This window comes from Ovis canadensis, chromosome 5 (genome assembly GCF_042477335.2).
Source record: "Ovis canadensis isolate MfBH-ARS-UI-01 breed Bighorn chromosome 5, ARS-UI_OviCan_v2, whole genome shotgun sequence".
NCBI lineage: Eukaryota > Metazoa > Chordata > Mammalia > Artiodactyla > Bovidae > Ovis > Ovis canadensis.
This window is the reverse complement of record NC_091249.1, coordinates 53,344,530-53,416,163: the sequence shown is the minus strand read 5'-3', so window position 1 is coordinate 53,416,163 and position 71,634 is coordinate 53,344,530. Positions and strand designations below refer to the sequence as shown.

At 43.7% G+C, this 71,634-nt stretch overlaps 1 protein-coding gene, 1 long non-coding RNA gene and 1 pseudogene across 5 annotated transcripts; 2 read left to right on the top strand and 1 right to left on the bottom strand.

Annotated features, from left to right (window-relative positions):
• Positions 1 to 3,119: 3,119 nt before the first annotated feature.
• Positions 3,120 to 6,495, bottom strand: LOC138441227 (uncharacterized). Its single transcript, XR_011257281.1, has 2 exons — positions 5,537 to 6,495; positions 3,120 to 3,303 (listed from the first exon to the last, which is right to left on the bottom strand). It is a non-coding gene; the product is annotated as an uncharacterized lncRNA (long non-coding RNA).
• Positions 6,496 to 11,647: 5,152 nt separating this feature from the next.
• Positions 11,648 to 12,030, top strand: LOC138441225 (nuclear transport factor 2 pseudogene; annotated as a pseudogene).
• An 11,239-nt stretch (positions 12,031 to 23,269) lies between these two features.
• ZNF496 (zinc finger protein 496) lies at positions 23,270 to 69,874 on the top strand. Of its 4 annotated transcripts, none has more exons than XM_069591824.1 (10): positions 23,270 to 23,443; positions 23,604 to 23,829; positions 25,264 to 25,380; positions 25,781 to 26,160; positions 26,582 to 26,765; positions 33,163 to 33,239; positions 58,494 to 58,626; positions 59,140 to 59,247; positions 60,324 to 60,437; positions 66,396 to 69,874. In XM_069591824.1, the coding sequence occupies exons 4-10, from the start codon at positions 25,831 to 25,833 to the stop codon at positions 67,151 to 67,153; spliced, it is 1,704 nt and encodes a 567-aa protein (XP_069447925.1). In that variant the 5' UTR covers positions 23,270 to 23,443; positions 23,604 to 23,829; positions 25,264 to 25,380; positions 25,781 to 25,830; the 3' UTR covers positions 67,154 to 69,874. The 4 variants fall into 4 exon arrangements, with proteins under 4 accessions (XP_069447925.1, XP_069447922.1, XP_069447924.1 ...); XM_069591821.1 differs by having other exon boundaries at positions 23,317 to 23,443; positions 25,734 to 26,160; XM_069591823.1 differs by having other exon boundaries at positions 23,354 to 23,443; positions 25,734 to 26,160; positions 58,515 to 58,626.
• Positions 69,875 to 71,634: the final 1,760 nt, after the last annotated feature.

Here is a 71,634-nt window from a genome sequence, read left to right as displayed (position 1 = left end):
CTATACAATAAACATTGGAGATGGTGTGGAGGAAAAGGAACCCTCTTATACTATTAGTGGGAATGCAAACTGGTACAGCCACTATGGAACAGTGTGCAGATTTCTTAAAAAACCGGAATAGAATTGCCATATAATCCAGAAATCCCACTGCTAGGCATATACTCCAAGGACACTAAAACTGAAAGAGACACATGTACCCCAGTGTTCACTGCATCACTATTTACAATTGCTAGGACATGGAAGCAACCTAGATGTCCATCAACAGATGAATGGATAAGGAAGTTGTGGCACATATACAAAATGGAATATTACTCAGCTATAAAAAGAATGCATATTTGAGTCAGTTCTAATGAAGTAAATGAACCTAGAGCCTATTATATGGAGTGAAGTAACTCAGAAAGAGAAATACAAATACTGTATATTAGCATATTATATGGAATTTTAAAAGATGGCACCAATGATCCTACTTGTAGGGCAGCAAAGGAGACATAAAGAACAGACTTTTGGACTCAGTGGGAGGATACAGTGGGATGATCTGAGAGAATAGCATTGAAACATATACATTACCATATGTTAAAAAGATGACCAGTGAAAGTTCTGTGCATAAAGCAGAGCACCCAAAGCCAGTGCTTGGGGATAACTTAGATGGATAGGGTGGGGAGGGAGTTGGGAGGCGGGTTCAGTGATGGAGGACACATGTGTACCTGTGGCCAATTCATGTTGATGTATGGCAAAAACCATCAAAATATTGTAATTATCCTCTAATTACAATAAATGAATTAATTTTTAAAAATAAAAGCAAAAAAAAAAGAGAAAAGATTGCTGGGAGAAATAGTAACAGCCTCAGATATATAGATGATACCACTTTAATGGCAGAAAGTAAAAAGGAACTATAGAGCCCTTTAATGAAATTGAAAGAGGACAGTGAAAAAAGCCGGCTTAAAACTCAACATTCAAAAAACTAGGATCATGGCATCCAGTCCCATCACTTCATGGCAAAAAGATGGGGGAAAAGTAAAAATAGTGACAGATTTTATTTTCTTGGGCTCCAAAATCACTGTGGACAGTGACTGTAGTCATGAAATTAAAAGACACTTGTTCCTTGGAAGAAAGATCATCTATATCGTATTTCTAGATTCCACATATATGCATTACTATACAATACTTGTTTATCTTCTGACTCACTTCACTCTGTATGACAGTCTCTAGGTCCCTTCACATCTCTGCAAATGGCACAAATTTATTCTTTTTTATGGCTGAGTAATGTTTCTTTGTATTACTTTGCTGACAAAGATCCATATAGTCAAAGCTATGGTTTTTCCAGTAGTCATGTACAGACATAAGAGTTGGACCATAAAGAAGGCTGAATGTTGAAGAATTGATGCTTTTCAATTATGGGGCTGCAGAAGACTCTTGAGTGTCCCTTGGACAGCTAGGAGGATCAAACAAGTCAATCTGAAAGGAAGCCAACCCTGAATATTCATTGGAAGGACTTATGCTAAAGCTGAAGCTCCAATACTTTGGTCACTTGATGCAAAGAGCAAACTCATTTAAAAAAGATCCTGATGCTGAGAAACATTGAGGGCAAAAGGAGATTGAGGGCAACAGAGGATAAGATAGTTGAATGGCATCATTGACTCAATGTATGTGAATTTGAGCAAACTTGGGGAGATAGTGAAGGACAGGGAAACCTGTGTGCTGCAGTCCACAGGGTCACAAAGAGTCAGATACAACTGAATGATTGAACAACAATCCAGACACTGGAATATAGTTGCAAAGCTGCTAAGAAAACACAAATACCCAGATCCAGTAACATATCAAAAGAGTGCAGTGAACTGTGGTGGATGAGTGGCCAGTTAATTTCAGGGTTGTGGATAAGTTCCAATGTTAAGAAATTGTGCACTGTTGTTGGGATTGTAAATTGGCACAGCTACTATGGAAAACAGTATGGAGGTTTCTCAAAAAACTAAAAATAGAGCTACCATATGACCCAACAGTCCCCTCCCGAGAAAACCATAATTCAAAATGATACATGCACCCTGATGTTCCTTGCAATACTATTTACAATGACCAGGACATGGAAGCAACAAAAATGTCCACCGACAGAGGAATGGATAAAGAAGACGTGGTGCACATATACAAAGAAACATTACTCAGCCATAAAAAAGAATGAATCTGTGCCATTTGCAGAGATGTGAAGGGACTTAGAGGCTATCATACAGAGTGAAGTGCATCAGAAGATAAACAAGTATCATATATTAATGCATATATGTGGAATCTAGAAATACGATATAGATGATCTTATTTGCAAAGCAGCAATAGAGACAGACATAGGGAACAGATGTATGGCTATCAAGGAGGAACGCAGGGAGCGGGGTGGGAGGAACAGAGACTGGGACTGACAAATACACACTACTATATATAAAATCAATAACTTAGGCAAACCTACTGTATAGCCCAGGGAACTCTACTCTGTGTGTTCTGTGGTGACCTAAATAGGAAGGAAATCTAAAAAAGAGGGGGTATGTGTATATAACTGATTCACTTTGGTGAACAGCAGAAACTAATACAACACTGTAAATCAATTTTACTCTAATAAAAATTAGGAAAAAATGGATTTAAAAAATAAGGAAATCCAGTCATTTCTGGCAACATGGATGAACCCGGAGGGCATCATACTAAGTGCAATAAGTGAGACAAAGAAAAGCAAATACTGTATGTTATCACTTATATGTGAAAATTTTTTTAAAAGGCAATCTCATCAAAATGGAGATCAAATTTGTGGTTACCAGAAGCTGGAGCTGGAAGAATTGGAGGAAAATGGTCAAAGGTACAAATTTCCAGTTATAAGATAAATAAGCACTGGGTATGTAATGCACAGCACAATGACTGTAGTTAACACTGCTATATGGCCTATTTGAAAGTTGTTAGGAAAGTAAATCCTAAAATACGGTTTTCCTTTTTTATTTTTTTAACTATGAGATGATGAATGTTAAATAAACTTATTGTGACAATCATTTTTCAATATACCTGTCAAGTGATTCGGCTGTACATCTTAAACTTAAGCAGTTCTGTATGTCAATAATAACTCAATAAAAGTGAAAAAAAAAGAAAAGAAATTGGTTATATAATTCATCATTTTAATAGAACCAAAATGATATATTTAATAAAAAAGGCTCATGATATATTTAATAAAATTCAATATCTTTAGGAAATTCCCTGGTGGTTTAGCAGCTAGGATTCAGCGCTTTCACAGCCATGGCTCAGGTTCAATCCTTCATGGTGGAACTGAGATTCCGCAAGCTACACAGCACAATCAAAAAAAAAAAAAAAATCAACATCTTTATTTTTTAAATACTTATCAATTACTGATTCTTAAATATTCTTTAAAATAATAATATAGTCATATGACTACTATATGCAGGTCAGGAAGCAACAGTTAGAACTGGACATGGAACAACAGACTGGTTCCAAATAGGAAAAGGAGTACGTCAAGGCTGTATATTGTCACCCTGCTTATTTAACTTAGATGCAGAGTACATCATGAGAAATGCTGGGCTGGAGGAGGCACAAGCTGGAATCAAGATTGCCAGGAGAAATATCAATAAACTCAGATATGCAGATAACACCACCCTTATGGCCGAAAGTGAAGAAAAACTAAAGAGCCTCTTGATAAAAGTGAAAGAGGAGAGTGAAAAAGTTGGCTTAAAACTCAACATTCAGAAAACTAAGATCTTAGCATCTGGTCCCATCACTTCATGGCAAATAGATGGGGAAACAGTGGAAACAGTGTCAGACTTTTTTTTGGGGGGGGGCTCCAAAATCACTGCAGATGGTGATTGCAGCCATGAAATTAAAAGATGGTTACTCCTTGGAAGGAAAGTTATGACCAACCTAGATAGCATAGTGAAAAGCAGAGATATTACTTTGCCAACAAAGGTCTGTCTAGTCAAGGCTATGGTTTTTCCAGTGGTCATGTATGGATGTGAGAGTTGGACTGTGAAGAAAGCTGAGCGCCAAAGAATTGATGCTTTTGAACTGTGGTGTAGGAGAAGACTCTTGAGAGTCCCTTGGACTGCAAGTGTTAGGGGAAGCACACTGATTGAAACCGCCCACCCTGGCCAGGCACCATAGTAACCATTTGCATGAGTTGTTTTATGACAGGAGATCCTGATAAGGAATATGGAACTAATACGCCACCACCAACTGGAAGAGTTCGGGAAAGGTCTAAAGGAGACACCGCATGTCCATCCACTTCCCAGAATCCCTCTCTCTAGCATCCATCTTGGCTGAGTGATATGTGAGCCACCAGGAAAGACTCTGAATTAGGATGATTGGCCAAAGGCCACCCAGAAACTAATCCCATCACCATAAAACCTGAGACTGAGAGCCACGCAGCAGAGTAGTTCTCCTGGGTTCCCTTTCCCTACTGCCCTCCACCCGGGTGCCCTTTCCCAATAAAATCTCTTGCTTTGTCAGCACGAGATTTGTCTCCTCAGACAATTCATTTCTGAGTGTTAGACAAGAGCCCAGTTTCGGGCCCTGGAAGGGGTCCCCCTTCCTGCAACACAAGGAGATCAAACCAGTAGAGCCTAAAGGAAATCAGTCCTGAATATTCATTGGAAGGACTGATGCTGAAGCTGAAACTCCAATACTTTGGCCACCTGATGTGAAGAACTGACTCATTGAAAAGACCCTGATGCTGGAAAAGAGTGAAGGCAGGAGGAAAGCGACAACAGAGAATGAGATGGTTGGATAGCATCATAGATTCAATCGACATGAGTTTGAGTAAACTCCGAGAGTTGGTGATGGACAGGGAGGCCTGGCGTGCTGCAGTCCAAGGGATCCCAAAGAGTCAGACACGACTGAGCAACTGAGCTGAACTGCAGTTGGTCATAGTTTTCCTTCCAAGGAGCAAGTATCTTTTAATTTCATGGCTGCAGTCACCATCTGCAATGATCTTGGAGCCCAAGAAAATAAAATCTGTCACTGTTTCCATTGTTTGCCCATCTATTGCCATGAAATGTAGGGACCAGAAGCCATGATCTTCATTTTTTGAATGTTGAATTTTAAGTCAAATTTTCCACTCTCTTTCACTTTCATCAAGAGGCTCTTTAGTTCTTCTTCACTTTCTGCCATAACGGTGGTGTCATGTGCAGATTGATATTGCTATTTCTCCCCGCAATCTTGATTCTAACTTGTGCTTCATCCAGTCCCACATTTTGCATGATACACTCTGCATATAAGTTAAATAAACAGGGTGACAATATACAGCCTTGATGTACTCTTCTCCCAATCCAGAACCAGTCAGTAGTTCCATGTCCGGTTCTAATTGCTGCTAATTTAAAAAAAAAAAAAGAGGGAATTCCTTGGTGGTCCACAGGGAACTCCACACTGTCACTGCCAAGGATGAACCAAACAAAAACAAATGAAAACAACAAAAAATATGAATCTATGGGGTAATGACTGAAAAACTTTTAGAGTGTACTCGAATCATCTATCGCAGTTCAAAGTTTACAGTGTTTCAGAAACTCACCTCAACTTAAGAAAAAGGAAGATTTCTTGGGTCCACCTTCCAGCAGTTGCATGACTAAGGAAGCCTTGCTTTCAGAGAAAACGCCAGTTAGTTTTGATGCGGACAGGATTCCACTGCTCTTTGAGGATAAAGGATGGTCAGATGGTGCTAAATGCAGGTTGAAAAGACTCCCACTTAGTGCTTGCCATTTGCAAGGTTTTGGAAGGAGCCAGGAATCAGGGTTTTCATTATACACACAATTGGAATTCGACACAGGTATTCCAAAGACTGCCCTTTAAGAACTCGTGATAAGGACTTCCCTGGTGGTCCAGTGGTTAAGTATCTGCATTCCAGTGCAGGGGATACAGATTTGATCCCTAGTAAGATCCCATGCGCCCTGGGGCAACTAAGCCATCGCACCACAATGCCTGATCTCTCCTGCCACAACTAAGACAGAAAGCAGCCAAATAAATTTTGAAAAAAATAAAGAACTAATGATATAATGATATGGCTACTGTCTCTCACACTTCTAAAACTGCAAGCCAAAGAAATACATTTAACCTTTTATTGAGTACATATTTATGTATGTGTATCTTTGGAAGGAATGATGCTAAAGCTGAAACTCCAGTAGTTTGGCCACCTCATGCGAAGAGTTGACTGATTGGAAAAGACTCTGATGCTGGGAGGGATTGAGGGCAGGAGGAGAAGGGGACAACTGAGGATGAGAGGGCTGGATGGCATCACCGACTCGATGGACGTGAGTTTGAGTGAACTCCGGGAAATGGTGATGGACAGGGAGGTCTGGAGTGCTGTGATTCATGGGGTCGCAGAGTCGGATACGACTGAGTGACTGAACTGAACTGAACTGAACTGATGTAAATATGCACGTATATTCAAAATGGGTACAAAATTCTGGGAACAATACTTACCCTGACATAGCCTATAAGCCTAAAGGTTAATGGAACAAAAAATTTCCTTTCATTTTCCTCCCTCTAGGTCTGGTTTCTCTTTGTTGTTCCCCATAAAGGGGAGAGTCCTCCACTTCTCTTTTAAATGTATATTTGGGTCCCTTTCCAAATGCAAATTCCACCTTATCTGTGGTTATTTAGGATAGATTTCAAAGCTTGTGATTTCAACGGTAGATTGTGTTTACTTTTGAGGACTTCCCAGACTGCAGTGTAGATATTCAAACCAACAGTATTTGGAAGGTGGGGGTGTCTCTTTTTGTTCTCTAAAAGCACCAATAAAATTGCGGAAGTGGGAACTGTAGTGAAGTTAACCAGTGGTTTCTTGATGATGGATACTCCCCTCATTCTTCCTTGTCGCAGATATTGAGAAAACAAAAGCCCTATTTCAGAAATACCTGAGGCTATGGATTCATTTCCAAACTCGAACAATGTGCTCTGATATTTCATCTCCACTAGTACTCTTGCCTGGAAAATCTCATGGCCGGAGGAGCCTGGTGGGCTGCCGTCCACGGGGTCGCTAGAAGTCAGACACAACTGAAGCAACTTGGCAGCAGCAGCAGCAGCAGTCTCTTCTATTTAAAAAAAAAAAAAAACTGTTGGCCCACTACATTGATTAACCCATGCGCAACTCACAGGGTGAAATGCACCAGTCTAAGACCTATTGGGAAAGGAGGATTTGCTGCAAGGTCCCAGGTTTAAAGGGCTTCCCAGGTTGTGCTAGTGATAAAGAATCTGCCTGCCAATGTAGGAGACACAAGAGATGCTGGTTCCATCCTTTGTGTCCGGAAGCTCCCCTGGAGAAGAAAATGGCAACCCACTTCAGTATTCTTGCCTCAGAAATCTCATGGATGGAGGAGCCTTGCCAGCTACAGTCCATGGGGTCACAAAAAGTCATACCGGACAGAACAATCCAGGTTAAAAGAGCTCCCTGTTCTCATTCTGAATGGCATTCAATAGGCAACATGCAGATTTTTTTTTTTTCTTAAACCCCAAGCTTCTTGATGAAAGTGAAAGTGGAGAGTGAAAAAGTTGGCCTAAAGCTCAACATTCAGAAAACAAAGATCATGGCATCTGGTCCCATCACTTCATGGGAAATAGATGGGGAAACAGTGGAAACAGTGTCAGACTTTATTTGGGGGGCTCCAAAATCACTGCAGATGGTGATTGCAGCCATGAAATTAAAAGACACTTACTCCTTGAAAGAAAAGTTATGACCAACCTAGATAGCATATTCAAAAGCAGAGGCATTACTTTGCCAACTAAGGTCCGTCTAGTCAAGGCTATGGTTTTTCCAGTGGTCCTGTATGGATGTGAGAGTTGGACTGTGAAGAAGGCTGAGCACTGAAGAACTGATGCCTTTGAACTGTGGTATTGGAGAAGACTCTTGAGAGTTCCCTGGACTGCAACGAGATTCAACCAGTCCATTCTGAAGGAGATCAGCCCTGGGATTTCTTTGGAAGGAATGACGCTAAAGCTGAAGCTCCAGTACTTTGGCCACCTCATGCTGAGTTGACTCATTGGAAAAGACTCTGATGCTGGGAGGGATTGGGGGCAGGAGGAGAAGGGGACGACAGAGGATGAGATGGTTGGATGGCATCATCGACTCAAAGGGCATGAGTTTGAGCAAGCTTGGGGAGATGGTGAAGGACAGGGAAGCCTGGTGTGCTGCAGTCCATGGGGTCACAAAGACTCAGAACAACAACAGGAAATGTGCAAAAGGTGCTATCAGAGAAGTCACTGGAAGTGGAAAGAGAGGGAAGGCAAATTCACAAAACCTGGAGGGTAGCTGTAGTTTGAGAAATGGAAGCTCAAACTCAGGCAAGATTTTCCCTGCAGCGATGGTTCTCAACTGTAAGAACAGTTTTTTATTTGCAGATGTGAGGTATCCCCACAGGCACAGACCAGCAGTGGGCACAAGGCAGCCCAGGGAGTGCCACGCCTTTTGTTCCTGCTCATTCCTTCAATTTCTGTCATCAAATCTGAACAATAGAGGCATGAACCTGCTAGCTTCTCCTTCTTCCTCTTCTTTTTTTCAGAAATCTCCCTAAGAAAATTACTTTTATTTAAATTTTCTTTAAACAACCTTTCACCCTAGAAATGGGAGAACTGAAATTCTGGTTAATTCTGATTTCAAACATCTGCACGGCATTTTTGGAATAGAGATTGATCCCCGAGGCCTCCCGCAATTTCACCCTTACAATGGTGTTAGGGCCAACATGAGATTTTCTTACAACGGAGTTGGTGTCACAGAACCAAAGTTGTTAACGAGTCATTACCTACTGTGGCGGGCAGCTCCTGGGTCTGGTCATCTGCAGGAGTGCAGCGCCAAGGGGTAGGCTGTTTAAATACATTGCCCACCCTCAGAAATTCCTGAGCCAGGGCGAAATGTACTTGGCTGGATGTGCACACATCTGGACCCTCCCCTTCCCAGTCTGAAGTGACTGACTAGGAAGCCACAGTTCTAGACTCGCCGTTATGGCCAGCCCACCCCTCCCTCAGTTCGTGGCCTTTGTAAGGCTCAACCACCCGTGTCAAAGAAATTGACCCTGGCAGGGCAGGTCCCCAGAAACTCCTAGAGCCTGGTGTGTGTGTGTTGGGGGGGGGCGGTGTCCACAGGTTGAAATGTGTGTGTGTGTGTTGGGGGGGGCGGTGTCCACAGGTTGAAATGTGTGTGTGTGTGCGTGTGCGTGTGTGTGTGTGTTGAGGGGGGCGGTGTCCACAGGTTGAAGTGTGTGTGTGTGTGTGTGTGTGTGTGTGTTGGGGGGGGGGGATGTCCACAGGTTGAAATGTGTGTGTGTGTGCGTGCGTATGTGCTGGGTGGTGGGGGGCGGTGTCCACAGGTTGAAATGGGCTAGGAGAGACATCACTTTGAGGACAAAGGTCCATATAGCCAAAGTGAAAGAAGGAAGTGAAGTTGCTCAGTCGTGTCCGACTCTTTGCGACCCCATGGATCCTCTGTCCATGGGATTTTCCAGGCAATAGTACTGGAGTGGATTGCCATTTCCTTCTCCAGCGGATCTTCCCAACCCAGGAATCGAACCCACGTCTCCCGCATTGTAGACAGACGCTTTACCATCTGAGCCACCATAGATGGATATGAGAGTTGGCCCATAAAGAAGAAGGCTGAGCATAGAAGCTTTAGAGCATTGATGCTTTAAAAATTGTGGTGTTGGAGAAGACTCTTGAGAGTCCCTTGGACAATAAGATCAAACCAGTCAATCCTAAAGGAAATCAACCTTGAATATTCACTGGAAGGACTGATACTTTGGCCACCTGATTCGAAGAGCCGACTCATTGGTAAAGACCCTGATGCTGGGAAAGATTGAAGGCAGGAAGAGAAGGGGTCAATAGAGGATGAAATGATTGGATGGCATCACTAACTCAATGGACATGAGTTTGAGCAAATTCTGGGAGACAGTGAAGGACAGGGAAGCCTGGTATGCTGCAGTCCATGAGTTATGGGAAGCACACTGACTGAAACTGCCCACCCTGGCCAGGCACCACAGTAACCATTTGCATGAATTACATTTTAAGACAGGAGGTCCCAGTAAGGAACACAGAACTAACAAGCCATCACCAATGGATGAATTTGAAAGAGGTCAAAAGGAGACGCCCCGTGTCCTCAGTTCAGTTCAGTTCAATCGCATCCGACTCTTTGTGACCCCATGGACTGCAGCATGCCAGGCTTCCCTGTCTATCACCAACTCCCAGAGCTTGCTCAAACTCACGTCCATTGAGTCAGTGATGCCATCCAACCATCTCATCCTCTGTTGTCACCTTCTCCTTCTGCCCTTCGATCTTTCCTAGCATCTGGGTCTTTTCCAATGAATCAGTTCTTTCCCATCAGGTGGCCAAAGGATTGGAGTTTCAACTTCAGCATCAGTCCTTCCAATGAATATTCAGGATTGATTTCCTTTAGGATTCATTGGACCTTGCAGTCCAATGGACTTTCAAGAGTCTTCTCCAACACCACAGTTCAAAAGCATCAATTCTTCTGCGCTCAGCTTTCTTTATAGTCTGACTCACATCCATACATGACTACTGCAAAAACCATAGCTTTGACTACATGGACCTTTGTCAGCAAAGTAATATCTCTGCTTTTTAATATGCTATCTAGGTTGGTCATAGCTTTTCTTCCAAGGAGCAAGTGTCTTTTAATTTCATGGCTGTAGTCATCATCTGCAGTGACTTGGGAACCCCCAAAAATTAAGTCTGTCATTGTTTCCATTGTTTCCCCATCTATTTGCCATGAAGTGATGGGATTGGATGCCATGATCTTCATTTTCTGAATGTGGAGGTTTAAGCCAGCTTTTTCACTCTCCTCTTTTACTTTCATCAAGAGGTTCTTTAGTTCTTCCCTTTCTGCCAAAAGGGTGGTGTCATCTGCATATCTGAGGTTATTGATGTTTCTCCCCATGCCCTGCTACCTCCCAGAATCCTCACTGGCATCCATTTTGGTTGAGCAATGCTTGACCCACCAGGAAGTACCCTGAGTCAGAGTGACTCGTCAGAGAAAACCCTGAAACTAATCCTATCACCAAATAACCTGAGACTGTGAGCCATGTGGGAATCAGACCTTTATTCCCACACCCTACTCCTCTTTGCATGGGCACCTCTTCTTAATAAAGTCTTTTGCTTTGTCAGCTTATGTGACTATTCTTTTCTTAGAAAATACATTTCTGAGTGTCAGACAAGAGCCCAGTCTTGGGCCCTGGAAAAGGGGTTCCCTTCCTTCAACACATGGGGTCTCAAAGAGTCAGACATGACTTAGTAATTGAACAACAACAAGGAGGAATTATGAAAGGTGGGAGGGTCCAGTGGAGAACAGAAGAGAAGGCCAAGGGCATGGACTGTTCAGCCTCCAGCAACCAGAAGGCTCTGTTATAACAGACCAGGCAGCAGTCCCTGTAAAGAGTCAGAAATCAGAGGTCAGATGAACTTGTTGAGTCCCTGGAAATTCCTTAAATACCGTTAACTTTTCCAGGGTTTGTTTTCAACTCAGTTAAGAAGTTTGATGCTGGATAACTTCTGAGGATTTATCAGGGTGTTAACTCTGCACTAGTAGAACAAGTAAATTTTAAAACAAAACAGGCAGACCAAGTTGGGTTGCTGCCACCATTGTGCCAGCTCCTTGGGTCTCAGTGAGGCTGGGTGATGCTCCAGAATGGGAGACAAGCCAGTTTGGGAACAGACTGGCTCCAGCTTCATTCAACATTACTACCAGTTATTTGATAATGATAGAATCCAACTAAGAGCAGTTTATTTTGATATTTCATGCTTCACATGGGAAGGACAGCAATTCCAAGGGAAAGCTGCCGTTGTGAAGAAATTGCCTAGCTTCCATTCCAGAAAACCCAGCACAGCACCATGGCTCAGGACCATCAGCCCATGCTGGATAGTTGCATCATCAGCACAGTTGTGGGCCAGCTCAAGGCCAGTGACAACCCCATCATGCAGTCCCACCAGATGTTCCTATTAAAGAGCATCAAGGTTGCTTGGATTGGTACCAATGACATGTTCAGCCTTGCCCTGCACAATTTGGGCTGAACCCCTCCCAGACAGCCATTCATGCTATTTCTTCTTCCTCTTCCACTTACTATTCAACTATTCACATTCCTCCAGATGCACCTAATTATCAACGAATGAGCAGGGCCTCGGTGGGAATGAGTGCAGTGTGCTGCTCTACTGAGCTGTTTTACATGATATTTGGATCCTAGACTAGCGGCATCTGATAGAAGTTTGTGTTGTACCAGCATACACCTTGGAATGACTTAAGTAATGCAAAAGGTTGTCTATTTTTCTTTTTTTGGAAGTCTACTGACAAATTGCTTTAGTAACCCATAAAAGTGAAGGAGAAAGCCTCACTACCCAGATACTGATTTTTCAGATGTTTCAATGCCTCATCATGCAATAAAACCATAAATATTTTCCTAACAACAACAAAAAGAACAAGCAATTATATCAAGTAATTGTGAGGATAAAGGCAGATTTTTTTTTTTTTAAGTGAGGCTAGGGCTTCCCTGGTAGCTCAGAGGTTAAAGCATCTGCCTGTGATGCAGGAGACCAGAGTTCGATCCCTGGGTTGGGAAGATTCCCTGGAGAAGGAAATGGCAACCCACCCCAGTACTCTTGCCTGGAAAATCCCATGGATGGAGGAGCCTGGTAGGCTACAGTCCATGGGGCCGCAAAGAGTAGGACACGACTGAGCGACTTCACTTTCACTTTCAAGGATACAAGCAAATGATAACCTTTCAACTAGCCTACATAATGTAAAGAAAAACAATAAGAATACAAAGTAACATTTAAACTATCTGTTTCTAGCTTGGGAGACCTGGATCATTCAGGCCACAAGAGGAAGACAGCTGTGTTCACATCGGGTTGGTTATAGACAGTACATCTGTCTCATTTGTTAAGTCCCAGTAGCCTCCCTTCTGACACAGCTGGGGAGTCTCCGGGAAGGCTACCAGCATGAGCCAGACCCCGGGCCCACTCTACAATTCGGAATTCTGGCTATTACTATTTGTGATGAGGTTTAGGAGCCAGACCTTTATTCCCAAAGCCCACAACACAGGCTTTAGGATGTTATTTCTCAGCAAGTTACTACAATATGAGTTTTTAGTTCCCAGACTTTCTACAGTTCTGGGAGAGGATTTTTACCTGACAATGCCTTTCCAGAACCTAATGGTGACTGAGACATACAGGAACCCTCGTCAGTGACTGGATTCAATTACAGTTACGGAGTAGCTGACTTTCTGGCCTCCAACTCCCATACTCACTAACAACTGTCTGTTTTCTTGTCAAGTCAGTAAGCAAGCAGCCCACATATCTCTCTCCTGGGTTTTCCCAAAATACTTAACTGAACTCTGGTACACATCACAGTTCCCTTAGCCTAAGGAGAACACTTCATTAACATTCCACTGTGTTAAAAGACCCAAAAGAGCCTATAAGAGTATTAAAGAAAAATTATTCATGACACTATTTAAAGCACAATAAGGCAGTCTTTATTCAGGGGACTACTGGGATAAGTGTACAGACCACCGAAGTCGGATTTTGCAGTGGAAAGAATGATTGGGCTCAATTCCAAAGGCAAAAAGGAAAGGTGGAAATTCACAGCCAAGGAGCAAGGTCAGTGGACACAATATTACCAAGGGAAAACCTTTGGAGTAAAGGGGCATTCAGGATAAAGCAACCTGACCTAAGGGGATTCTTGCTTAAGGCAGGCCAGGGTGATCAGATATCACCTGAGGGATGGTGGGGAGGATGAGCAACCTGATCAGAGATTTCAAGGGTAATCAGAAATCTTGAGGGTGGGGGCTTCTGGTTAAACTGACTGAGCAGGATTCCTCCTAAATTTGGACAATGTTGAGCAAGAATGGAGGCCTAAAAGTCAGGTCTAGTTGAAAAAACGCTCAGGGAAACCTGGGTAGAGTTTGGCTGAAGAGAGCATCTGCCAACAACACTCCAGCCTTTTTTCTGCACAATAGAATAGAGCAGAAATTATTGGCATGAATCATGATTTGTATGTCTTTGGGCCGCAGGCAAAAAAATCATGAGAAATATCAGCTTACAAAGTGAAATCCAAATTCTTTAGCCTCTAACCTCATCTGCAGGTTGGTCACACAACTCCCTCCAAATAACAAGTATTTTGCATAGTGGTCATTCACCCACTTATTTCATCTTCGTGTTGTGCCAGTGAGGTTTTCCCGTCTTTCAGAGGAAGCTCCATTTGCCCACCCTTGAGCCAGGCTGCTCTGAGTTGACACCCAGTAAATGCTAACTTGAATTAACTCAAAGAGGAGAGTGATTAGGACAGCATATGTGCTGGCAATTACCTCCGTGTTCCGAGGAGATGACCTCAACAAAAACAACCAGAATGCAAAAGAGAAGATGAATGGGGGACTCTGTCAGTTTTAACCAGTTAGGTAGGTCTGGGAGGTAAAAGGCAGAGGAAAGCTGATAACTTTCATGTTTCAATGCGGGGTCTCAAATTTATCTACAAGAGACTATGAGCAAGGCTGGAAATAATCATAAACAAGCAGAAGTAGGACTGTGACAAGTGTTCTAATATTGTAGGCCAAATTAGTAGGTGTCTGAGGGTGAGTGGGTCAAGGCCTGTGTTTTGTGTTTTTTCTTTTTTAATATTTACTTATTTGGCTGCACAAGGTCTTAGTTGGGGCATGCAGGATCTAATTCCCTAACCAGGGCTCAAACCCAGGCCCCTTGCACTGGGAACACGGAGTCTTGGCCACTGGTCTACCAGGGAAGCACCCAGGCCTGTGTTAGTTCCTTAGGGCTGCTGTAACAGATCGCACAGACTGGGTAACCTGAAACAACAGGAATTTCTTCTCTCACAGTTCTGGAGGCCAGAGTGAAATCAAGGTGTGGCAGGACCACGCTCTAGGGGGAGAATCCTTCCTTGCTTTCTCTTAGTGTCTGGTGATTACCAGCAATCCCTGGCATTCCTGGCCTTGTAGAAACACCACTCCCATCTCTGGCTTCATGGTCACATGACCTTCATCCTGGTGTCCACCTTCATATGACCTACTCATACAGAACCCATCATTGGACTTCAAGCTCACTCTAATTCAGTATGACCTTGTCATAACTTGTTCACAACTGCAAAGATCCTACTTCCAAGTAAGGCTACTTCCACAGTAATAAGAGATCAGGATTTAAGTATATCATGTTGTGGGATACATTTTGACCCATTACAGGACTCTCACTGCCATTCCTATCTGCACGTGAAATAAACTGAACTTGAGGGAATGGGGCTGAAGGGAGACCGGAAAAATTAGAAGGGTCAATAGTGTCAGGAAATTCCTGAAATAGATCATACTATGTTTAAAAGATTTAGTGAAAGCACTCAGAACATCTGAGGAATAAGGACTTAGAATTCAGAATTCTCTATGTCTGGAAAAAAATACATAGTGACTACCATCCAGGTGTTTAGTAGCAGAAACACAAACTGAGATGCACTATAATTACAGGTGTTGAACACTAAGAAGTTTAAAAGTTCATGTACAGCTAACTGAGGAGGAAAGGGGGATTATGATGTGTAAGTACCTCCTAAGTATCCCTGACTCTGTGCTGATGTGCGTGTGTGTGCGCTAAGTCACTCAGTCATGTCTGACTCTTTCCAAACCTATGAATTGTAGCCCACCAGGCTCCTCTGTCCATGGGATTCTCCAGGCAAGAGTACTGGAGTGGGTTACCATGCCCTCCTCCAGGGGATCTTCCCCACCCAGGGATCCAACCCATATCTCCTGCAAATCCTGCACTGCAGGTGGATTCTTTATCACTGAGCCACTGGAGAAGCCCCTGTCACTGGAGTACTTATGCAAAAAATTTTGTTTGATTCATGTGACCCAGGTATTGTATCATCATATATGAGTAGAGAAACTTATCTACTGCCTCCCAGCATCTAGGCAACCTGCAGAGCAAGGGAACAGAAATAAGATTTCCCTGTTCCTGAGACTGACTGAGAAAAAATACCTACTAAGATAAATGTACTCCATGGTTATATGAGTTAAACCACACTTGAATAGGAAGGCTAGATAGAGATGAAGGGGCCAGCATAGGTTCTATGCTCTGAGAAGGGATCAGGACACACCTTAGAGTGTGGGATCCAGCACGTAGTGAACACTTCTGTCCTACAGGACAGACTCCAAGCTCTTCATGTGGCCCTTAGGGCTCCAGCTTCCTGGGATTCCAGTGTGCATTAAGTGATAAAATGCAGATGGTAAGCCTAGCATATGCCGAACATATTGTGCATGACTTCTGCCTTCCCCACCCTGATCCCCACACATCTGGGATCCTTGACCAGTTTTCTCTCCCTGAGCTCCAGCTTCCTGAAATTCCAGGATCCTGGGATTCACCTCACTTAAGGAACAGACAGAATGAAAGGGAACATTCAAAGAACTGCAATGGCCAGGTTGATTCCCTCCAGAAAGAGTCAAAGACTATTCAGGAGCAAAACTGAAAATCAGAGTGGACAGAGAAAACAGGCAGGAGGACTTCCCTCATGATACAGTGGTTCAGAATCCGCTTGCCTGTGCAGAAGACACAAGTTCGGTCCCTGCTCTGAGATTTTCCACCTGCCTCAAGAGAACCAAGCCTGAGGGTGAGCTCTAGAGACTGAGAGCCACAACTACTGAATCTTACTTGCCCAGAACCCGTGCTCTGCAAGGCACAAAGCCATTACAATGAGAAGGCTGAGTTCAGCAACTAAAGAGTAGCCCTCGCTCACTGCAACTAGAGAAGCCTGTGCATAGCAATGAAGACCGAGCACAGCCAAAATAAATAAAAATTAAAAAAAAAAAAAAACAGGCAGGAAAGATAGACACAGTAAAGCATCTATGTGTTCACAGGAAACATGGTTTTCCTAAGGTTTTAATAAATAAATTTTTTTTAAAAAAGAACAGGCAGGAAAGACAGACACAGTAAAGTATCTATGTGTTCGCAGGAAACGGTTTTCCTAAGGTTTTGCTGCAACTGTGAAATGCCACAATGCACCCATCTTGGAGTGACTCTTATTTTCTTACCACCCACACCCTTGCTTGCCACACGCATGTGTGACTATTCCATTAAGTCACCCTCACCTCCTGACAACTCATGATCCTTAGTTAATCCTACCTGTCCTGAGCCCACCTCTAAAGAGCATCCAAAGTGCAAGTGACCCCTACTTCCCTAACACCCTCCTTCTTCTCCTCCATCCTTGGCACCCTTTTCCAGTGAACAACTGGGTATTTTAGGTGCTTTCACTGAAGCCCTTGAATAGTTGGTTATGTTCACCTTTGTGTAGTTCTCAAAGTCTTTTTGACTTTGGCAAAAGGAACAAAACAAAACAAAATATAAAAACAGATGAGCAGCCTGCATGTGACAGCTGGGAGGCCTGTACTGCAAGAAAATTAAACAAGCCAAATTTCTTTATTCAGTGGATTCTCAGAGCCCTTTTTTCAGCCATAACCTCTGCTGGATATTGGAGTACCAGGTCAGAACCCTATTGTCCTTGCTTCCTAGAAGTCTATGAATAAGTCATAGTAATATTCAGCACTGTTTTTCTTAGGACTGCTGGTCAAGCTATAGTTTGTTGAGCACCTACTCTGCCCAGAATCATGCTGACTCCTTTACAACAGAACTTCTCAAACTGCAAAGAGCAAAGAGCTGGACCTCCCTGGTGGAAGTGGAAGTGGAGCTTCCACTGCAAGGGGCATGGGTTCGAACCCTGGTCAGGGAACTAAGATCCCACATGCCATTCAACTCACCCGAAAAACAAAACAAAACAAATTGCAAGTAACTAGAAAGTCTAGTCCTAGTATTTGGTTAATGATTCAGACTGTGTTTGGGACCTGAGGGTTCTATTTCTAATAAGTTCTCAGCTAAGCCAGATGTGGCTGGTCCAGGAATCAGACAACAAGGTGGCACATTTTATACACCTGTATTTGTCATTCATCCACAAGTATATCCTGTGGAATGATGACCTTCTCCCCAGGGGAAGACGTAATTGCTGCCCTTGTAGATACGGCATTTTTAGGAAAGCTATACGTGATACTTTATGGTGCAAAGTTCACTTTCCATGTTTGGCATAATCTACGGTTTCCTTTGCTACAGTCCATTCACCTTTCTACTCTGCAAGGTGAGTGCGTCATGCCTTCCTCCTGCTCTCACATCTCTACTATCTCTTGTTCCTTCCTGTCAGTCAGGGATCTCCAGAGAAACAAAACCAGTAGGGTGTGAGTGTGTGTGTGTGTATGTGTGTATGAAGAGGGGAGGGGACCGATTGATTTATTTCTCAAGACTGGTTCACATAATTGTGGAGGCTTGCAAGCCCAAAATGTGCAGGGCAGGCCAGCAGATCAGAGACCAAGGGAAGAGATGATGTTGCAGCTCAAGACAGAAGGCAGTTTGCAGGCAGAATTCCTTATGTGTGGAACAGGGGGAGGACAGAGTGTGTGTGTGTGTGTGTGTGTGTGTGTGTGTGTGTGTGTTTGCAGGCAGAATTCCTTATGTGTGGAACGGGGGGAGGACAGAGTGTGTGTGTGTGTGTGTGTGTGTGTGTGTGTGTGTGTGTGTGTGTAAACCTCAGTCTTTACTTTTGTTTTAATCTTTTGGCTGTGCCGCACGGCATGTGTGATCTTGGTTCCTCAACCAGGGATCAAACTCATGCCCCCTACATTGTTAAAACTCTGCGCTGTCTTAACCACTGGACCACCAGGGAATTCTCTTGGTCCTTACTCTTAAAGACTGACTGATTGAAGCCCATTCATTCATGGAGGATAATCTGTTTTATGCAAAGTCTACCAATTTAAATGTTAATCTCATCCAAAAAGTATCTTCACAGCAAATTTGAGACTTCTGTGTGATCAAGTACTGGGCACCAAGACCTTGCCAAATTGATGCATAAAATAAACCATCACATCCTGCTTCTTCTTTTGCTGAAGTGTCTGTGTATTCAGAAGTCCACCATGGACTTCCACTCAGTTGCTCCCTGTTAGGCTCAGGGTGCAGAGACCACCTTGCCTCCTCTTCTCCCATCTCTGCTCTTCCTGGCTCCTGCCCAGCCCCTCCTTCCTTTAAGCCATACACTGTAATTCTCCCATCTTTAAGATGGGACCCATTCTCCCTCAGCTACTGCCACTTTTTCCTACCCAACTGTCTCCACTACCTCACCTCCTTTCTCTCTCCAAACTACCCCATCCCAACAGCTCTACTACCTCTGCTCTGCTCAGGGGGACTCTATACCAAATACTATGGGTCAATGCTCTTATCAGTGGTTTTTCCTCATTTCATTTGATCTTGCAGCAGCACTTATCCTCATTGACTATCCCTCTTTCTTGAAAACACCTTTGCCTGCATGGGATTCCAAGGCTCAGCACTGCCCAGACTTCTCTCCACCTCATAGTGGCTGCTCCTTCTCCTCCCCCTACCCCCTTCCCCCTTTCCTCTTTTTCCCCTCTGGATCTCTCTGCTCTCTTTCTAGTCTCCAAAGCTAGTGTGGCCTATTCAACTCCTCCAAGACAGCTCCTCTACCCATGCTAGTCTATCCTAGGATCTCAACTCCTATTGTGTGCTGCGACAACAGATTTCCACCTCTAGCCTTGGCTTTCTTCCAGAACCATCATAGCTATTTGTCTTGAGCATTTCAGACCTAGCAAGTCCAAAACTCATCTTTGTCTCCCAACCCCTTCCCAAAAACTGTTTTGCAGTTTCCTGGGCGTACTCTCCAATCCCCCAACTGGGGCCAAAACTACACGTTTCTCATTCCTTTAACACCCAGTAGCACACCATGGAGGAAACCACTACTGCTCACCAGCCTCACCTCCATCAGCTTGACTCTGGAATGGGCCATGTCCTGCTTGCATTTCTGTGGCTGCTTCAAAAATAGCCTCTGCCTCCCTCCATTCAGATCCAATCTGCTCTGCACAGTGAAAATTAAAACCCCATCAAGCCATGCCCTCACGTGAAAACTTCTAAGTGTAAAATTCATGGTCACTCCATTCCAGTCTCCCCTTTCTCTAGCCAGGGGACAAGCCTCCTTCTTTATGGCCTTTGCATATGCTGTTCCTCTGCTGGAATGATCTTCTTGCACACCTCTGTTCAATTTGCCCTCCACCTGCTCTCTGCTCAAATGTTATCTTATGAAGGTCCTACCCAACCACCCTAGCAGGCTCCTTCTTACCTTGTTTTATTTTTTCATGCCATCTATTCATTTGATTCCTCTTCTAGCTCCTAAAAGCCAGGATTGTCTATCCACTATGATCTCCCCAAGGTTGACAAAATTGGTGGCACACAGCAAGCACTTTATAAAAATACATTCAATCAGCAACATAATAGAAACCAAATGAAACATTACTTTTGAGATGGCTCAATGGTCCTGAAGTAGCATTTACATTCAGGGTTTTCTTTCTGTTGCTTACTTGTGTCATCTGTCATAATCCCATTTGATGTCAAAGAAAGTACCTTCCCACGATCTCCAGTTGCCTCCCCACCTCCACCCCAAGCTGACACACCATGGCCCTCACTCACTAACTGCCTCCCTGTGCTTCTGCACGTTTAGGGCCTTTGCTGTCATGGTGGCCTCCACTTGGGACCCTGTTTTCACCCATGCTTGGGCCTGATCAACTCCCTCATCTCAGATGTCACCATCACAATGGAACCTGCCCTGACTTCTTTCTTAATACTATAACCATCCCCAGCTGATCCCCAGCATCCATTACCTGATATTGCTCAACGTTCTTCTTCCTCTGCAGTGTGAATCAAACATAGCAGATCACGTTATTGATTTTGTCCTGCCCTTCTCACCAATCCCCTCAGCCAGCTGTGCTCACAGATGCACCATGAGAACCTGGAATAGAACCTAGCACCATGAATGCTTATTGAGTACTCAGTACACATTTGTCAAATAACTGAATGGCCCCACACATTCAGTAAGATAGACAGCATTATCCATTTTTTTGGGTGAAGAAACTGAGGCACAGAAAGTTTAAGTATAGCCAAGATCATCTGGTTAGGAATTGACGAGGCAGGTTTTAACCTGGGTGCTCTGACTCATAACCACTGCATTGAGCAAAATGCAGTAAATAAACACAAAGCTTCTAAGAGACAGTTCACAGAGAGGTGTCAGTTCAGGGGAAGGAACTAGACAGGGCAGTGAGGACTGATCTGATGCTGTGAGTTAAGGATTTCTGGGCTCTGAATTTACCTGCTTTAGAACAACAGTGGACAGAACTATGAGCTCAGATTACCAACACTTAACAGGTAGTTCCCTCACCCAACCGATCACAGAGCTGGGAACTCAGGCATACAGCATCTGGACTTTTAGGGCAGGCTGCACTATTTGCCAAAGCACCTTAGTCTGACCTGCCTTGGCTAATCTTTGGTTCCTCCCCTAACTCTCCTCCAAGCCATGGTGCCTGGCTGGTGCTCCTGAGAAAGGGGTGCACATGAGTTCTGTTGAATCCAGTTAAATCTGACAGGGGTAGTTCCCACTGGTATCTGCAGGTTCCAGGGAGACGGGAGACCCTGCCTACACCTGGCTGTCATTTGGGGGACCAATCACTGTTCACAAAAATGAATTCTACTCCTTTGCTTTATCTCCTGCAAAAGTCACAGAATCCAAGCATATCCCAAACAGTGGCTCCCTGTTAACTCCCTTACTCAGGAATGATTATTTGTTATTTAGAGGAAGAAACAAAAGGCTCCCAAGTCCTTGAAATGAGGAAAGCAATGCCAAGAAATCCAGTTCCAGACCCCCGCTTGGTGGTCCAGTGGTTTAGATTCTGTGCCTCCAATTCAGAGGGTGCAGGTTCCACCCCTGGTTGGGGAACTAAGATGCCACATGCCAGGCAGCACCACCAAAAAATAAATAAATAGTTTCACGGTCCATCCACCTCTTTCACATCTGCTCAACCAGCCTACTTCCTTTCTTTAGGGGAACTGGTATTGCTCTGCTTGATCTGACCGGACATCAGTTATCTGCAGTAGTGTATCCTCTCCAGTCTCTGTCTGCATGCTCAGTCATGGCAAGAATACTGGAGTGGGTTGCCATCTCCTCCTTCAGGGGATCCTCCAGACCCAGGAATCCAATCCGCATATGCAGTGGCTCCTGCACTGGCAGGCGGATTCTTTACCAATTCTTTACCACTGAGCCACCTGGGAAGCCCATCCTCTTTACCAGATAGACATCTCTTTGCCTTCTTCTATGGGAAAGTTCAACTTCAGTGCTCAGCAGATGAAAAAAAAGAAGTGTTGGTGTCAACCAGCTCTGCTCAGGACCTCCAGACATGCTTTCTCCCAAGCTCCAGAACCTGGAAGATTAAGGATGGTACCCGGAAGACCTGTCTTCGAGCTACATGTTCAGCATAGTGTAGTGCCAAGGAGCCCTGGCTAGACGTCCAGAGGCCTTTACTTCCTGGCCTTCGCTGCGACTCGACTTCAAGTCAAAGTCCATTAGCCCGTTCCCCTGACCCCGTGTGAACAGCTAGCTACACCCTACACTTAAGGGAGCAATAAGCACCCCGACCACCCACTGGGGGCCAAGACGGACAGAAGTCCCTCTGGGCCCTCCCTGGGTTGTCCTGATGCCCAGAAGGGACGTGTAACGGGTAGCTGTGAAACTCCGCAAACCCTCCAAAAGCCAGGGCATCCGATAGAGGACAGAGGAGGGAGGTGAGTCTTCCTTTCCCGAGCCTTCCTCGCCTCTCCAGCGGCCGCGGGTCGAGAGTAGAGGAGGGGTTTCGGCTGGAAGGAGGTTGGGCCTGCAGGCGTGGGGTGGGGGGTGGGGGTGCCGCACGGGAATTCTGAAATGTAACGGCCCGCGGTGCGCCGCAGCCTTCTTCCACCGCTCCCCCTCCCAACTCCAGCATTCAGCCTCGGCTACCGGGTCGGCCCTTCTGGGAGTAAACAAGCCCCTTGTACGAGTCCCAAGGGGGAGAACAGAGAAGAGAGGAGCCCCAAGACCAACCTTCCCACACCGGCGGCCGCCCACAGCAGGGCGCACCCGCGCGAGCCCTCCCGCTGACCCGGTTCTCTGCCCCGCCGCTCCGCCACCCGCCTCCAGGCGCAGTCCCCGACGCTCCTTCGAGGCCCCTGCCTCCCGCCCCGCCTCGACGCGCGCCCCCGGCGCAAGCCCGCGGGGAGGCCCGGCAGAGGCGGCTTGACGGACCCACAAAGCCCCCGGCCAGGCGCCGAGGCCTCGGCGCGCGCGAAGCGGGGCGTGGCAGGGCGGGGCGCGCCGGCCGGGCCGGGCCGGGGGTGTCGAATGTCACCCCTAGCGCACACCTCGGCCGGGGGGCGGAGGAGAGAACCACTGAGATGCGGAGACCTCCCCGGTCCTAGAGCGGAGCAGGAAGTGTCCCAGGGGAGGGAGCCGGAGGGCTTCGGCCTTTCCTTTCCTCAGCGTCCGGCGGGCTCCGGAGGCGGTCAGGCCTGTACGGCCCGCCAACTGGGACTCGGCGAGGAGGTGAGTGCGGCCCGGGCGGCCCCGGCTTCTGCGGCCCGCGCACGCGACTGCGCGCTCCTCGGTCCCCTGGCTCCCAGCCCCGCGCGCGCCGGCCTCCCTTCACAGAGCTGAGCTCTGAATCTCTGGGCAGGGGGATGAAACTGACACAAATGTTTTTCAGGCGCCTGCATTTGATCCCACTTCTTCCCTCTTAAGCGGAGCCGTGGTTTTCTGGATGAGCAGGAGACGGGGTCTTGGCTAGCCGGGGACAGAGTGGCCCTTGCAGAGAACCCGCCTCAGGAAGGACACCCGGGAGACCGGGCTGGAAGGATGAGGAGCTGCCGCCGTAGACTTCCGCCGCCGGAGGGCTTTGAGGTAGACGCTGAGAAGGAGTTCCATGCTGTGAGGTGAGGAGCCGGGAGCTGGCTAGAGTGGAGGTGGGTGCGGGTGTACAGGGAGGGAAAAGCGAGAGAAACCTGGATCAAAGGAAAGCTTGCCCCTTTCCCTGGCATACGGTATGCTCATCCCCTTCCCTTTTAGCTCATCCAGCTCCGTTCCTTCTCGTAGAGCTGCTTTTAAGTACGCCCCGCCCCCTGTTGGATCCTCTTGAATTAATCAACGTTAATTCATTCATCTCTCATCTCTGAGCTTCCTACGTGCCGCTGCCAGGGAGACAGGAACACGGCTCTCTGGTTAGGCATGATGGGCTAAGCCCAGAGCCAGATGCCCTAGAGTACTAAGGGTGGGTGCAGACCTGAGGAACCTTGAGGCCCTGGAGGTGTGTGATGGCCGAGTTCAGGGAAGGTGGAGTTGAGTAGGGCTGAGATTGGGTGTCAGATGCATGAGCAGACACTGGAGGAAATCCGGTGGTGGGGCAAACTGTAATGTGTGCTGGCATGCTGGGGAGCCTCCTAAACCGGGTGTTGAGAGCAGGGGACCACATCCAAGGATCTCAGAGGCCTGATGGTGGGGGAGGGGACTGTGTGGGACCGTATTTGATTCGTTTTCCCTGGGTCCCATACTCTGGTTTAGTGGCTGCTACTGTGATGTTGCCCTGCATATGTTCACTGAGGAGTTGCAGGGGCTCCTGAGCCCCTTCTCTTCATATGTGGAGGCTGTGCCATTAGTGCCCCACCTCTGTCCTGCCTGGGGAAGGTATGTGAGATGTGTGTGGTTTTCTTCATTGTGGTTTGAAGATGACAAGAGAAGAGAAAGCAAGATGGGTGGAGGCCAGGTCGAAGGTCCAGACATCTTTAAATATATACTGAAGTTTACTATTCAGAATTACTATTCAGTAATACTATTCACTATTTACTTTAGTGAATTGGATAGACGCTCCTTTTAAAACACCGGTGCTTTTAAATACTTACTGTTATTTTTCTCTAGTAAACTCAGGATGTGCCTCTTTTGACTCTCCCCATCTCTTGTTTGGGGGCTTACCTAGTGGCTCAGCAGTAAAAAATCTGCCTGTAATTCAGGAGATGCAGGTTAGATCCCTGGGTAGGGAAGATCCTCTGGAGGAGGACGTGGCAACCCACTCCAGTATTGTTGCCTAGAGAATCCCCATGGACAGAGGAGCCTGGCGGGTTACAGTCCACCGCATCACAAAGAGTTGGACACAACTGAGCAACTGAGCATGCACACACGCATCTTTTGTCTGGGTGTCTTCTGGGCTGTCTGCTTTCTTCCCTGCTTCCTGGTGCATACTCCACGGAGCAAGGCTTACTCGCTCTGTGTTGGTCTAACTCTGATAGCACTCACTACCAGCAGGGTGAATTTCCTGTCTTTGAAGGAAAAGCTTTGAAGGCTTTTCCTGTGCATGTCTGTCTTTGTCTTTTCAGCTCATTTTGTAAAGGTCTCAAGGGCAAGGACGGTGACTTTGGCTCTGAAGCCTCAAGATAGCGGCCTTCTCGACTCGTCCATTTCAGGTCCCTTCCAGGAGGACCTGGCCATCGAAGGTAATTAACCACAGAGTGTTAATTACCATCTCTCTCCTGCATGCGGCCCCATTGGTCTCCTGGGATGCTTGAAACACCAGTGCCACGTTGAAATGTCACTGCTTTTCTCCTGGACTGCCTGCCTTGTTCATCCAATCCTCAGTTAGGGAAATCATATAATGATGCTTTTGGGAATGGGTTTGTTCCTTCTCTGCCTTTGTGTAAGGATCATCCACACTGACACTTGTCACATATCCTGGTGCTTCTCCCAAAGGCTGATCTCTGTGGGCTTTTTCACTTTTCCCATCACCACCCCCAGAAAACTACTACAGGAAACCAGAACATTGAAGCCAGTGATTTCTGTTTGGAAATAGGGTCGTCTTCTGCTGCTGACCCCCATCAAATCCCATCATGCCCACAGCCCTGTGCCCCCGAGTCTTGGCTCCAAAGGAAAGTGAGGAGCCCAGGAAAATGAGGAGCCCACCGGGAGAGAACCCTTCCTCCCAGGGTGAGCTTCCCAGTCCCGAGTCTTCCCGCCGCCTCTTCCGACGTTTCTGCTACCAGGAGGCTGCAGGCCCCCGGGAGGCCCTACACCGCCTCTGGGACCTGTGCCGGGGCTGGCTGCGACCTGAAAGGCACACCAAGGAGCAAATCCTGGAGCTGCTGGTGCTGGAGCAGTTCTTGGCCATCCTGCCCCGGGAGGTCCAGGGCTGGGTGCGGGCCCAGGAACCTGAGAGTGGTGATCAGGCTGTGTCGGCTGTGGAGGCCCTGGAACGAGAGCCAGGGAGACCCTGGCAATGGGTGAGCAGAGGGGGCTGGGCTAGGCTGGCTGGGAGGATGGGAAGGGAGAGGGAGAGAGTGGGACTGGGCAGCAGATGTGGAGAGGGTGGCCGCCTTGCGCTTTGATGCTTTGGTGGGGTCACGTATTCCCTGGCCAGGGATGAGGAATTCCATCTAGAGCCATGTGCTTTCATTATGTCCACATTGAAGTTTGATAACCCCAAAAGACAGAATCCATTACCTAAAGGCTCTAATTTGTGACATGATTATGTCGTCCCACTTTATAGCCCTTAACAAGGTGGGTCTGTGCTTCTAGTGGTTGAGTTAATGGTCAGCAGGCCCAGGGAGTGGGAAGTTTGCCCAATCCCTGGCACAATTGCTGGTCCTCATCTGGCCAGGGACCTCTCCACCGAGCTCTAAAGAGCCCTCTCTGGGATTGCAGCTCAAGCATTGTGAAGACCCTGTGGTGATTGACGATGGGGACAGCCCTCCAGACCAAGAGCAAGAGCAGCTGCCAGCAGAGCCCCACAGTGACCTTGCAAAGAGCCAGGATGCCCAGCCCATAGCTCTGGCTCAGAGCCCTGGGCTTCCAAGCAGGCTCTCAGGCCAGCTCAGCGGGGACCCAGGTAGGGTGCCCATGGGAGTGGGGGAGGGGCGTTTGTACCTGGCCCTGTGCACTTGGAAGTAGCTCTTGACATTTTTGGTTCTCTCCTGCCCCCCTGAGTGGCTCTGAACCTTTTCCAGAGTCTGGTCCTTCCCTAGAACAATTCAGTGAGAATCTCATGAGAGTGTCCTTTTCATGGTGCCAGGTCTGCCCAGAGGGACCTCTACTGTGAGTAGGTGTATTTTGACGCTGCATCATCTCGCTGCTTTGAGGGCACATCTCTGAGTTTGTTTTGTTGGTTTGGAGATAGCTGGGCACCATCACTGTCCAGATAGGGCCTGCATGGGGAGCTGAGTAAAGCCATGTCCTTTTCTCTCTCTGAACATCTCTTTTATCAGCTAAATAGCTTCTGCTTTGAAGATTTTATAATGTTGAAAGAAAATATAAAAATGCCCCCTAGGGAATGGGTGATATCTTTAGGACTTGGGGCATGAATGGTGGCTAGCCATGTCTGTACAAAGTGCACTAATGGCCACAAGCAATTGGCTTTGGCAGCAGATACACTTGGCTTTTAATCCTCCAGCTATGACCCAGGTCTTGCTTCTAAACTCTGCAAACCTCAGTGTCCTAGTCTGTCCAACGGAGATAATAAAGTGAATCACATGAACTTGTGGTTTTCCAGTACATAAGAAATTTTTATTTACACTGTAGATTGTTACGTGCACAATAACATTTATGTCTCAAAAAATTGTACTTATTTTAATTGAAAATATTTTATTGTTAACCATTGTGTGAGCCTTCAGCAAGTTGAAATCTTTTTGCTGATGAAAGGTCTTGCCTCCATGTTGGTGGCTGCTGACTCATCAAAATGGCAGTTGCTGAAGGTTGGGATAACTGGCAGTATCTTAAAATGAGACAGTAATTAACCTTTGCCTCATCGATTGAATCATTCCTTTCAGGAACAATTTTTCTACAGTATATAATGCTGTTTCATAGCATTTTACCCACAGAACTTCTTTCTTTTTAAAATAGAATCAGTCCTCTCACTGTCATTGTTGTATCAATTCAGTTCATGTAATATTCTAAAACTTTTGTTGCCATTTCACCACCAGTCTTCACAGCATCTTTACCAGGAGTAGATGTCATCTCAAGAAACTGCTTTCTCTACTCATCCATAAGAAGCGACTCTTCAAGTTTTATCATAAGATTTTCACAATTCAGTCACATCTTCAAGCTCCACTTCTAATTCTGTTTCTTTGCTGTTTCTACCACATCTGCCATCTCTTCCTCCACTCAAGCCTTGAACCACTCGAAGTCATCCATGAGGACTGGTGTCAACTTCTTTCAAACTCCTGTTGTGTTGATGTTGATATTTTGGTATCTTCCCATGAGTGGTTTTTTTTTTTTTCTTCTGGCCATGCTGGCTTGTGGGATTTTTGTTCCCCAACCAGCTGTTGAACCTGAGCCCTGGTAGTGAAAGCGCTGAGTCCTAAGCGCTGGTGGTGGTGGTTTAGTCACTAAGTTGTGTCCAACTCTTATGACCCCATGGACTGTAGCCTGCCAGACTCCTCTGTCCATGGGATTCTCCAAGCAAGAATACTGGAGTGGGTTGCCATTTCCTTCTCCAGGGGATCTTCCTGATCCAGGGATTGAACCTGGGTCTCCTGCATTGCAGGCAGATTCTCTACCGACTGAGCTATGTGGGAAGATCCTAACTACTAGACCACCGGAAATGTTCTCATGAATGTTCTAATGGCATCTAGAACAGTGAATCCCTTCCAGGAGATTTTCAGTTTACTTTGTTCAGATCCATCAGAAGAATCACTGTGTATGGCAGCTATAGCTTTGTGAAATATATTTCTTACCTTAAATAATAAGACTTGAAAGTTGAAACTACTCTTTGATCTATGAGCTTCAGAATGGTTGTTGTGTTAGTAGGCATGAAAACAACATTAATCTTGTATATCTCCATCAGAGATCTCTTGGGTGACTATTCAAAAAGCAGTACTATTTTGAAAGGAATCTTTATTTCTGAGCAGGAAGTCTCAACAGTGGGGCTTAAAATATTCAGTAAACCATGTTGTAACCAGATGTGCTGTCATCTAGGCTTTGTTCCATTTATAGAGCACAGACGGAGTGGCTTTAGCATAATTCTTCAGGGTCCTAGGAGTTTGGAATGGTAAATGAGCATTGGTTTCAACTTACAGTCACCAGCTGCATTAGTGCCTAACAGGAGAGTCAGCCTGTTCTTTAAAGCTTTGAAGCCAGGCATTGCCCTTTCTGTAGCTATGAAAGTCCTATGTGGCATCTTCTTCCAATATAAGGCTGCTTTATCCACACTGAAAATCTGTTGTGCAGTGTAGGCACCATCGTTAATGATCTTAACTTGATCTTCTGGATAACTTGTTGTTTCACCTTGCACTTTTATATTATGGAGAAGAGCTTTTTTCCTTGAACTTTGTGAAACAGCATTTGCTAGTTTCAAACATTTTATTTATGGCTTTTTTACCTCTCTCAGCCTTTGTAGAATAAAAAGAACCACGGCCTTGTTCTGGATTAGGTTTTGGCTTAAGGGAATGTTGTGGCTTGTTTGATCTATCCAGACCACTAAAACTTCCACTGTATCAGCAATAAGGCTATTGCACTTTCTTGTGTGTTCATTGGAATAGCACTTTTAATTTCTTGCAATAACTTTTTGTTTGCATTCACAACTTGGCTGTTTGATGCAAGAGGCCTAGCTTTTAGCCTGCCTCAGCTTTTTTTATTTTTAATATTTATTTACTTGGTTGGTGGCATGCAGAATCTTTAATTGCTGCATGCAAACTCTTAGTTGCTACTTGTGGGATCTAGTTCCCTAACCAGAGATTGCACCCAGGCCCCCTACATTGGGAGTGCAGTCTTAGCCACTGAGCCGCACAAGGGAAGTCCCTCAGTCTGTTTCAGCTTTTGATATGCCTTCCTCACTGTTTTAAATCTTTTAATGTGAGAAGTATGTGGCTCTTCCTTTCATTTGAACACTCAGAGGCCATTGTAGGATTGTTCATTGGCCTTATTTCAGTATTGTTGTGTCTCACAGAACAGAGGTCCAAGAAGAGGGGGAGAAATGAGGGAGCCAGCACAACACACACATTTATCTGTTAAATTTGCTGTCTTATGTGGGCATAGTTTATGGCCCCCCAAACAACTACAATAGTAGCCAAAGTTACTATATAGTAATAGTAATCAAAGATCACTGATCACAGGTCACTGTGACAAATATGATAATAATGAAAAAGTTTGAAATATTATGAGAACTCTAAAAATGTGACACAGAAACTTGAAGTAAGCAAATGCTGTTGGGAAATTTGCACCAGTAAGATTGCTTTGATTCCGAGTTGCCAAAAATCTTTACTTTTTAAAACACATAATATCTGCAAAGTGCAATAAAATGAGGTATGCCTGGCTACCCATAAAATACTGACTAGGGGGCCTGAGTTGCCCATGAATTTTTTTTTTTTTTTTGGCTATACTGTGGCGTTCACACTCTTAGTTGTGGCATGCAAACTCCTAGGGTTTTTTGTTTTTTAATTTTACTTATTTCCTTTTGCCTGTGCCAGATCTTTGTTGCTGTGAGGGTTTTTCTCCAGTTACGGTACATGAGCTTTTCATGCAGAGCCCAGACCCTAAGATGTGTTTCAGTAGTTGCAGCGCATGAGCTCAGTAGTTGTAGTTCCCAGACTCTAGAGCACAGGCTCAGTAGTTGTACTGCACAGACTTAGTTGCTCCGAGACTTGTGGAATCTTCCTAGACCAGGGATTGAACGTGTGTCTTCTGTATTGACAGGTGGATTCTTTGCCACTGATCCACCATGAAAGTCCAGGGAGTTTTTTTGTTTAAGATTTTTTTTTTGCAGCACTGGGTAGCATGTGGGATCTAGTTCCCTAATCAGCGATTGAATCTGAGCCTCTACATTTGGAGCATGGAGTCTTAAACGCTGGACCACCAGGGAAGTCCCCTGCCCATGATTTTTAGTTGTGATCACCATGGAAAAAAATTGGTGCTCTCAGGTTGAAGAGAGTGACCTGTATGGTGTGAGTGTTAGCTCAGGTGGACTTATCACTTTGTACTACAGTTATAGATGGCAGAAGAAAGTATAAGGAGACCAGAAATCCATTCTTGGTGATTCACAGAAATTGTCTTTACTGTAATAAGCTTTGGAGTGTAGAAAAGTTACATATTACGTTCCTTTATGTGTGAAACTATACTGATTTTTGTACAAATCAAATAAACTCCAACCTTTCCTTGGTTGAAAGTCAAGACAGATGTGCTAGTGTTTTGGGGCTGCTGTAATACAGTCCCACAGACTGGGCAGCTGAAACAACAGAAATTTCTGTGTCCTAACATGGTCTTCATTATGTATGTCTGTGTCTTAATCTCCTCTTCTTATGAGAGCATCAGGCATACTGGATTAGGGCTCATTCCCATTACCTCATTTTAACTTAATTACTGCTTGAAAAATCCTATGTCCAAATATATTCCCGTTCTGAGGTATTGGGGGTTGGGACTTTAATATGAATTCAGCGAAGATGCAATTCAGCCCACAATCACAGGCATGAGAAACAACCATTTGCCCAGATAAACAATGCTTCCCAGGTGGCACTAGTGGCAAAGAATCCGCCTGCCGTTGCAGGAGACCCAAGAAACGCAGGTTCAGTCCCTGGGTTGGGAAGATCCCCTAGAGGAGAAAATGGCAACCCACTCCAATATTCTTGCCTGGAGAATCCCATGGATAGAGGAGCTTGGTGGTCTGTAGCCCATAATGTTGCAGAGAGTCAGACATGACTGAAGTGACGTAGCTTGCATGCCCATGCCAGCAGCCTGGGTTTTACAGGTTCTAGAGGTGTCTATGAGAGGGTCTTAAGGAACTGTGTCAGCCTGCTCACTTCCTGGTAGAGTTCTGAGATAAGCCAGCTGCTGCATGTCAAAAGGGTCAGTGCTGCCATTTCCCTGAGCAATAATAAATGGACAAAGAAAGCATGATGAGAGTTAGCTATTAGCAATACCTTAAACATTCAGGTGATTGATTACTGGGAAGAACTTCCAGTAAAAACCATATAGTTACTAGTCTTGAAGATTTTCCCCAAAATATAGTTTTTATTTAGAGGCTGAAAGCTTTTCAAAGTAATCCTCAAAGTATTGATATGCTCATTTATCATGCTGAAAGGTAGGGCAGGGCTGTGTTTTATCCCTCAGAAGGTGGTAGGTATGAGAGCAAAATTAACACATCCCTTCTTCAAGGGACTTCCTGGGTGGTCCAGTGACTGATACTCTATGCTCACAATGCAGGTGTTTCAAGTTTGATTCCTGGTCAGGGAACTAGATCCCACATGCTACAACTAAGAGTTCGCATGCCGCAACGAAGATAAAAGATCCAGAATGCCACAGCTAAGACCTGACACAGCCAAATAAATAAAATTTTTTTTTTTTTTTTTTAAGAAAATCCCTTCCTCAAATCCATGCCCACCAACCCTGAGCTTCTGGCAGCAGAGTGATGAGGCTGCCTCCCATAGGAAACTGCTCCCCAAATGTCACTGCTGGCTGAGCTGGCTCCTGTCTTAGGCTCTTGTTCCAAGTAGTCACACCTGCCCCTGTTTGCAGAAAGCTTTGCATCCCAGGTGTGAAAGGTGAGGAGCATTGGCTTCTATTCTACTTGGCACTGATTTTGCATTATGAGCTGGGGTTAATCTGAATTTTCTCTAACCTGAGAGATGATAGTGCATCCTTCCAAGTTTATTCTATAAAGGAGCACTTTGTGAAACACAGCTCATTTGACATGACTGCACCATAGGCCAGGTATATGGCTCACTTCTTGCAGAAGCACAGGCAGGAGCTTGTCAGGGGAGAAAAATCACATGAGAATATAGCAGAGTCTCTTGGTAGCCCAGGATAAGGGAGAGTGAGATGATCCCAATGCTCTACATTTTTTGTGTACATTTTTGTGTGATTAGTGGGTAGGGTATTGATACTCTTCCAGGAGCATCTAATAGAGATAAGAAAGATAGATTTCCTTAGGAAGCTTTGCAATTTATAAACTTATAAATGTATAAATTTACATGACACTAGAGTCCCACAAAGTCTTTGTTGCCAATAGCTCTTACTGACCTTTTACTCCGTGGAGTTTTAACCTTTATTTCCCTCATATTATGGATGATAGAGCTGAGGTCCTTGCACCTGCACGGAGTCGCATAGCTGGTTTGTGGCAGAGCCAACTGAAACCCAAGCATTTCGTTTTAAAGCCCACATTGACATGTCTGAAAGCAAAGCAGTAGAAATCCCTATGGTTTGCAAATGCTTTTTACGTACATCATCTGGTAATCCTCTTTCTACAGGTAAGAAGAGAGACTCAGATTTTTATGGGATTCTTTTCTGATCTCTTTTAGTCGTGCAAGATACTTCCATTCTTCAGGAAGCGAGTTTGAGGGACGCACAGCAGGTGACTACCTTCCAGCTACCCCCGGTGAGTGATTTCTGGGGCAATCACTCATGAGCCTTAGTGCTTGGCACATGTGTTTCAGTATCTATCATGTACTGTGATGGTTGCTGAACATGATCCAAAGGAGATGAAACTCATATTTCTTATTAAAAATTGATATGTCTTTGATTAGTGTGACATACAGGGAGATATTGTGGATTTAATATCTAATGAGCCTTGATATGCATCTTGTGAAAAAAAAGATGTATATTTTGATATTCAGTGTTGTTTTATCACTGTTGAAGATAGTTGCTGCCGAATGAACTAGAAATCACCATCATGAAAATCTTTTTTTTTTTTTTTTGGTTTTAAAAAATTTATGGTAGTATAGGCATAACATAAAATATACTATCTTAACCATTTTTAATATAGTGTTTTTAAATGTTCAGTAATATTAAACATATTGATACTGTTGTGGAGCCAACCTCTAGTGTTTTTTCATCTGGTGGTGGTGGTGGTTTAGTCTCTAAGTCATGTCCGACTCTTGAGATCCCATGGACTATAGCCTGCCAGGCTCCTCTGTCCATGGGATTCTCCAGGCAAGAATGCTGGAGCAGGTTGCCATTTCCTTCTCCATCTGCCCAAGCTGAAATTCCTCACAAATTAAGTAACTCCCTCCATTCCTCATACCCCCCAGCCCCTTGAAGCCACCATTCTACTACTTCTGTGATTTGACTACTCCAGATAGCTCCTATATGTGGAATCATACAGCATTTTTCTTTTCATGACTGGCTTATTTCATTAAGCATAATGACTTCAAGGTTCATCCTTGAAGTAACATGTACAGAATCTCCTTCCTTTTTAAGGCTGAATAGTATTCCCTGCTATGTATATGATACATTTTGTCTATCTGTTCATTCATTGATGGACACTTAGGTTGCTTTGACCTTTTGGCTATTGTGAGTAATGCTGTTCTGAGATCATGGGTGCACGTGAAATTTATATATTTTTAATTTTTTTACATAACTGTAAATTCACATATAGTTCAATTTACATGAAGTTGAATCTCATACTCACAAGAGATCCCTTACACTTTTATACTAAGTATAAGATTGCTTATACTTTTATACTAAGTAATATTTGTTATTGTTCAGTCACTAAGTGATGTCTGACTTTTTGTGACCCCATGGACTATAGCATGCCAGGCTTTCTTGCCTTCACCATTTCCTGGAGTTTGCTCAAACTCTTGTCCATTGAGTCAGTAATGCCATCCAACCATTTCATCCTCTTGTCACCCACCTTCTCCTCCTGCTCTCAGTCTTTCCCAGCATCAGAGTCTGTTCCATTGTGTCCGCTCTTCGCTTCAGGTGGCCAGAGTTTTGGAACCTCAGCTTCAGCATCAGTCCTTCCAATGAATATTCAGAACTTATTTCCTTTAGGATTGACTGGTTTGATCTCCTTGCAGTCTAAGAGACTCTCAAGAGTCTTCTCTTGCACCACAGTTTGAAAGCCTCGGTTCTTCAGCACTCAGCTTTCTTTATGGTCCAACTCACATCCATCCATACTTGACTGCTGGGAAAGCCATAGCTTTGACTATACGGAACTTTGTCGCCAAAGTGATGTCTCTGCTATTTAATATGCTGTCTGTGTTTGTCATACTTTTCCTTTCAAAGATCAAGTGTCTTTTCGTTTCATGGCTGCAGTCACCATCTACAGTGATTTTGGAGCCCAGGAAAATAAAGTCTGTCGTCGTTTCCATTGTTTCCCTATTTGCCATGAAGTGATGGGATTGGATGCCATGATCTTAGTTTTTTGAATGTTGAGTTTTAAGCCAACTTTTTCACTCTCCTCTTAGAGCTTCTTTAGTTCCTTTGTGCTTTCTGCCATTAGGGTGGTGTCTTCTGCATATCTGGGTTATTGATATTTCTCTCGTATTTCACATGTTAGTAAGGTAATGCTCAAAATCCGTAAACTAGGCTTCAACAGTACGTAAACCAAGAATTTCCAGATGTACAGCTGGATTTAGAAAAGGCAGAGGAACTAAAGATGAAATTGCCAGCATCCACTGGATCATAGAACAAGCAAGGGAATTCCAGAAAAATGTCTACTTCTATTTCATTGACTACGCTAAAGCCTTTGACTATGTGGATCATAACAAACTGCGGGAAGTTCTTAAATGGCAACATCTTGTGAAAATATAGTGTCACAGCTAGCGAATTGACATGCATACATAAAGGACACAGGTCATTTGCTTCATTGGAGAATCCTTCATTTTGCCTTTTATAGCCAAACCCACTTCTCTTTTACACCATGCTCTCATCTTTCTCTGACAACTGTTAACATTTTTTACATCTCTGTAACATTGTCATTTCAAGAAAACTACATGAATGGATTCATACAGTATGTAACATTTGGGAATTTACAGCCTAATTCTGTGGAGCTTCAGCCAGGGTTTTGCATGTATCAGAAGTCTGTTCCTTTTGTAGTGCTGAGTAGAATGTCTTGGTATGGCTCTACTGCAGTTTGTTTAACCAGTCACCCATTGAAGGACATCTTGGTTGTTTCTAGTTGGGGCTCTCTTGCTGATCCTGCTCACAGTGCCAATTGTCTTGCTCTTCACACTGTCCACACTGTTCGCTGAACCCACGGTAGGCAAGGCACAAGCTAAGAGGCTGGAAGAAGACTTGAGGAGCCATAGGAACTGCAGACACGTTTATTCTTTCCTGGCTGGCATGGCAGCCATAACACAGCCTCTCTCCTGGCTGTTGTGGCAGCCATAGCAGCAGCCACAGTGTATCATAATGCAGCCATAACAGACCCATGATATAATCTCATATAACGTAATCATGACGTTCCCCCAGCATGGCCCCAATGTAGCTGCAGCCAGAGTTTTTCATGGTGAAGCTCATACAGGGATACCCCACAAAGTAGCCAAGGGAGAACCTCATGAGTGCATGTGCAGTGCTATAAAAATGATTTCAGCTGTTAATAGTCATTATTTACAAAATGTGAGGCGAGAGAGCCTGAACACAGCCATCTAGGCTGATTTACTCTCTCTCCACAGGGGCCATTTTGCATAAAGCTGCTGTAAATGTTTGTGTACTGGTTTTGTGTGAATGTCAGTCTTAGTTTCTTTGGGATAAATGCTCAGGCATGCAGTTGTTAGGTTTAATGGGAAGTGCTTATTTAGTTTTGTAGGGAAACTTTTATTTTCCAGAGTAACTTCCTTTTTAAGAGTAACTGTTCATTTTGCATTCCTGTGAGCTATGTATGAATAACTACATTGTCTACATCCTCTCACCGTTTGTTGTTGTCACTTTTTTTTTTTAGCCATTCTGATAAGTAATATTGTGGTTTAAATTTGCATTTCCCTCATGGCTAATAAAGTTGGATATCTTTTCATATGCTTCTCCACTGTCTGAATATCCTCTTATGTGAAATGTTTCTCTATGACTTTTGCCCGTGGTTCTAATTGGACCATTTACTTTTTTACTATTGTTTTAAGAACTCAGTATATATTCCAGATACTTGTCCTTTGTTGTTGTTTAGCAGTTTTTTCCTCTTACTCTGAAACTTGTCTTTCCATCCCTTTAACAGAGTTTTTAACAGAGCAAAAGTGTTAAATCTGGATTAAGTCCAGGTTGTTAGTTTTTCCTTTTAAGTATTAGGCTTTTGGTGTAAAGTCTAAGAACTCTTGGCTTAGTATTGGATCCCAACGATTTTCTCCTATTTTTTCCTAAAAGTGAGATAGTTTCACATTTTACATTTGAGTCCTTGATACATTTAATCCATGATCTGTGATACATTTACATTTAAGTCAGTGACCTCTAATTTTGTGTAAATGTGAGATTGAGGTCAAGGTTCATATTTTTTACCAGTGGATATCCACTTGCTCCGATACCATTTGTTGAAAAGGCTGTCTCTCCCTCACTGAATTGCTTTTGTCCCTTTGTCAAAATCTGTTGAGCATATTTGTGTGAGTCTTTTCCTAGGTTCTCTATTCTGTTCCATTGATCTATTTGTCTCTTTCTCTGCTAGTACTGTACAAGTTTGATTACTGTAGCTATATGCTAAGTCTTAAAGTTGGGTAGATTGATTCTTTTATTTTATTTTTTATTTTTATTTTTTCAAAATTATTTTAGCTATTTTAATCCCTTTGATTTTAGCTATTTAAATTTCTTTTCTCTGTAAATTTTAGAATAATCTTGTCCATGACTACAAAGGATCTTACTGATATTTTGATAGGGGTTTTGTTAAACCAACCTATATATCAGTTTGGGGAACACTGGCATTTTTATCATCTGAGTCTTCCAATCTGTGAATGCAATATGGTTCTTCATTTACTTTTTTTAAAATTTATTTCATCACTGTTATATAAATTCTTAGTATATACATTTTGTACGTGTTTTGTTAGATGTAGACCTAGGTACTCCACTTTATCAGCAGTTGTAAATTATAATATATTTAAAATTGTGGTGACAACACATTTATTTATAGGATAAGAAACATACTTGATTCTTGTAAGTTTATTTTGTATTGTAAGACCATGCTGGAATCATTGGTCAATTTGAGAAGGGTTTTGGTGGGGTTTTTGTTTTTGTTTTTGTTTTTGTTTTTAAGCAGTCGTGGATTTTCTGTGTAGACAATTATGTCATCTGCAAATAAGGGCAGTTTTCTTTCTTTCTTTTCAGTTTTTCTTTTATTTCCTTCTCTTGCTCTATTCCACTGGATAGAACTTCCAGCATAATGTTGAATAGCAGGGGCAGGAACAAACCTCCATCCTTGCCCTATTCCCCATCTTAGGGGGAAAGCATTTAGTCTTTCACAGTTGAGCATGTTAGCTGTAAAATTTAAATAAATTCTCTTTATCAAGTTGTACAAATTTCTTACTTAATTCCTGTTTTTCTGGAGTTTTTATTATGTGTGATGTTGAATTTGTCAAAAGCTTTCCTTTATCAGTTGGTATGATCCTGTGAATTTTCTTTAGACTGTTAATATTGTGGATTATATTGATTGACTTTTGAATTTGAACCAGCTTTTCATCCCTGGAATAAATGCTTTCTTGTCATTCATGACTTCTTGGTGTGAAATTCTCTTTATATATTGCTGAATTTTATTTGCTATTATGTCATTAAGGATTTTTAATTCTTTATTCATGAGAGATGTCTGTCAGTAGTTTTCGTTTTCTTCACTGTCTTTGCCTAAATTAGCCAGGGTAATACTAGCTTCTGAAGATTAACTGTAAAGTATTCCCTCTTCTTGTTTTCTAAAAGAGATTGTGTAGAATTAGTGTTCATTCTTTGAATGTTTGGTAGAATTCTTTAGGGAAACTACATGAACTATAGAGGTTTGAGGGTGGAGTGGGGTGTGTGTGGTATTTTAATTATAGATTCAACTTCCTTAATGGTTATAGAACTGTTCATACTATCTATTTCACAGTGGATGAGTTGTGGTGATCTGTGTTTTCTTTTCCTTTTTAAAAAATATTTATCTATATTTATTTGACTGCATCAGATTTTAGTTCCAGCATGCAGGATCTACATTGCAATGCAAAAGCTTTAGTTATGGCACACGTGCTCTAGTATTTGTGGGCTCAGTTGGCCCCAAGGCATGTGAGATCTTAGTTCCCTAACCAGGGATCAAAGCTGTGTCTCCTTCATTGGAGGACAATATTCTTAACTGGTAAACCACCAGCTGCTGCTACTGCTGCTGCTAAGTCGCTTCAGTCATGTCCAACTCTGTGCGACCCCATAGACGGAATCCCAGCCCTGTCCCTGGGATTCTCCAGGCAAGAACACTGGAGTGGGTTGCCATTTCCTTCTCCAATACATGAAAGTGAAAAATGAAAGGGAAGTCACTTAGTTGTGTCTGACTCTTAGCGACCCCATGGACTGCAGCCTACCAGGCTCTGCCATCGATGGGATTTTCCAAGCAAGAGTACTGGAGTGGGGTGCCATTGCCTTCTCCGGTAAACCACCAGGGAAGTCCCCAAATGTAAGCATTTCTTATGTAAGCATTTTCATGCTATCCTGCTTTAACAACATCCCACAAATTGTAGTACAGTGTGTTTTTGTTTTATCAATCACTTTAGTGTATTTTTAAATTCTCTTGAGCCTTATTCTTAACCATACTTCAGAAGTGTGGCGTTCAGTTTCCAAAGATTTGAAATTTTTCCTTTTATCTTTCTATTATTGATTTCTAGTTCAACTTCATTGTTTTCAGAGAACATATTGTATGATTTCAGATTTGTTGAGTTTCTCCTCTTCCAGGATTTTGATGATCCAGCATAGGGTTGTCTTGTTTATATTCTGTGAGCATTTAAATTAAAAAAATTTTGTGGTTGTTGAGTGAAGTAGTCTATAAATGTTGCTTAGATCTTATTTTTGATGGTGCTATTGAGTTCTTCTATATTCATGCTTCTTTTCTTTTTTTTTAAAATTGCTTTTTTTTTTTTTTTTTTTACTTTACTGGATCTTTGCTGCTCAGTTCGATTCAGTAGCTTGGTTCTGTCCGACTCTTTGCAACCCCATGGCCTGCAGCATGCCAGGCTTCCTTGTCCATCACCAACTCTGAGAGCTTTCTCAAACTCATGTCCATCAAGTGAGTGATGCCATCCAACCATCTCATCCTCTGTCGTCCCCTTTTTCTCCTGCCTTCTATCTTTCCCAGCATCGGGGTCTTTTCAGATAAGTCAGTTCTTCACATTAGGTGGCCAAAGTATTGGAGCTTCAGCTTCAGCATCAGTCATTCCAATGAATATTCAGCATTGAATTTCTTTAGGATTGACTGCTTTGATCTCCTTGCAGAATGAGGAACTCTCAAGAGTCTTCTCCAACACCACAGTTCAAAAGCATCAATTCTTTGGCACTCAGCTTTCTTTACAGTCCAACTCTCACATCCATACATGACTACTGGAAAAACCATAGCATTCACTAGGTGGACCTTTGTCAGCAAATTAATGTCTCTGCTTTTTAACATGCTCTCTAGGTTGGATGTAGCTTTTCTTCCAAGGAGCAAGTGTCTTTTAATTTCATGGCCACAGTCACCATCTGCAATGATTTTGGAGCCCAAGAAAATAAAGTCTCTCATTATTTCCATTGTTTCCCCATCTATTTGCCGTGAAGTGATGGGACTGGATGCCATGATCTTCATCTTTTGAATGTTGAGTTTTAAGCCAACTTTTTCACTGTCATCTTTCGGTTTCATCTAGAGGTTCTTTAGTTCTTCTTCACTTTCTGCCATAAAGGTGGTATCATCTGCATATCTGAGGTTATTGATATTTCTCCCGGCAATCTTGATTCCAGCTTGTGCTTCATCCAGCCTGGCATTTCAGCATTGACTTACTCCTTTCCCAATTTGGAGCCAGTCTGTTGTTCCATGTCCAGTTCTAACTGTTATTTCTTGACCTGCAAACAGATTTCTCAGGAGGCAGGTAAGGTGGTCTGGTATTTCCACCTCCTGAAGAATTTTCCACAGTTTCTTGTGATCCACACAGTTAAAGGCTTTGGCCTAGTCAATAAAGCAGAAGTAGATGTTTTTCTGCAACTGTCTTGCTTTTTCTATGATCCAGAGAATGTTGACAGTTTGGTCTCTGGTTCCTCTACCTTTTCTAAATCCAGCTTGAACATCTGGAAGTTCATGGTTCATATATTGTTGAAGCTTGGCTTGGAGAATTTTGAGCGTTATTTTGCTAGTGTGTGAGATGACTGCAGTTTTGTGGTAGTTTGAACATTCTTTAGCATTGCCTTTCTTTGGGATTGGAATGAAAACTGGCCTTTTCCAATCCAATGGCCACTGCCAAGTTTTCCAAATTTGCTGCCATATGGACTGCAGCACTTTCACAGCATCATCTTTTAGGATTTGAAATAGCTCAACTGAAACTCCATTACCTCTACTAGCTTTGTTAGTAGTGAAGGCCTGCTTGATTTTACATTCCAGGATGTCTGGGTCTAGGTGAGTGATCATAGCATCGTGTTTATGGGTCATTAAGATCTTTTTTGTATAGTTCTGTATATTCTTGCTACCTCTTCGTAATATCTTCTGCTTCTGTTATGTCCATACCATTTCTGTCCTTTATAGAGCCCATCTTTGCATGAAGTGTTACCTTGGTATCTCTAATTTTCTTGAAGAGATCTCTAGTCTTTCCCATTCTATGTTTTCCCCTATTTCTTTGCATTTATCACTGAGGAAGGCTTTCTTACCTCTCTTTGCTAGTCTTTGGAACTCTGCATTCAGATGGATATATCTTTCCTTTTCTCCTTTGCCTTTAGCTTCTCTTTTTTTCTCAGCTGTTTGTAAGACCTTTGCAGACAGCCATGTTGCTTTTTTGCATTTCTTTTTCTTGGGAATGGTCTTGATCCCTGTCTTCTGTACAATGTCACAAACCTCTGTCCATAGTTCCTCAGGCAAACTGTCTATCAGATCTAAATCCCTTGAATCTATTTCTCACTTCTACTGTATAATCGTAAGAGATTTGATTTAGGCCATACCCGAATGGTCTAGTGGTTTTCCCTACTTTCTTCAATTCAAATCTGAATTTGTCGATAAGGAGTTCATGATCTGAGCTCCCAGTCTTGTTTTTGCTGACTGTATAGAGCTTCTCGATCTTTGGCTGCAAAGAATATAATCAATCTGATTTTGGTATTGACCATCTGGTGATTTCCATATGTAGAGTCTTCTCTATTAGCCTTTGCCCTATTTCATTTTGTACTCCAAGGCCAAATTTGCCTGTTATTCCAAATGTTTCTTGACTTTCTACTTTTGTATTCCAGTCCCCTATAATGAAAAGGACATCTTTTTTTGGAGTTAGTTCAGAAGGTCTTGTAAATCTTCATAGAACCATTCAACTTAAGCTTTTTCAGTGTTACTGGTTGGGGCATACATAGGCTTGGATTACCGTGATATTGAATGGCTTGCCTTGGAGATGAACAGAGATCATTCTGTTGTTTTTGAGATTGCATCCAAGTACTGCATTTCACACTCCTTTGTTGACCATGATGGCTGCTCCATCTCTTCTAAGGGATTTTTGCCCACAGTAGTAGATACAATGGTCATCTGAGTTAAATTCATCCATTCCAGTCCATTTTAGTTCGCTGATTTCTAAAATGTCTACGTTCACTCTTGCCATCTCCTATTTGACCACCTCCAATTTGCCTTGATTCACGGACCTAACATTCCATGTTCGTATGCAGTATTGCTCTTTACAGCATTGAATTTTGCTTCTGTCACCTATCACATCCACAGCTGGGTGTGCTTTTTGCTTTGGCCCCATCTCTTCATTGTTTCTGGAGTTATTTCTCTACCGATCTCCTGTAGCATATTGGGCACCTACCGGCCTTGGGAGTTCATCTTTCAGTGTCCTATCTTTTTGCCTTTTCATACTGTTCGTGGGGTTTTCAAGGCAAGAATGCTGAAATGGTTTACCATTCCCTTCTCCAGTGGACCACATTTCGTCAGAACTTTCCACCATGACCCGTCCATCTTGGGTGGCCCTACATAGCATGGCTCATAGTTTCATTGAGTTAGACAAGGCTGTGGTCCATGTGATCAGACTGGTTAGTTTTCTGATTGTGCTTTTCACTCTGTCTACTCTCTGATGGTGAAGGATAAGAGGCTTATGGAAGCTTCCTGATGGGAAAGACTGACTGAGGGGGAACCTGGGTCTTGTTTTGATGTCCAGGGCCATGCTCAGTAAATCTTTAATCCAATTTTCTGTTGATGGGTGGAGCTGTGTCCCGCCCCTGGTATTTACCTGGGGCCAAACTATGGTGGAGGTAATGAGGACCTCCTTCAAAATATCCCATGCCAAGTACTGCTACACTAACTGCCCTGAACCCTGCAACAGGCCACCACCAACCCACACCTCTGCTGGAGACTCCTGGTGCACACAAGGTTCTGTTTGTGCCCTCCAATAGTCTATTTCCCAGTCCTGTGTAAGTTCTGGCAGCTCTATGGTGGGGTTAATGGCGACCTCCTCTAAGAGGACTTATGCCATACCCAGCAGGGTCTGCTGCACCCAGAGCCCCTGTCCCTGTGGTAGTCCACTGCTGACCCATACCTCCACAGTCAGTCAGTTCAGTCATGTGCGACTCTGCAACCCCATGAACCACAGCACACCAGGCCTCCCTGTCCATCACCAACTCCTGGAGCCTACCCAAACCCATGTCCATCGAGTCAGTGATGCCATCCAACCATCTTACCCTCTGTCATCCCCTTCTCCTCCTGCCCTCAATCTTTCCCAGCATTAGGGTCTTTTCTAATGAGTCAGCTCTTCGCACCAGGTGGCCAAAGTATTGGAGTTTCAGCTTCAACATCAGTCCTTCCAATGAACACCCAGGACTGATCTCCTTTAGAATGGACTGGTTGGATTTCCTTCCAGTCCAAGGGACTCTCAAGAGTCTTCTCCAGCACCGCAGTTCGAAAGCATCAATTTTTCTGTGCTCAGCTTTCTTTATAGTCCAACTCTCACATCCTTACATGACCACTGGAAATACCATAGTCTTGACTAGATGGACCTTTGTTGACAAAGTAATGTCTCTGCTTTTTAATATGCTCTCTGGGTTGGTCAAAACTTTCCTTCCAAGGAGTAAGCGTCTTTTAATTTCATGGCTGCAGTCACCAGGAGACACTCAAAACAGTTCTGTCTCAGTCTCTGTGGGGTCCCTGGGTCCTGGTGTGCACGAGGTTTGTTTGAGCCCTCTGAGAGTCTCTGGCAGGAATGGGGTTTGATTCTAAATGCAAATTCGCCCCTCCTACCCTCTTGCTGGGGAATCTCCTTTGCCCTTGGGTTTGGGGTATCTTCTCATAGCTGCTCAAGCGCCACGTAGCCACCGCTCCAGCACCTACTGTCTTGCTGGGGTTTCTCTGAACTTGGATGTGGGGTATCTGGTCACAGCCGTTCCAGCGAAGTCAGCCGCCGCTCCTGGTCTTGGACATGGAATATCTCCTCAGTTCATGTAGGCTTCAAACTCCTATGAGAATCTAATGTTGCCACTGATCTGATAGGAGGCAGAGCTCAGGCAGTAATGCAGTGATGGGGAGCATCTGTAAATACTGATGAAGCTTTGCTCACTTGTCCACCACTCACCTCTTAACTGTGTGGCCCAGTTTATCTAACAAGCCACAGACCTTTACCAGTACATGGCCCAGGCGTTGGGGACCCCTGGACCAGGGTGATCAGACATGATCTAGGGGGTGGTAAGGGATGAGGAACCCAATCAGTTGTGGAAGACAGAAGATTCTGGTTAAACTGCTATGCTGTGCTAAGCTTAGTTGCTGGTTAAACTGACTTAATGCTGAAATTGGGTTTTATGAGGAAGTACACAGAGGGCATAGGGGAAGGTTCAGGAGCCTGACTAAAGTTTGATCAGGCAAAGAATTTTTGTCATATAACTTTTTAGTGGTAGTGTTGCAGAAAAAGTATGGCACACGTGAGAGGATGGTCATGTCCTAGGTCTTGAATGATTCCCTGGGACAGTCCACCAAGTGAGGATCCTTGGCTTTGTGCAGGAGGGGATTCACTAGCAGACCACAGTAAGGTGGAAGCAAGTTTAGAGAAATACGACTCTGTAGATGGGCTTCCTTGGTAGCCCAGGCAGTAAAGAATCCACCTGCAGTGTGGAAGACCCAGGTTTCATCCCTGGATTGAGAAGATCCCCTGGAGAAGGGAATGGCTACTCACTCCAGTATTCTTGCCTTGAGAATTCCATGGACAGTGGCTACAGTCAGTGGGGTCACAGAGTCGGACACTACTGAGCAATGAACACTTTCACTTTCACACTCTGTGGACAGTGTGGGTCATTTCAAAAGTTGAGAGCAGCAGCCCCAGAGCATGAGAGCGGGTTCTGGGGAAGTACGAGGCGCTGGGAGAGAACACTCCAAGGTGTGTATGGTCTGGGAAGGCAGCAGTGGCCCTGAGGTGTGGTGGTGGTGATTTTTATTAGCTGAGTAACTTCATAGGCTAACGAGTGGGAAGATTATTCTGATTTGGGGAAGGAACAGAGATTTCCAGGAATTGGGCCACCACTTACTCTTTGGCCTCTTATGGTTGTCCTCTGAACTGCCATGGCCTCTGTGGATGTGTCGTTTAGATACTAATGTGTTTCAACAGTGTATAATGAGGCTCAAGTCCGCTAGAAGGGAAATCTTCCACCCTCCTGGGCCTAGTTGGTTCTAACCAGTTTATATCCTATTCTGTTGTTAATGGTTGTGTCATTCTTTTAATGGTTGTCCCCGCCCTCTTCCTTCCCGTCTTACTTTCTCTAGGTATTATACGGAACTTATCCCAATGCTTTACATCCCTTCACCCTTCTCATTTTATAATACAATAGATTTAAATATTTTTTCTGCATACATTAAGAACCATGTCTGATATTTAGAACTATGTTAGAGTGTTACAACCTTTGCTTCAACTGTCAAACATTATTTAGTAAACTTAAAAAGAAGGAAAGCCTATTGTCTTTGCTCATATTTTGGCTTAACATTTTCTTCCTTTCTTATGTTCCACAATTCCTTTTATTGTTTCCTTTCTGTTTAGGGAATTTTCTTTAGCCATTCTTTTAAGATAAATCTGCTGGGGGCAAATGTAACTATTTTTGATTCCTCTGGGAATGTCTAGATTTTCCCTTCACTCCTGAAGTATATTTTCATCAGATATAAAATCTACACTTGACAGTTCTCTTTCAGCACTTGAAAAGTACAGTTGGTACACAGTTTCTGACCAGAAATCTGCTATCACATGAATTTCCTTTCTTGCTATGGAAAAGATCACATTTTTTTTTAATTTTGTCTTTAGGTTTAAGAAGTTTCTTATGATGTATCTTTCGGGTCCTTCACTGTCTCCTGGAGTTTGCTCAAATTCATGTCCATTGAGTTGGTGATGCTATCTAACCATCTTATCCTCTGCTGCCCTCTTTCTTTTGCCTTCAATTTTTCCCAGCATCAGGGTCTTTTCCAATGAGTTGGCCCTTCACGTCAGGTGGCCAAAGAATTGGAGTTTCAGCTTCAGCATCAGTCCTTCCAGTCAATATTCAGGACTGATTTCCTCTAAGATCTACTTGTTGGATCTCCTTGCAGTCCAAGGGACTCTCAAGAGTCTTCTCTTAACACCACAGTTCAAAAGCATCAATTCTTTGGCTCTCAGCTTTCTTTATTGGTCCCACTCTCGCATCCCCACATGACTACTGGAAAAACCATAACTTTGATTATGGACCTTTGTCAGCAAAATGATGTCTCTACTTTTTAATATGCTGTCAAGGTTTGTTATAGCTTTTCTTCCAAGGAACATGCGTCTTTTAATTTCATGGCTACAGTCACTGTCTGCAGTGATTTTGGAGCCCAAGAAAATAAAATCTGCCACTATTTCTACTTTTTACCCATCTATTTGCCATGAAGTTATGGGCCTGTATGCCAGGATCTTACTTTTTTGAATGTTGAGTTTTAAGCCAGATTTTTCACTCTGCTCTTTCATCCTCATCAAGAGGCTCATTAGTTCTTTGCCTTCTGCCTTCAGAGTGGTATCATCTGCATATCTGAGCTTATTGACATTTCTCCTGGCAATCTTGATTACAGTTGTGATTCATCCAGCCCAGCGTTTAGTCTGATGTACTCTGCATGTAAAACATACTCCCTTCCCAATTTTGAACCAGTCTCTTGTTCCATGTCCAGTTCTAACTGTTGCTTCTTGACCTGCATACAGGTTTGACAGGTAAGGTGGTGTGGTATTCCCATCTCTTTAATTGCGCTTATTAAGTACAACTAAAATCCCAGGAAATTATACATTTTTTAAAAAACACAGCAAAATGTTAAAGGTGGAGAGAGGAAAATGAGCAGGTAGGCTACCATAATACTGACAGGTGAGGGAACAAATCAAGCTTCCCCCTTAACTTGTCTCCATTGGCTCCAAAGTCAGAGGGCTCCTGAGGGGGTTGGTAGTTCCTGATACTGGTTGATTGTTCCTGATGCTGGTTGGTAGTTCCTGAGACGGTCTCCACTGATACAGTGTTGGTAGTGAGGAGGACTGTTATCAACAGAAGGGATGGAAGTTCCAGATCCCTGCTTTGCATTCTCTGAGACCTCCCCAGCGGGAGTGTTTGGACACTTCACTGCAGCCTAATAAGGGTGGAACTTTAGACTCTCACTCTCTCACTCCTATCATGAGCAAGGTTGGAGGGTCTTTTTCTGTGGTGCTTGGCTGGAATAGAGCAGGTATTGTCTGTCTAGCTACTTTCTCAGTCCTGTGCCTGGGAGAACAGGCTTTTGTTAGGGTTTTATTTTTATCTGTGCCTATTGGGGTTTTGGAGTCACTGGCTCCTTCAGCTTCAAGTTTTGATTTGATATATGAGGCAGAAAGAAAAATGAGGGTACTCACCACCGTTGTTCCTCCTGATCCAAGGTTTCTAGCTGGTGTGCCTCCCTTTCTCCACTTGTCATAGTCTGCTGTGTTTGTTTGTTTTTAATATATCATTTCCTAGGATTTTAGTTTTACTTAGTGGGAGTACTTAAAGAAAAATGTCTCCTCCATCTTCAAGAAGGAAACGGGTCTCCTCTGCAAATCTGGTTTTAAATGGACCTATATATTTCCCCCACCCATTCTTGTTATAAAAATTGGCACAATTTTAGAAAAGTAAAAGAATATTGCATGTTTCCAGTTTTCTGAGATTTCTGAGTATTTTCATGAATTTCTTTCTTTTCTCTTTTTTCTGTTTTCTGATTTCTTTCATATTTCATCAATAGTGTCAATTACTACCTTTTCCTTATCAATTTCTCATATTGAGAGACTTCCCAAGGAGGGGGAAAATAAAACTTTTTCCTCTACTTTTTCAGGTTTAGTGGCCAGGAAACTGCAAATTGAACTGATAGAAGATAGGTTAACAGGTGAAATTTTTTTATTTTGTATGCCTATGGGATGCCTTACAGGAATGAAAACTAGAAAGCAGTCAGATCCAGAGATTTATATACCATTTTAACCATGTGCGTGTGTGCTCAGTCATGTTAGACTCTGCGATCCCAAGGACTGTAACCCACTAGGCTCCTCTGTCCATGGAATTTTTCAGGCGAGAATACTGGGAGTGGGTGGCCATTTCCTCTTCCAGGGCATCTTCCTGTCGCAGGGATTAAACCAGAGTCTCTTGTATCTACTGCTGCTGCTGCTGCTAAGTCGCTTCAGTCGTGTCCGACTCTGTGCGACCCCATAGATGGCAGCCCAGTAGGCTCCCCCGTCCCTGGGATTCTCCAGGCAAGAACACTGGGGTGAAAAGTAAAAAGGAAGTCGCTCAGTCGTGTCCAACTCTTAGCAACCCCATGGACTGCAGCCTACCAGGTTCCTCCATCCATGAGATTTTCCAGGCAAGAGTACTGGAGTGGGGTGCCATTGCCTTCTCCACCAGCAGGAAAATTCTTTACCACTGCACCACTGGGGAAACCCATTTTAACCACAGGCAGTTCATTTATGGAGAAATGACAAGAGGATTTTGAGCTTCAAGGGCTAATAAATTGTGGGAAGGTAGATATGTAAACTAATGCAAGATAAAGATGATTTAGTTAACTTTGCTATGCTCTCTCTGGGCTGATAAGAGTCTAGAGTTCAGTCTGTTGATTGAGTCACCTTACCTCCCTGGTAGGAGGGGAGGCATACTTTCACAAAGGAACATTTACGACCGGCCTTTAGGCAAGTGGGGGGAGGGTACTTTTTTTTTTTTTTTTTTTTGCCAGTCTTTCTGTTTATCCATTCCCTGCCTGCCTGCCAAGTCGCTTCAGTCGTGTCCGACCCTGTGCGACCCCATAGACGGCAGCCCACCAGGCTCCCCCATTCCTGGGACTCTCCAGGCAAGAACACTGAAGTGGATTGCCATTTCCTTCTCCAATGCATGAAAGAGAAAAGTCAAAGTGAAGTCACTCAGTCATGTCCAACTCTTAGTGACCCCATGGACTGCAGCCCACCAGGCTCCCCCGCCCATGGGATTTTCTAGGCAAGAGTACTGGAGTGGGGTGCCATTGCCTTCTCCGATCCATTCCCTACAACTCAAAAAGATTTTTGGGCCAAAGTGGTGTATTTCAGGGTGGCATATTTCTTATCCCCTCTAAGACCAGTATCAATTTCTCTCCTGCGGGCCCTTGAGAAGAGAGCCTGTGACTTCCTGAGCCTTGTCTTCCATTCTGTGGAACTTATCTTGGAGGACAGATTTCCCCCACACTGGCCTCTAGCCAGCAGTAAAGCCACTTGAGAAATGTGAGCTCTCAGGTTCCACCCTAGACCTGCAGAGGCAGAATGTGCATTTTTACCAAGATGCTTGAGTGATATGTATCCAAGTTTGAGAAGTCCAGTTCCAAACTTATTCAGCCTTAGAAAGTTTTGATTTTTTTTTTGCCTCACTGCACAGCATGCAGGATCTTAGTTCCCTGACCAGGGATTGAACCCATTCCCCCTGCAATGAAATCAGGGAGCCTTAACCACTGGACTGGCAGGGAAGTCCCTGAAATATTTGTGTTTATTTTATTTTTAACTTTTTCTTTGGCATTGATATCAAATTTGGGAAGATTGCCGGAATAGTAGACTTGCAAATAGCCTTACTTTATTTATTTGTAATTGTATTATATTTTTATTTTTGGCTGTGCTGAGCCTTCATTTTCATCTAGTTGTGGTGAGAAGGGGCTATAGCTGTGGTGCACAGGCCTCCCATTGCAGGGGCTTCTCTTGTTGCAGAGCGTGGGCTCTTGGGCGCACAGGCTTCATGTGGGCTCAGTAGTTGCAGCTCCTGGGCTCTAGAGCACAGGTTCAATAGTTGTGACACACTGACTTAGATGCTCTGTGGATCAGGGATGGGACCATGTCTCCTGCATAGGCAGGCAGACTCTCTACCACTGGGCCACCAGGGGAGCCCTGGTCTTTGCTTTAATTCCCCCATCCTCTGTCACTTTCTCTCGCTTGTCCCTCCCTCTCTCCCACTGTCTGTCTGTCTCTGCCTCACCTCTACCCGCCCACCCGTCCCGCCCCCCCCCTTTTTTTTTTTCCGGAATTTTTAGGGAGTTATATGCAGACATTCTACCCCTTTTATCTCTTTGTTCATGCCAAGGGGGCATATTTCCTAAAAGCCAGGGCAGTTCCTTCCATTACCATAATGCAGTCACTACATTTTGGAAATTCAGCATTGAAATAGTAATCTTAGAGCATCATGCTTCCGAATTAGCTGTCCTGTGTCTGACATTTTCTCCTTGGAATTTCAGTGTTTGTCACAGTGTCGATAGTTCTGAAGAGTGAAGACTAGTTGTAATGCAGACTCTGCTCAGATAGGTTTTCACTCACATTGAGATTCAGGTTAGATGTTTTGGTGAAAGTGCCAAGCTGGATTGTATCTTTCCCCATGTGGCATGTTTTGGCCACATATGGGTGGTTTTCCCTAGAAAGGTGATGCCAGCTCTGACCTCAGGGGTAAGGATCTCAGGTGATTTTTAATGTGACCCACATATATAGAATTTATGTATAATTGTTACATAGATATTTTTTAATATAATATAGTTTTTTTAAATCTTTGCTGAAATGATGGCTAAAGATGGTCTCTATATTTTCACTTTTTTTAATCTAGTTTTTGTGCAATGATTTGCGTACAACACACCTATTTTGGGGCATGAATCTGAGTAAACTTTGGGAGATAGTGGAGGAGAGGAGCCTGGCATGCTACAGTCCATGAGGTTGCAGAGTCAAGACATGACTTAGCGACTGAACAGCAACAACACCTGTTTTAAATGTTAAGTGTAGAGAGTTTTTGACAACTGTCTACACATGGAACCATTAAGCAATCAAGATATAAAATATCTCCATCATCCTAGGAGGTCCCTGTGTCCTTCTGCATGCTCTTTTTCCCAGACCAGCATTGATTTCCTTTTTGTCACAATAAGGTTTGTTCTTGTTTTAAAATTTTATATAAATGGAATCATACAGTATGCATCTTTGGAATCAGGCTTCTCTTTCTCAGCCCAGTGATTTAAGCACCATTCGTCTTAAGTGTGTTAGTAGTTTGTCCCTTCTTATTGCCGAGTAGTATTCCGTTGTATAACTGTGTCACAGTTAGTTTATTCAGGGTAATTCTCTGGCAGTCCAGTGGTTAAAACTCCCCTCTCTCACTGTGGAGAGCCCACACTGGTCGGTAACTAAAATCCCACAAGCCACATAGTGTGGCCAAAAACAAACACACATAGTTGCTTTATCCACTCACCTGTTGGTGAATATTTGGGTCACTTCAGCTTTTGAATGTTATGAATGAAGCTTTTATGAACATTCATATGCAAGTCTTTTTGTGAATATATGTTTTCCTTTCTCTTGGGCAATTATCTAGGAATGAATATGGTATATACACTTGCCATAGTGGAAGTGTATATAATGAATTATAGGAGAACTGGCTGTTTTCTATAGTGATCTAACCACTTATACTCCTACCTGCAATGAATATGAGTTCCAGTTTTTACATATCTTCACCATAACCTGGCACTATCATTTTTAAAAACATGTATTTTGGTTATTGAAATGGATATCTTAATGTGGTTTTGATTTGCACTTCTCTGTTGACTTGGAAATGGCAACCCACTCCAGTGTTCTTGCCTGGAGAATCCCAGGGACGGGGGAGCCTGGTGGGCTGCCCTCTATGGGGTCACACAGAGTCGGACACGACTGAAGTGACTTAGCAGTTGACTTGGAGAAGGAAATGACAACCCACTCCGGTACTCTTGCCTAAAAAACCCATGGACGGAGAAGCCTGGTGTCCATGGGGGTCGCAAAGAGTTGGACACGACTGAGCGACTTCACTTTCTTTCACTTTCTCTGTTGACTAATGATGTTGGGTATCTTTTCATGTACTTGTGCATCATTTCTGCATCTTTTGTGAAGTGTCCAAATGTTTTCCTTGCTCATCGGGTTGCTTGTCTTTCTGTGTTTTAGGAACTTTTTAAAGCGTATATGTTCTAGGTTAAGTCCTTTGTCAGATACACGTATTGAAAGTATGTTTTACCAGTCTTCAGCTTGCCTTTACATTGTTTTAATAATGTCTTGAAGATCGTAGCTTCCCTGGTTGCTCAGATAGTAAAGTGTCTGCCTGCAGTGCCTGGGTTTGATCCCTGGGTCGGGAAGATCCCCTGAAGAAGGAAATGGCAACCCACTCCAGTACTCTTGCCTGGAAAATTCCATGGACAGAGGAGCCCGGTAGGCTACAGTCCATGGGGCTGCAAAGAGTTAGACATGACTGAGCAACTTCACTTTCACTTTTGAAGATCATATATCTTCAATTTTAGTGAGATTGAATTTATCAGTTTTTTTCTTCTATCATTTAATACTTTTTGTGTCCTATCTAACAAATCTTTGTCTAGCCTACAGCCACAAATATTTTCCTACTGTGTTTTATAGTTCTGGCTTTTGCATTTAGGTCTTTGCCTCCTTTTTTTTCTCTTTTTCCCCTCCAGCTGCAATGAGCAGCATGTGGGAATCTTAGCTCCCTGACCGTGGATTGAGTCCTCTGCCATGGAAGCATGGAGTTTTAACCACTAGACAGCAAGGGAAGTCCCTTTGGTTCCTTTTAAAATATTTTGTGTATGGTGTGAGGCATAGGGTTTGTTTTTTGTTTTGGTTTGGTTTGGTTTTTTTATGTTGATATTTAGTTATCACGACTTACTGAAAGATTTCCCTTTCTTCCATTGGATTACCTTGGTACCTTTGTCAAAAATTGATTGTCCACATATGTCTAGACATCTGGGGTCTAACAGTGCACTGATTTATGTTTTGATCCTTTATGTCAAGAACACTATAACATTATACTTTGTCCTTGCAGTTGGTAGTGAGTCCTCCAGGTTCACTTTTGTTCCTTTGGCTACTCTTAAGTTCTTAGTATGTCATAAATTTTTGAATCAACACATCAACTTAAATAAATAAAGCCTCCTGGAATTTTTATATGAAATTTCACTGAATTTATAGATCATTGTGGGGTAATTGACATCTTAATAGTTGGAAGTCTTCCCATCTAGAAACATTTAAATCCTTCCATTTACTTAGTTCTTCAGTGTTTGGATAGGGTACATATTTAGTAAACATTTTCCTTAAGAATTTCATGATTTTTGATGCTATTGTAAGTGGTATGGTTTTTTAATATTTCATCTTCCACTTGTTCATATATGGAAATAAAATTGATTTTTGAATATTGACACTCTATCCAGCAACCTTGTTAATTTTACTTATTGGTATAGAAGCTCTGTGAAGATTCCAGGGGATTTCTGTGATTGGATTGTTGGACTTTTGACCTCTGGGCTCAGATGAAATTTACCTTTCTTTTTGAAACTTCATCAAAGAGAACATTGGTACTGGTATTTTATATACATTTTTTTCATGTACTAGTAAAGGTGAATTTTTTTTATATGTTTTAAAATATTTACTTGGTTCCCTCACCTTTTTTTTACTATATTAGAAATCTATACCAGTTGTGTTGTAAGGGCTCCATGTATTTTACGTACTCATTGCCTTTCACTAATGGTGTATCTTTGTTCCCAGTCTGTCATTTGTCTTTTAATTTCATTCATGCCGTTTCATTACTATGAATATTTATAATTTATGTGGAGTATCTGCCAATTACTTTTTCATATGGCCTCTCTATTTTTAGTGCTTGAAAGCTTTTTAGTTGGGGAATGGGCCTCAAGGGTTTTTTTTGTCTTTTTTTTTTGTAGTAATTATGATAAAAGATCAGAATCTAATTTTATTTCTAAGTAGTTAGCAACTGTATCAGGCACATTAGATGAAAATCATATTTTTCCCCCCACTGATTAGGGTCCTATTTTTACTTATAGATTGTTCCCATAAGTAAAATTTTATTAATTAAATTTTTACATATTATCAAATTTTGTTTCTGAACTTTTTCTTCTCTGTGTTCCAAAGCTACATTTCTGATATTGAAGCTCTTTTCTAAAATGATCACCCTACTAACTTGTTAAACATTTTCTTGCAATTCTTTCTGTGTCACTAATATTACTGATTACTCATACCACCATAAAGTGATTGAACCATACTTAGAATTTTTCTAATTGAAATCATATTATTATTTTTTATTTTATGATAGTTAATTATAGCCACAGTTAATAACAAGCTGATTTTACTTAAAAAAAGGAAGAGCAACTCATTAGATAAACAAGCATCTTCTCAACATTGCTAATTGTTATTGTTGTTGTTTAGTCTCTAAGTTGTGTCTGACTGAATCCCACCAGGCTCCTCTGTCAAGGGATTTCCTAGGCAGGAATACTGGAGTGGTTACCATTTCCTTCTCTGCTAAATCGCTTCAGTCATGTCTGACTCTGTGCGACCCCATAGATGGCAGCCCACCAGCCTCCCCCGTTCATGGGATTCTCCAGGCAAGAACACTGGAGTGGGTTGCCATTTCCTTCTCCAGTGCATGAAAGTGAAAAGTAAAAGTGATGTCGCTCAATCGTGTCCAACTCTTAGCGACCCCATGGACTGCGGCCCACCAGACTCCTCTGTCCATGGGATTTTTCAGGCAAGAGTACTGGAGTGGGGTGCCATTGCCTTCTCCAGTTTCCTTCTCTAGGCGTTCTCAACCCAGGGATCCAACTCATGTCTCCTGCATGGGCACATGGATTCTTTACCACTGAGCCACCAGGGAAACCCTAAGCTAATTGTTAGGGAAATGCAAATCAAAACTGCAGTGAGGTTACCACCTCACACTTGTCAGAATGGTCATCATTTAAAAATCTACAAATAATACATGCTGGAGAGCATGTGGAGAAAATGGAACCCTCCTACCCTGTTAGTGGGAATGCAAGCTTGTACAGCCACTGTAAAAAAATAAGTGGAAAAAAATGTATGGAAACATATGGAGGGTCCTCAGAAAACTAAAAATGGAACTGCCATATGGTTCAGCAATTCCACTCCTGGAAATAAACCCCTATAAAACTATAGTTCAAAAAGATATATGCACCCCGGTGTTCATAGCAGAACTATTCACAATAGCCAAAACCTGGAAGCAGCCTAAATCTCCTTGGACAGATAAATGGATAAAGAAGATGTGCATATATACAATGAAATACTACTCAGCCATAAAAAATAATGGAATATTGCCATTTGCAGCAACATAGATGCAACTAGAGATTACCCTACTAAGTGAGTCAGAAAGAGAAAGACAAATACCGTATGATATTGTATGTGGAATCTAAAAACATGGCACAAATGAACCTGTCTACAAAATGTAGACTCACAGACATAGAGAACAGACTTGTGATTGGGGAAGGATGGAGGGAGAGGGTTGAACTAAGATTTTGGGATTGGTAGATTCAAACTCTTAAATTTAGAATGGATAAACAAGGTCCCACTGTATAGCACTGGGAACTATATTCAGCATCCTGTAATAAACCTTTATGAAAAAGTATGTGAAAAAAAAGGAATGCATATTTGTGTATAACTGAATCCATACAGCAGGAACTGGCACAACATTGTAAATCAACTATACTTCAGTGAAAACTAGCATAAATAAATAAATGAGCCTCTTAAGACAAAACCCAATTGACCAGTAAATCCACAACGAGATGTTCACCGAGGTAAGGGGAGTTACACTGCCATGACTGCCTCATACCCACAGTGTTGCTAGAACCTTAGATTTTTCACAATACCCAGTGTATTGGCAAAGGTGTATGGAAACAGGCATGCCACTTGGTTGCCAGTGGGAATGCCCTTTAGGTACTGTACCTGAAAACCAATGTGGAAATACTTAATATCAGTCAAAATGTGTGTTCCCATTGCTCCCTCTACACATACACTCTGGAGATACTCTTACAGATGGACGAGGTGACAGATGAGAACTTACAGAGCAATGCTGTCGTTTCATGCTGTATTCTTATGTAGTGGGAGTTCGAAAGACATGCACAGAATATTAAGCACCAATTCCATAGCGAAGCCTCCTTCTGAGAAGGTTTAGTGGTGGGACCTTCATTTATACTTACATCTCTAATGTTTACTAGAAATAGAATTACTAGATCACAGGGTATCCTTCTGCTACATTCTCTCAAATGTTGTTCAAGTGTTCATTTTTCCCAATTGTGTATAAAGACCTACTTTTCTATATCCTGAAGTACCTGGGGGAGAATCACACTTTTAATTTTTTCTAATCAATGGATTTTGGCAAAAAAAAAAATATATATATATATAAATAAGTAATTGTAAGCATACACTTATGGTTATATGAGCATAAGACTGTTGAATTTCATTTATATTTGGATGATTGACATTTTAAGGCAGTGCATGTTTAGAAAGACTTCTAGGGGCCTATTAGAAAGCTTTAATCCAGTAAATTCCTATCTTGACTTCTTGTCACAGTTACCTGTGTAACTCTTCATGATTTTTTTCCTTGAAAGGATAATGCTATTTCATGATTCAGAAGATGCTTATTGAACCAGTGTTGTTTCTTGGGTGTTGTAGAACAGTTTCTTGACCATGGCTCTGTTGACATTTTGGCTAGATAATTCTTTGTCGCATTGGGCTGTCTTGGGCACCACCGCCCAGGATGTGTTAGGCAGCATCCTTGGCCTCTACCCCCTCGATGCCAGTATCGCCCACCCCTCAGCGGTGATAAAAATGTCTCCAGACGTTGCCAAATACCCTCTGAGCACAGAATCAGTACCCCCTTGGTTGAGAACCACTGTGCTAAAAACAAAAAAAAAAAAATTGTACTGATGTAGGAGAATAACTTTTTAGTAGTAGGAGATTCACATTGATGCATGTTGGGAGAAACGTACTGTGGACAAAATGTTAATTTATTGACTCTAGCTGCAGAGTTGTATATCCTTCATGTTTATTGTATTACTCTGTTTTCTCTATGCTTAATTTAAAAAAATTAAAAAGTGTGTATGTGGCTGGGAGGAAGGGTCCCAAGATACTGGAGGAGATTCACTGAAAAGTCTCCTGGGACTCCCCTGGTGGGCCAGTGTTTAAGACTCCATGCTTCTAATGCAAGATACATGGGTTCAATCCCTGTTCAGGCAATTAAAATCCTACATACCGCATGGTCACAAACAGAAAACTAACAAAAATTCTCCTTACCCAGCCTTCCCCATGCCCCTTCCTCCTGGCACATGGCCCCAGGGCAGCCATAACTGGTAATATTTTGAAGTCTTTTCCAATTAAATGTATAAAGGACTTTTTTTAAAAACCCCAAATAGAATTTTATTTTAAATGCTTTGTGGATTAAAACGCTTTGCAGAAAATGTGTGCACGTTAAGCCAATGTATAGTGACATGCTTAGTAGAAATGTATTTATGTATTTCTGTTCTGGAATTAGAAGGTGCAGACAGAAATGTCAGCTAGACCAGTAATTGTCCATCTTTCACATTTTACATTTCCCATCTATTCTGTCAAATGATCGAAGTTCCAGATTACTACAAACAAAATGAGTAATTTTTCAGTTATGTTTACATTTGCCATTAATCTATTGTTATATCAGTATTTACAGGAAATTTGAGAACCTAGCATCATGCTCTAACTGGCAAAGAATTGTAAAAGACTTCTTTATTTTTATGGTCTCTTGATATTATGTGGATGTACCATCATGTCACAAATCAAAGTTAATTTTTGATACATTCCCATGGTTCATGACACAAAGTATAAGAAAACTTTCAATATTACACTTATCTGGGAAGTCCTAGCTCACTCTGCAGAAGCAGCCAATGATCAAGACTTCTAGGTGGGACCTAGACCATCTTTGCAGGATGCTTTTTTCATGTAACAGTACACCTTGGAGGACTTCCTACTCAGGACAAATAAGCTCTTATTTTTTTCTAATACTGGTGATTATGCCTTATAGGATATTCTGCAGCATACATAAACAGTCTTCTGTTGAGAATAAATTTAACTGTCATCACCAGTGCTGCAGCAGAGGAGCTCATATAGACCTCCTGCTGCACATGTGCAGAATAAACTCTAGAACTGGGATCTCTGCATTACATTGATCATCTGCGGACATTCTGCATTTGCCTGCTTGGGGTTGTAGATATGCAGCCTCTCCAGCACTGTGTAGGAAGACCTGTCCTACACATCCTTGGCCACCCTGTGAGGTATCCACTGTTTGGATTCTGCCAAACCATATACATCTAAGGGTGAATATCAGGCTAGAATTGGGGAGACTGTGAGCTCTGGAGCAGCCTCTCTGCTTTGTCTTTATCCCAGCTGTATATGTTGCTAGGGGCTCTGCCTCAGACTCATCTTCCTTCCCACATCCTTCCCCTAGCTTGTGCCTGGATTGAGGTGTACTTGTTCTGTGGTTTCAGAACCGGGTTTCTCCTTTCAAGGATATGATCTTCTGCTTCTCAGAAGAGGACTGGTCCCTTCTAGACCCTGCCCAGACTGGCTTCTACGGAGAGTTCATCATTGGAGAAGACTGTGGGGTCTCACTGCCTCCAAGTAAGACTTCACTCAGCTCTCTCCTGAGACCTGGGACCTGGGGGTCCACATATCACCTCACTGTCTACCCCCATACCCTAATGGGAGGCACCTGTGCACAGTGGTGTCAAGGCCACTCTGCAGATTAACCATTGCTTGGTGCTATCACATGAAAGTTAGGCTTGTTACCTGACTGTTTTACATACACAACCAAATATAACTTGTATCCCTTGCATTTACTCTTCTTCTATCATTCTTATTCTGACTCTTTTCATTGCTGGTTTTCTGATAGGCCTGAAAGAGTTATCCCAAGCCCACAACTTCCCCTTTAGTGTCCCCTCCCCTGCCCTCTCCCTGCTTGCTTTGGTCCTTCCACTTCCCCTGCATGGCCCCTGTTGGTGTTCTTGGTGTGTTGTGTTTCCCTCCAACTTCTCTCTCCTCTACCTGTCTCAGAGTCACCACTGTCCTCCCACCCTGGTTTCCTGTGGGAGCAGAGGCCTGATGAATGCATATCCTTCCCTTTTCTGTGAATAGACGATGCGGCTGCCCAGCTGGATCTCTCCCAGGGAGAAGAGAATGAGCCACGTGTTCCAGAGTTGCAGGACTTCCAGGGGAAGGACATGTCCCAGGTCTCCTACTTGGGTGAGGAATGATACCAGAACTCAGTGGAAGGAAAGGCTGCTGCCAGCCAGAGGCAGGCCTGTTCCTTCTTCCACTCTCTGAGCCCTCTGTCACCCCTGGACCATGTCTTGGTAGAATGAATCCTGCCTCATCCCTCATTCCTTATGGAAAGAATGTGGTATTTCAATTTTCCCAGGTGTGGGGATTGCCTTTTTTCAACCAGGAACTAGGATATAATAGGAATATCTTTCTCCTCCGCTGTAAGTAACACCTGGCTTGTGGTAACAACGCAATTACCCCTTTGTAAGTGAGGTCAGATACTCTCCAAAAGTCAGGTGGGAGAAGAGGAGGGCATGCCACCTCTTGGCTGGGCACCGGGCACAGTGCCTCTGGATGCCTCACCTGTCTTCCTCCAGCCACATGCTGCAGGAAGTATAAGGAAACTGAGGCTTGGGGAGGTGCTGGGGTTTGGTTGACATGCCACAGCTTAAAAGCAGCATTTCCCACCCGCCTACCCCCACCCCCAGCCTTCCATGTCACCAGAGCTTGTGTTTGTAACCACTGTGCTTTAATGCCGTAAGATGCCTGCTTCTTCAGGGGAAAAGCTTTGTACCGTGCCAGCAGTACTCCCAGGCCTCCTTTCTCTTGGGACTTTGAGCTGGCACCGAGCAGATTCCACTCGCCACCCCCACCTGGAGCAAGCAGCCAGGGCCTCTGGTATGCCCAGTTTCCCATCCCATCTCTGCCCCAGCAGACTGTCCAGACTGTGTTCATGCAGTGTCTGCGTGAGTACTGGAAATCCCACCATAGAAAGTGAAAAGGACAGCACAGATGGCAGTTCCTTGTCCACAGTCAAGCGGATGGGGCAGAACCCATATCCACGTTCATGCTGTCTAGCTTCACAGCCCATGTTCATGGTGTTGGCCCATTTTGCCTGCAGATTCATTTGCTCATCACACATTAATTTACTGAGTGACTGCCCTGAGAGAGAGCCCAGGCCTGCTCTTGGATCATAGCCTGGCATCTCTTAAGATGCCTCTTCCAGGTAGTGCTGCAGCAGCAGGAAAAATGAATTTTTCATTTTCTTCTCTGGAAAGACTTTCCAAGTCTCCAGCCATTCCAGGTAGAAGAAAGAAGAAAGCGGGATGAGCTGCAGGTGCCAGAGTTCCAGACAAGCCAGCAGACAGCGCTCCCTCAAAGCACCTGCCCAGGTAAAGGAATTCTTAGGAGGGTGTGGGGGTGGGTGCATCTGTGTGTGATGTGTGGCTTGAGTATGTATGTGTGCAGTATGTGAGTGCATGTAGCATGGGGGTATGATGTGTACATGTGCATCTGTGTGTGTGTGTGCATGAATGTGGTAATGGCGTGTATGCTGTATGTGTGTGTGGTATGTTTGGTGTATTGTGTGTGGATGTGTACATGTGTAGGGTGTATGGCATGTGTTGTACACATGTGAGCATGCCTGCTGGCAGTTATGTATGGTACCTATATGTTTATATAATGTCTGCTGTGTTGTGTGTGTGGAATTATGCATGAGTGGTATATGTGCACGCGTGTGTGTTGTATACGTATATACGGCTGTGTTGGTGGTGGGGGGGGTGATGTAGGTTCAGGAATTGAACTTTCTGAAATTTCTGCTGACAGTTCCTGAGAGTTCCTGAGGCTGCTTGCCCTAGTTTTGTTTTTCTAGGATCTTTTCCAGCTGACTCCCAATCTGAGGCCCTCCCCTCCATGCCTTTCTCTTGAGGGTTGGTTGAGGCAGGGTGCTGACATAGTGCTTTTGGACACATGGTCTGTGTATTTCGTCTCTGAGCACAAAGACCAGAGTCCCTGGACAGTGTTGCAATTAAAGAACAGGTTAGCAGAATGCTAAAAGGAGGACCACTGGAGAGTGTGCCCGGCAACATTTAGACTCTGAGTCTCCAGTCCTCACTTAAATCCACTGTGTCACAGAGGGTTTTTTGCAAATACAGTGACTCATGCACAGTTTGATACCTTTTGGAGGCAAGATTTGCGTGATATTCTGGTATTTCCACCTAGTATCATGCAGAGTTCACAGTCATTTGTATTCACCCCGTATCCTGTGTAGACTAAAGGAATTTTCTGTTTTTGTAAATCTACAGCAGATCTAGGTTGACAGTACTCCCTCCCCACAAGCTTTGATGCCCTGGTTTTCTGATTAGCCTGCTTCTGCGTGCCGAGGGTGATCATCCCTGTGTGGCTTATTCCCAGTTCAGCTTGATTCTCAAGATGAAGTTTGAATCCTCTCTGCTTCTGCCTGCTCATAGGAGGTCTCAGCCCTGGCAGCATACTTACAGAATGTGAATTTTCATTACCACAGGGGAATTTTCACTCTCCCATTGCTGAGCTCTGATACCGAATCTATTTTGAAATGACAAGAAGCTAAGGGTTGCTATCTACCTAAGATCAGTGAGACATGATAGATTGCAGAGAATAGGCATCGTTTTTATTTTGGTAGTTCTTCCCACACTTTTCTCACAGCAGGTGAAGGGTCTGCATAGCCACATCCACGCTCACAAAGGGTCCTTCCAACCAGTTCCATTTGTGTCAGTCCAACCACACATTGTAATGCTACCACTGAGACTGGATATCTTTTCTTGTTTATTGTGTTTTTTCTGTGAATTGCCTAGTGAATACTCTGTGGTCCTTTTCTTTTTTCTTCATTTTTGCCCTTCCCCCTTCACATTTGGTAAGCTCTGTGTCTTTATGGCCCAAGCACTACACCAGTATAAGGTCTTTTTATGATTATATTCATGTATCTTTATGCACCTTCTGAGATAAATACCATCTTAGTCAGCACAGGCTATTAGATCAGAATACCAAAGAGATATTTTTTGTTAAACAGTATAAATTTATTTCTCCCAGTTCTAGAGGTTGAGAAGTCTGAGATCAGGTTAGCAGCAGATTCAGTGTGTGGTGAAGACTGTCTTCCTGGCTTGTAGTTAGCTTCCTTCTCCCTAATGTGCTCACATGACCTTTCCTTGGTACACAGAACTCTTGTCTCCTCTTCTTATAAAAGTACTAATCCCATCACAAAAGTCCCACCTTCAAGATCTCATATAAACCTAATTACCTTCCAAAGACCCCACTTTACATACCATCACATTGGGAATTAGTGCTTCAACATACAGATTTTGGAAGGACACAAATCCTTGGCCCATAGTATCAAACTGAAGATCTGAACCCATGTGATTAGGCCCCAGACCCCATGCTCTTTTTTCCATATCTGTTTGCCTTTTCCGTGAATTGCCTTCTAAGTGCATGCGTGTGTGCTCAATCGTTTCAGTTGTGTCCGACTCTTTGGGACCCCATGGACTGTAGCTCGCCAGGCTCCTCTGCCCATGGGATTCTCCAGGCAAGAATACTGGTGTGGGTTGTCATGCCCTTCTTTAGGGGATCATCCCAACCCAGGATCTATCCTGCATCTCCTGCGTCTCCTGCATTGCAGGTGGATTCTTTACTGCAGAGCCACTGGGGAAACCCTGTCCCAATTATTTGTACATAATTCTTACTACTTTTTAACTTTCTGTGTCTTTTAGCACAGAATTTTTAAATTTTATTTATTTATTTTTGGCTGCACTGAGTCTTTACTGCTGCTTGCCAGTTTTCTCTAGTTACAGTGAGCAGGGGCTACTCATCGTTGTGGTACATGGGCTTCTCATTGCGGTGGCCTTTCTTGTTGTGGAGCATGGGCTCTAGACACTCAGGCTTTAGTAGCTGTGGCACATGGGATTAGTTACCCTGCGACAACATGGATCTTTCTGGAGAAGGGGTCAAACCTGTGTCCCCCACATTAGCAGGCGGATTCTTAACCACTGGACTATCATGGAAGTCTGCACATAAATGTTCTTTTAAGAAACATTTTAAATATGTAAATACAATTATTCATCTCTTTTTTTGTGTATCTTGCTTAAGAAAGCCTCCCCATCCTAATGTTATAAGGATATATTTGTTATGGTGTCTTTATTTACTTATTTTTTTACATATAGCTTCCTATCCTCCTGCTTCTCTCCTTAGCACCTCCAGCTGACAGGGAATGATTTATTCCCAAGCCAAGGCTTACCCTTCTTGAGGAGTTAGCCATCAACCTGATGATGAGCTCTTTGCTCTTGAAAGTACAAAGCAGCCTTTGCTCCTTGGCCTTGGAAGAGCATGGTCATAATCTTAGTACACACCCCTACTCCCACCCCCAGTTAAGCACAGTTCCCCTGAACCTGGGGCTATTTTATCTCTGTTTTAAATTTTTCTCCTGTAAGATAGAGATAATAGTCAAGTCTACCTTATGGGGTTATTGTTGAAGATTGATACAATACAGGTAAAAGCACTTATAAACAGTAACTTTTCCCTGTTTTCTCTGCTGTTATCCTAACAGTTTAGCTTCTCTCTTGCCCTGCATCTTCTCCCAATCACCCATATTTATCTCAGTGCTGAGCTGAGACATCCCTAATTTTATGTTTTCTCTGCAGTGTTATGGACACACCTCTGTAAGTCTCACCTCATCTACTAGAAATTCTTTACACTGTTGTGTCAATGGCACACAGCAACATTATTATTGAATTATTTCCCCCTTTTTAGAAACTATGCATCCATTTTTGGTCACTTCATCTGGTTTCAGGGGGCTGTCCTCCCATATGTGGGTTTCCCAGGTGGTGCTAGTGGTAAGGAAACCATATGCCAATGCAGGAGACCTAAGGCACACAGGTTCGATCCCTGGGTTTAGAAGATTCCCTGAAGGAGGACATGACAACCCATTCCAGTATTCTTGCCTGAAAAATCACATGGACAGAGGAGCCTGGTGGGCTACAGTCCACAGTGTTGCAAAGAGTCGGACACTACTGAAGTGACTTAGCACATATGCATGAATCCCATATGTACTATATTAGTCTCCTAGGAATGATGTAATAAAGTACCACAGACTGGAAGGCTCAAACAACAGAAATTTATTTTCTCAATATTGTGGAGGCTTAGAAGATTGAGATCAAGTTTTCAGTGGAGAGGTTTCTCCTGCGGCCTCTCTTCTTGGCTTGCAGACAACTGTCTTCTCCCTGTGTCTTTGCATGGTCATCTCTCTGCATGTCTATGTCCTAATCTCTTCTTCCAAGAGGTCTCTTGCATGTTATCTCTTGAAAGATCTTATCTCCAACTATAGTCACATTCTTGATTACTGGGGGTTAAGACTTCATCATGTATTTTTAGGAGGGTGCAGTTCAGCCTGTAATACTTCACCCTCTGTTCCCCCATAATCCATACTTCTTGTTCCTGTTCACTCTCTGTTCTCCCATAATTCATACTTCTCATATATAAAATACATCCATTCTATCCCAACACCCTTAATCTATTCCAGCATCAGCTCGAAATCCATAATTTAATCTAAATATCATCTAAGAAGAAAGACTGATGGTTCCCAAGAAAGTCTGAATCCTAACAGGGCAAATTCCATTAGATTTTAGGGTTTGAGATCCATCTTTGGCTCAGTGCTTTGTCCACCCTACGCGCCTGTGGATGCAGTGGCAGTTCTGTCAACCTCTGAACTGCCTTTGGAGCTGTCTTCCTTTTCTTTCAAGGATAATCCATGTTTGCATCCAGATAGCTCTATTAGTTTGTTTTAGAAGTTTGATAGAGATAGTAGTGTTAGTTGCTCAGTCTTGTCCAACTCTTTGACCCCATGGACTGTCTGAAATGAAAGCCTTCCTTTATTTCATCCTCTTTCCTTTTTATTCCAAGATGGATATTCTCAGAAACACTGTTGGCCGCCCATGAAATTTACAAGGGTCCAGGCCATCAGACAAGATGGTCCTCTACAGACTGTTCCTGGATTATCTCATCTCCACTCTTGGCTTCTTAGATGGTCAGTAGGATCTGTGGTTGTCCTGCCACACGCTTGGTATTCTCTCCAGAACATACTTTCTCATTTTTTGCAGGATAGATAGACTGAAAATTTTCTAAATCTTCAAGTCCCTTCCCACTCCCCCATTTCACATTGTACCCAGTCCCCTCACACTTGTGCTCTGATGTATGGGTAAATACCCGCATAGACTCTTCCACTGTCCAGTGTCTCTCCTGCTTGCTATGGTATTGGGTCTTCCTGCTATGTTCTGTCCAGTTTCACCTGCTCTCACTTCCCTAAGCTGCCACAACTCTCCTCCTTCTAGCAGTTAAGTCCAGAATAACCATATTCCTATTATTGTCTCAAAGGACCTGGCACCACTATTCCCCAGCCCTGTTTTACACCTGAGCCCCTCATTTCAAAAAAATGAGGAAACAACTGTAAGGAGAGCCGTGTAGTGGTCTCTGGGCTGCAGGCAAGGACCTTATATCAGGGTCCCCACTGCCCACCCAACTCCTCCCCACAGTACATCTTTCCAACATCACAGACTCAAGATCCATTGAGCCAGCTTCAGTTACTTTATAAAGTCCAGTGCATCTTTATGCATTACCATTAGTGGCTGTTGGTTGGCCTCTGATATGATACTGAGAGGAAGAGATGACCTTGAGTAATCTGGAGCCTTTGAACAGCCCTACCATCACAGCAGGGCTCAATATCACTAGGCCTGAGCCCTTAAGCACATGACCTGAGTTTGCCTATGTTTATAATGGCAAGTAGTACATTATTGGCTTGTGTCCAGGATCCCATGGCCTTGTGCATGTCAGAAGTCTTGTACAGCCCCTAGGGAATTTAAGTGCCTAGTATATGGTAGCTGGCAGCCTCCTGTCACTGTTTATAGAATATAGGACCCTTCTCTGTCTCAAGGCTTTTAATGCACCCTGACAATTTTTCCCTTGTCTGATTAAGAGAGGCAGAGTTAAATGATGTGTAAATGGTCAAGGTTTACACAGATAGATACAAAGTCTTAGAGCTTGGAGGGATCTCAGTGGCTAGAAAAGAAATGAATAAAAGGACTGGGTCTGGGGATTTAGGAGGAAAAGGTAGGGAAGTGAGAGAAGAAAGAGGTATGCAGAATGGTTAGCAGTGTGGCCCGTGCCAAGGGATTCCTTCTCACAAGACATACCACAGAGATACCTGCAGGGGAAGATTCCTTACAGAAATGTGGGTTTCTGGACCAACGCAGAACCTTCTTGGGTAGGGTTTGCAGGGGCTCAGATGTGGCCTGGGCAGCATCACTGACCACCTTGTTGCTTTCTGGTAGTGGGAGGTGATGCACCATTCCCTGAGAATAGCCTGGATGAGGAGGTGACGATCGAGATTGTGCTCTCCAGCTCCGGAGATGAGGACTCCCAGCTCGGCCCCTACTGCACAGACAAGCCACGGAGCCCCACAGAGAAGCAGCACAGCCTCCCCATCTCCCACCGGAGTGGCATTGAGGCAGCGGGTGAGGTGCAGACCTCCTCTAAAAAGTCCTACGTGTGCCCTAACTGTGGCAAAATCTTCCGCTGGAGGGTCAACTTCATCCGACACCTGCGGAGCCGCAGGGAACAGGAGAAGCCACACGAGTGCTCGGTGTGCGGGGAGCTGTTCAGTGACAGCGAGGACCTAGACGGGCACCTGGAGACCCACGAGGTTCAGAAACCTTTTAGGTGCGGTGCTTGTGGGAAGAGCTTCCGCCTCAACTCCCACCTGCTCTCACACAGGCGGATACACTTGCAGCCAGACGGACTCGAGTTAGTGAAGAAGAAAGAACAGGAGGCGTCAGGGACCATGGGTGGGGATTCTGACGACCCGCTGACAAAGGGCAAGGCCAAGCTGCGCTACCAGTGCTGTGACTGCGGGAAGGTGTTCCAGCGGCCTGAGCACCTGGCCCGGCACCGCAGTAACATTCACATGGACAAGTCCCGGCCCTTTCAGTGCAGGTACTGCGTCAAAAGCTTTTCCCAGAACTCTGACCTCCTCCGCCACCAGCGCCTGCACATGAAACGCCGGTCCAAGCAGGCTCTGAACTCCTACTGAGTCGGGGGCTTAACACACATTTTTGCGTGCAGCTCCAGCATGGGTAGAGTGTATCCCACTTGTGCTTGGTACTGACCGGTTTCAGACTGCTGGTACTGACCGGTTTCAGACTCCTCCCCAGGACAGAGACCACGTCCTCCTGACCTTTAACTCTCAGGTAGAAACGAGATAGTGGCCAGTTAAGTATTTGCTCTGTCTCTGCTGTGCCGAAAGCTAAGAGAGTGTGTCAGCACCAGCTTTGACTTGCCCGGTGTTTCGGGTCTAAGAGAACCCTGTTCAGTGCTTCCCACATGGTAGAGGGACTGGGGTACCCCCTACCACAGGAAACCTTTGAGGGGTCTGTCCCTTGCCAGCTTGCAGTCCACTCCCTTCCAGCCCTGTCTGAATTCCTACCCTATCCTGCGGTCTGGAGGTAATTTCTCCCTACCTGACAGCAGGAAGCTGCCGGTGGGGTGATGGGTTAGGAGGAAGATAATAAGGTGGGGCTGGACCTGTGGGCACAAGGGCAGCAGGGCCAAGCACACCAAGCCATGTCACGTCATCAGAAGTCTGTGTCCCAGGCACCATCTGGTCCATAAGAACACCTCAGAATGATCAGATGGCCCTTCCAGGCTCAGAAGCCTTTGTGGGGGACTTTATAGCTTGCCAAAGGGAAATCTTTCTTTCATGGTGATGACTGGTATTGGGAATTGTGAGCTCATTCAAGGCAAAGCCCACGTTAAAAGCCACATTTTAATTTGTTTGTTGGCACACACTACAAAGAAAGTGTCCTTTCTTTGTACCCTGAAGGTCCTTGGTATACTTGGTTGTGGGATAGAAGTGACAGCATCATCATTTGAAAGGCGCTTAACTTTCCCTTCCCCATTGTGTCATGTCTAGGAAAGGAGAGCTCACTCAGGTCCCGTAAAGGAGAGCTCAGGTCCCATGAATGAGAAGTTCTTTTGTCTGGATGAGCTGAGCAGTAGAAACAGAACTTTTGGTGAAGTCATTATATATATTAACTTCGTGTGCCAGTTGTATTAATTCCTTAAGGCTGCTGTATCAAAGTACCAAAAGCTGAGTGGCTCAGAACAACAGAAATTCATCGTCTCAATTCTGGAGGCCTGGAGTCCAAGATCAAGGTGTCAGAAAGGTTGGATTCTTGTAAAGGAAGGATCTGTTCCTTGCCTCTCCTTTAGCTTCAGTGATTGCTAACAGTTGTTGATGCTCTTTGTCTTGTCGAAGCATCACCCCATCTCCTTCGTCTTTACATGGTGTTCCTGTGTATGTGTCTGTCTTCAAATTTCCCCTTTTCATAAAGATACCAGTCATATGGAGTAGGGCCTGCCCTACTGATTCCAGACTGTTCCCATTTTAATTATATCTGCAATGACCCTATTTCCAAATAAGGTCACATTCTGAGGTACTGGGGTTAGGACTTCAATATGAATTTCGGGGATGGGAAGACAATTTAACCCACAACACCAGATAATCCTGAGGTTCTGGTGATATTTCTCATTCTCAGATGAATTAGTACAAAGTTGATTTAGCTTACTCTGAGTTGCATTGGAAGCAGAACTCAGATTCAAGATTCTGTTCCCAGAGTGGGGGGATCCTCTGCAGGATAGCCTTTAAAGTTCGTAGCCTGGGGTTCTGGACTGGGAGTGACACTGGTAGTGAAGCCTCAAGCAATGAAAACCATTGTCTTGATCCTGAAAGACTGGCCAGGTTGGCTCAGCTCAGTGATGAAAAAGCATGGAAGCTGTGGTGTATCGGTGGCTGAGTCAGAAAGCCGGCCACCAGGCCTGTGTTTTATATTTATATGTCAGGTCCCATTAGCAGGCAGTAAGGCCGGGCAAATGAATGCAAGACCCTTTGCTCATTGTCACTTCATTATCACATCAAGAGATAACAAAGCCAATGAAATAGTCACAGTTTTACAGTTATGATTGCTGTGCCTGTATAGATGCATCTATATACCCAGGAACAGTAAATACAATAAAATAATTTGGTTATACCCTGAACAAGAAATAAACTATTGGGACTCTTTGTTTTCTAAATAGTTTCCCTCTTGGGTTGACCTTGCCAGAAAGTGGGAAAATATGTATCGTGAAGGACAAGGGAAGAGAAAATTTCAAATAGAGGCCAGATTCTATGTACATTTGCCCTACCCACCTATGCACTCTTGCCCAACAGTCCCATTAAGGGAGGAAGTTATGAACTCACCCACTTTAGATATTTGTATAAAAGAAGAAAACTGGTCTATTTAGTATATTTTATCTGTAAAATCAGATCATAAGTAAGAAAGACAAAAGGGAGTGTAACAGAATTGAAACCCACGGGGAGGCTATGCATCTGACCAGTACCCACCAAATATTGTGAGGGAATATCAAATTCACTGACGCAAACCTGACCAGGGTATGTAACTAATCAGAAGTTCACCTTCCCCCTGGATTCAGAAGCCCCTCTGGGTGGTGCAGCTCAAATCCCAGGTTCCTCCCGAGCAGAGGAACCATTGGGTTCTGGAAAAAGCTTCTCCAGAAGATAGAACTGACCCACTTCATCCTTTCTACCCTCCCTTCCTGGGTGGCTGGGCAGACAGATGAGCTGTGTGCGTACCTTCCCATGGATGTTCAGAGACCCCACATCCGAAAAGCATCTGTCCTCCTTCTTCCTCTGATCCCTTGGCATTGTTCCCATAAATTCACAGGTGCAAAATAAAAATTTGACTTGCTGAATTAATATTCGTGTTTGACTTTTCTATTGAAAGAGTATGAGTAGCACAGCTGAGAGAGCTAGTCAGTTGGCCTGACAAAGAGAACTTGAGGGCTTCCCTGGTGTCTCAGTGGTAAAGAGTCTGCCTGCCAATGCAGGAGTCTCGGGTTCAGTCTCTGATCTGGGATGATCCCACATGCCACAGAGCAACTATGCCTGTGCACCACAACCACTAAGCCCGTGCTCCACAATAAGAGAAGCCACCACAATGAGAACCCCATGCACCACAACTAGAGAGCAGCTCCTGCTCACCACAACTAGAGAAAGCCTATACAAAGCAAGGAAAACCCAGCACAGCGAAATAAAATTTTTAGAAAAGAACTTGAAGTGGGAGGATGCTGAAAATAGCCCTTCTGGATGTCAGACATTACCTTATAAAACTTTTAGGCCTCAGATAGGTAATTCTGATCACCTGATCTGATCACCTCTCTTTTTAGAAGAGAGAGGAAGTAATGGCTTTTTGTTTAATTTATATATATATATTTGGCTGTACCAGGTCTTAGTTGTGGCATGTGGAATTTTTCTGGCATGCAGGATCTTTAGTTGCAACATGTAAACTCTTAGTTGTGGCATGTGGGATCAACCTGGGCCATGGAATCTTAGCCACTGGACCACTAGGGAAATCCCAGTAACCAGGAACAGGATTAGGATACACTCCTGATGGCACCATAGCTGTTAGCTCTTTCACCCAACTTCAGCCATTTTCATACAACCTCTGTCTCCTAACCTCTTGCCCCAGCTGGGAAAAACCAAAATGAAGCCAGTAGTGGAAAGGTCCCTTGCTAATAAGTTTTCAACTACAAACTGGCACTTGTCAAGAGCATTGCCAGTGACTGAACAAGGGCATCTGCCTCTGCGGAGAGTGAGCCCTGTGCTGCTGCAGCTGTTGGCCTTCAACACCCCAAGGGAGTTCAGGGTGGAGTGGAGGCACTTTGTGCTCCAGGGAATCGCGTGGAACCAGGTCTTCAGATAGTTTTTCAGGAACTGATTTCATGATCCCAACCCTTGCATCTTCATATCTTGAAAAGCACTAAATCACTAAATGATGCCATCAGCTCCTCATGACTGGCAGAAAGACTCATAACGTGAACATTTGATTGCACTGAACTCCCCTTTCACCAAAATCTTATGTATTGCCCTTCCCCCACTGCCTCTTTGGAGCAGTCTCAGAGCTATCTGAGGTGCTGTCCTCCAGGTTGCAGTCCTCATTTTGCCCCCAAATAAAACTTATCTCAAAACTCTCAAGTTGCGTGTCTTTTTTAATGAACAAAATCATGATACAAGTGGAAGAGAAGGCACAAGTCTGTGCCAATCTTAGACTTGGAGATTGGTCCTGGTTGATTTTCTGCCATGAGATAGTTTCCATCCTCTACCAAAAGCAGAATTTTGATCAGGCACAAACACTTCTGCTTGCAGTGTAATACAGGGAGTTTGATGACATTTATGTCACCTCCCCCCCACACACATACACACACCCCATTCCACCAAACAAGCCCAGGTGTTTTTCGTTAGCAACAGAAGTTAATGCTGTGCCCACCAGTGCTCCAATGCAAACAAGTCTGCAGATTAGGTAACGTGAACCTGTGCTTGGCCAGGAAATGAACATCAGGATGAAGTTTGGATGACCAGGCTTTCCTGCTGCCTCAACCCACATCTAAAGCATCCAGCATCTGCTGGCTGGTTATTAAGGGCCATAAGTTCATCAAGTACAAAGCCCTGGGTTCCAT

Excerpts from the sequence above, each read along its gene's own strand:
- ZNF496 (XM_069591821.1), top strand. The coding sequence starts at position 25,771 with ATGCCCACAGCCCTGTGCCCCCGAGTCTTGGCTCCAAAGGAAAGTGAG. Across the intron at positions 26,766-33,162 it reads CCAGCTCAGCGGGGACCCAG|TCGTGCAAGATACTTCCATT; the intron begins GTAGGGTGCCCA and ends GATCTCTTTTAG. Across the intron at positions 33,240-58,493 it reads CTACCTTCCAGCTACCCCCG|AACCGGGTTTCTCCTTTCAA; the intron begins GTGAGTGATTTC and ends CTGTGGTTTCAG.